The sequence below is a fragment of the Aegilops tauschii genome, chromosome 1 (assembly GCF_002575655.3).
Source record: "Aegilops tauschii subsp. strangulata cultivar AL8/78 chromosome 1, Aet v6.0, whole genome shotgun sequence".
Classification (NCBI taxonomy): Eukaryota; Viridiplantae; Streptophyta; class Magnoliopsida; order Poales; family Poaceae; genus Aegilops; species Aegilops tauschii.
Window position 1 is genome coordinate 313577195 of NC_053035.3, and position 71483 is coordinate 313648677.

At 46.3% G+C, this 71483-nt stretch overlaps 4 protein-coding genes across 5 annotated transcripts; 2 read left to right on the forward strand and 2 right to left on the reverse strand.

Moving 5' to 3' along the window:
* The first annotated feature begins 33388 nt into the window (after positions 1-33388).
* Positions 33389-37205, forward strand: LOC109782804 (linoleate 9S-lipoxygenase 6). The gene is made up of 9 exons (XM_020341416.4): positions 33389-33939; positions 34003-34286; positions 34395-34632; positions 34721-35065; positions 35152-35237; positions 35341-35430; positions 35518-35819; positions 35905-36168; positions 36269-37205. The coding sequence occupies exons 1-9, from the start codon at positions 33777-33779 to the stop codon at positions 37029-37031; spliced, it is 2535 nt and encodes an 844-aa protein (XP_020197005.1). The 5' UTR covers positions 33389-33776; the 3' UTR covers positions 37032-37205.
* A 782-nt stretch (positions 37206-37987) lies between these two features.
* Positions 37988-43181, reverse strand: LOC109782805 (pyruvate kinase isozyme G, chloroplastic). The gene is made up of 12 exons (XM_020341417.4): positions 42744-43181; positions 41808-42071; positions 41568-41733; positions 40964-41098; positions 40770-40880; positions 40598-40686; positions 39623-39685; positions 39296-39471; positions 39039-39141; positions 38724-38899; positions 38449-38557; positions 37988-38308 (listed from the first exon to the last, which is right to left on the reverse strand). Exons 1-12 carry the CDS (start codon positions 42933-42935, stop codon positions 38195-38197), a joined length of 1698 nt encoding a protein of 565 aa, XP_020197006.1. The 5' UTR covers positions 42936-43181; the 3' UTR covers positions 37988-38194.
* Positions 43182-44759: 1578 nt separating this feature from the next.
* Positions 44760-48439, reverse strand: LOC109782806 (uncharacterized). The gene is made up of 6 exons (XM_020341418.3): positions 48195-48439; positions 48037-48108; positions 45944-46060; positions 45767-45801; positions 45365-45465; positions 44760-45084 (listed from the first exon to the last, which is right to left on the reverse strand). The coding sequence occupies exons 1-6, from the start codon at positions 48437-48439 to the stop codon at positions 44998-45000; spliced, it is 657 nt and encodes a 218-aa protein (XP_020197007.1). The 3' UTR covers positions 44760-44997.
* On the forward strand, positions 48406-51197 carry LOC109782808 (tobamovirus multiplication protein 2B). 2 transcript variants are annotated; one of them, XM_020341419.4, is made up of 5 exons: positions 48406-48633; positions 49274-49339; positions 49419-49483; positions 49664-49823; positions 50687-51197. In XM_020341419.4, the coding sequence occupies exons 1-4, from the start codon at positions 48406-48408 to the stop codon at positions 49794-49796; spliced, it is 492 nt and encodes a 163-aa protein (XP_020197008.1). In that variant the 3' UTR covers positions 49797-49823; positions 50687-51197. The 2 variants fall into 2 exon arrangements, with proteins under 2 accessions (XP_020197008.1, XP_073352971.1); XM_073496870.1 differs by having other exon boundaries at positions 50690-51197.
* The last annotated feature ends 20286 nt before the right edge of the window (positions 51198-71483 follow it).

The window sequence follows — 71483 nt, forward strand, 5'->3', positions numbered from 1 at the left end:
ACGTGGAGCTTCATTTCCGGCTGAGGGGTAGAACGGGGATTTCACGTGTCTGGGCTGCGGGAGCAATTTCGGATGAGGAGGGAGTTCTCGCGCGCGTCCAAATTTCGGGATAACAAGGCGCGACGCGGGTTGAAGAAGCGGGAGTTTCAAAGCAGGTGAGACAAAAGATACTCGAGCCTGAAAATTTCGGGATAACAAGGTGCGGATTCCTTGTTCGGCAGAACAAACTTAACGTGTAAAAAAACAATTCATACAAGACACAAGAGAGTCATGTCCCCTTTTACTATATTGCTATAGATGCCATTGAAAAAACTACACGAAAAATGTAAAAAAAATCGGGAGAACAAGATTACCCTGCACAGTACCAAATCGATTCGCACTTCCCTCAACAACAACAAAAAACAAATCAATTCCCACCAAAGAAAGAGTAATGTCCCTTTTTATATGATTACAGATGCCATGGTCTCGAATTTCAATTTTTGAATCCACGTTATGTTGAATTCGAATATATCGTTAGGTGACCTTGCGGTTTATAATTGATGTAGTCGTACATTTTGATCTTCCATCATATATGAACATTTTACTCCACCATGTGAACATATATATTGTCGTCTACCATATGGACTAAATTTGAATCAATTTTCCTTATTTGAATACGATTGTTGTCAAGTTATACAATAATTTAAATATTATCTTGATAACAAAAAACATACATATAGCAGTAATCATATTTCACTATGAACTACATGTACCATATGCTCTCCAATTCAAATATTTGTATCCATTTTATGTTGAATTCAAATCATAGTACATTATTGGTCTAGGTAGCGAGATGTTTGGGATAATCAAAACCCTGTTTTCATACGTATAATTTTTGGCTGAATTGGGACAAGTTTTGGTATAAGCCTCTTGCAAAACCGGAGATTCTCTCAACAAGCCTCGTGGTTCCGAGAGGGAACGTGTCACCTTTGTGTGTGAAACGATATACGCTGCCTCCCCCCTGATTTTATTTACAGAGGCAACATAGAACTATATGAGTGCCCTGTTAAATTTTGGAATTATTTCGGGTTCATTTGGCCTTTTTATACATTAATTGAGTTTCTGGACTTTTAATGTGCATAATATAAATATGAATTGCATGCACATGCTCCGGTGCACCAAAGTGGGTTGAAAAATCACATGTGTCTCCTTGGTTGAATTTCTAGCTCCCATGGAAGAAATGAGAATGAAATTCAAACATCTGGGCATCATGACTCGGCCGAGAACATCGAGAAAATTTGATTTTAAATTCATGTAAATCCAAAACTCACCTGGAAATCATGAAACTTGGCATGGTGTCATGTCATGGCACTAACATGTTGTGGTAAAAAATTGGGCCGATTTGGAAGCTCGTGGTTCTAAGAGGGAACGTGCCACCTTTGAGTGTGAAACGATATACGCTGCCCCCCCCTTGAGTTTCTTAACAAAGGCAACATAGAAGTACATTAGTGCCCTATTAAATTTTGGAATTATTCCGGGTTCGTTTGTCGTCTTTTATACATTAATTGAGTTTCTGGTCATTTAATGTGCATAAGTCAAATTTGAACTACAAGCACATGCTCTCGTGCACCAAAGTTGGTTGAAAAATCACATTTGTGTCCTCGGGTGAATTTCTAGGTCCCATGCAAGAAATGAGAATAAAATTAAAACATCTGGGCATCGTGGCTCGGCCGAGAACATTGAGAAACTTGGTTTTAAGATTCTTGTAAATCCAAAACACGTCTGAAAATCATGAAACTTGGCATGGATGTCATGTCATGGTACTACCATGTTGTGGTAAAAAAATTGGCCGAATAGGAACAGATTTTGGTATAAGCTTCTTGCAAACCGAAGCTTCTCTCAAGAAGGCTCGTGGTTCTGAGAGGGAACGTGCCACCTTTGAGTGCGAAATGATATACGTTGTCCCCCTTGAGTTTATTTACAAAGGCAACATAGAACTACATGAGTGCCCTGTTAAATTTTGGAATTATTCCGGCTTCGTTTGGCCTTATTTACACATTAATTGAGTTTTTGGTCATTTAATGTGCATAATTAAAATTTGAACTAAAAGCACATGCTCACGTGCACCAAAGTTGGTTGAAAAAACACATTTGTGTCCTCGGGTGAATTTCTACTCACTCCTTCCATCTATATAGGTCCTAATGCGTTTTTCGAGGCTAACTTTGACCAACGTTAGAGCAATAATATATGACATGCAACTTACACAAAGCATACCTTCAAATTTGTATGTCAAAGGAGCTTCCAATAATATAATTTTCATAGTATACATCTCATGTGCTATTAATCTTGTCAATAGTCAAAGGCTGTCTTGAAAAACACATTAGGCCCTATATAGATGGAAGGAGGGAGTAGGTCCCATGCAAAAAATGAGAATAAAATTCAAACATCTGGGCATCGTGGCTCGGTCGAGAACATTGAGAAACTTGGTTTTAAAATCATGAAACTTGGCATGGTGTCATGTCATGGTAGTACCATGCCATGGTAAAACAAATTGGCCGAATAGGAACAAATTTTGGTATAAGCTTCTTGCAAATTGGAGCTTCTCTCAAGAAGGCTCGTGGTTCTGGGAGGGAACGTGTCACCTTTGTGTGCATAATTCAAATTTGAAATACAAGCACATGTTCCAGTGCACCAAAGTTGGTTGAAAAATCACATGTGTGTCCTCAGGTAAATTTCTAGGTTCCATGCAAGAAATGAGAATGAAATTCAAAATTCTGGGCGTCGTGGCTGGGTTGGAAACATTGAGAAACTTAGTTTTTTAATTCCTGTAAATCCAAAACACGCATGAAAATAATGAAACTTGGATTGGTGCCATGACATGGCACCAACATGCTGTGGTAAATTTGTAGTCCGATTTGCGAAGGCGCACACATTAACAATCAACAAAGTCATTTTGGAACAAGTGCTGTCACGTTACAATCGGAAACACAAGTATTATTGAAACCGTGGGCGTTCTACTTACTAGTACCATTTACGTGCCGCCACGCGTCCCCATTTTTTATTAGCTAGGAGGTGTCGTGCAGGGTAGCTATTTGAGTACGAGAGGCGTGCGATCAGACCCCTGCGCGTGCTTATCGGGAGGAGAGCCCTTTGACCTCCATCTGCCGTCCACCTCTCTCCCAAGGTCTCCATTAATGGCGCCCGAGCCTCTGTTTAATGGCGTGGCTATGTCTCACTCGACTGAGATTTAAGAGAGAAAAAAGAAAATCTGAAAGCACGGATCTTGATGTAAGATCCGACGGACCTATATAGCATCTACTGCGACTTATAGCAAGACTAATGAATATATAAGGACGATTAATTTTTTTTGATCAAAGAAGGGCTTGCCCCTTCCGATTTTCATTACTGAAAACCACCACAATTCACAAGAAGTTCAGCACAACTCCAGCCTAACACGAAGGACTAAAAGCTACCAGATTGAAATCGCAACATCCCAAGAGGCCAACAAAGGCCAAACATCCGCGCTAGAACCCAACATTTCACAACCGACGACACAATCCACATACTAAACCGATTATTACATCAAAAGAAACCAGGAAACTGAAGGAAGCCTAGCAGCAACTAGAAGAATAGCAACGCCAGGGTCGCCACAGCAAGAGTTTTCTTCATTCCAGCCTCGCAACATTGATCTTCCACAGAAAGATAAGGATGATTAATTGTCTTACATAATTAGAAAGATAATTAAAAAAGCCACATGCGGCTATGCCTGAAATACACAAGGGCAAAAGAAGAAGGAAGACAAGGATCTGGCTCGCTGATCTCTACTTTCCTGATGCGTTGCTGCAGGCCGCGGGAACTAGTCTCCGTGGCGAGCAGCGATGAGCTCTTTCGTGTCCTCAAGACGCTGCTTGAGAACATCCACGGATTCCTCCACCAGCCTTTGGCGCTCTTTGCGGAGCATGTCATTCTTGTCCATAAGTTTCTTGACGATGACGCCGGTCCTCTTCGACAAGGCACTGGTCTCCTCCTGCTCGTCTGCACTTCGGATGATCTTCTCCCTCAGCAGGTCGCGCTCGGCCCGGAGCCTCTCATTGCCCTCCCTTAGTTGCCGGATGACGCCGGTAGCCTGTTCAAACGAGGCTTTCATGTCGTCCTGCAACCTCGCCCAGCCGGAGATCTGATCCATCTGGCTATGGACGATCGCATGCATGCGCCTATAACAGTCGTCGCCTACCCGCGAGAAATTTTCCCAGGCCGCCGCGGCGCGGCTGGACATCTCTGCTGCATTCGTGGCGCGGCGGGACATCTCTGCTGCTTCCGCGGCGCGGCCGGACCAGTCTGCTGCATCGACAGCGCGGCGGGACCTCCGTGCTGCTTCAGCGGCGCGGCGGGACCTCTATGCTGCTACTTCCGCGCGGCGGGACATGTCGGCTGCTCTCGCAGCGAGGCGGGACATGTCGGCTGCTCTCGCAGCGAGGCGGGACATGTCGGCTGCTCTCGCAGCGAGGCGGGACATCTCTCGTGCTTCCGCTTCCATGCTCGCCTCTCCCTGGTGGCAATCTCTCGACCCAGAACTCACGCTGGCCATGGCAGACGCAAGGGAAGGATGCTGAATGACTTGTTTATTTTTGTGGATGAGGAGTTGAGGAGGAATGTGCAGTCATCTTGGCATACTAGTATTTATAACCGAGTACTAATACGCTCCTAAGTGGGAAACCGTTTAGGTTGTGATCGGTGTGAACAGGTTTGCAATTCAATATAGTGTGGTACTAATACGCTCCTAAGTGGAAAACCGTTTAGGTTATGATCGGTGTGAACAGGTTTGCAATTCAATATAGCGTGGAGTAATTTGGAATGCGACGAGACGCAAGCTCAAAATTTATTGACGGTTCTAGTTTCGAAGTGCGGCACTATTCCCGGATGGAGTACTTCTTTTTCTACTCCCTCCTTTCCGGTTTTATAGGGCTTATCTCAAAATTTTAGTTTTTCCATTTTATAAGGCTCAATTTGGTTGTTCCCCAACACATGTTCAGATTCCAAGGTGCATTAAATCATTGCATGCAAGTATTAAGAGAAGATTGACCAATGCATGTACTTTATGCATGCATGCATTGCAATTAATGCATTGATAAACATAATTTTTTGAGAAAAACAAGAGCATTAATTAGGTGCTTTTGCAAACTACAAAAAATATTCCACCACTCACCATCTTGGTTGGTGAGATTTTGAATTAAGCCCTATAAACCGGAAAGGAGGGAGTACTGTTCTGTACGTGCAATAACTGGCACCGTCGTATACATATCTTACGGTTAATGGGGCGTTCAACAGGAATAGCCGTGTGGCGAGCTCTCACACACGCGTCTGTTTTTTCTCGAAAAGGAGGATGATGACCCCCGGCCTCTGCATCTGGGAGTCACACACGCATCTGTAGCTACGAATTGTAGTGTTCTCAACCATCCGATTGGCTCTATCATGGATGTACCTATATACTAAAACATGTCTAGATACATCTATATTTTGACAAATGGAAGGCATGTATTGTGGAACGCAGGGAGTGCTTGTCATCAAAATGGATAAAAAGGGACGTATCTAGAACTAAAATACGTCTAGATACATCTCCTTTTATCCATTTTGATGACAAGTAGTACTTCTTACCCAAAGGAACTTTATATCCAACAGACACAAAATATCCATTCGACTGTTGGAAATTACTGATCTGATGTCGAAGTAATTGCTGCATCGCGACCAAAACCCACCATTTCTTAAGCTAAAGTAGACCAAGGTAATCCCTATATTAGCATATTACTAAGATAAACAGAAGGCACTGTAGAAACATTTAGGACGTGAGCTTGTCAATCTGAATGTGGAGGGACACAAGCTTAGCCCCGGCCAGCAGCTTGGGCGGAACTGTCAAGAAGGTTAGCTCCTGCACGTCGACGTCGCCGAGATCCTTGCTGCTTGTCACCTCCATTTCCACCTTGACGGCGTCGGTCATGCCTTTGGGCTCCCCCGGCGGGCCGTTCGCCCACAGCTTGGCCACGTAGTGCGGCAGTGGGGACGCCCCCGCTCTGATGCAGACGACCGACACGGCGATAGGCGCGCCGATGTCGAGCATGCCGCCGACCAAAAAAACGCGCGGCTGTCCTCCTCCGCGAACAGCAAGAGTCGTGGCTCCGACAGTGGCACTTGCAGCTGGAGCACCTTGCCGTACTGGATCCTGTGCACGGGCATGGGATGCGCGGTGCTGATGTGGTGGTAGAGCGCTGGCGGTGGGCCTTCGTAGCCGCAGACGGGCACGGGGCATTTGCAGGGCGCGAGCGGACACACGCTCTGGTGATCGGCGAGCTTGTGGTAAGTGACGTAGAGCCCACAGCCTTCGTGCGGGCACTCCACCCTCACCGACGAAAGGACGGAGTCCACCGCCGTGTTCCGCACGTCGAAGCCACCGCCGCGCTCGCACTTCTGGCACTACCGCTGGTTCCTGGGGCGCTCGACGCGGCAGTCCGCGCAGGCCAGGTGCCCTCCCTTGCACTGCAGAAATCAATCGAACAACACATCAATCAAGAAACCTGCACCTTGCTCAATCAGCCGAACGGACGAGGTGTATTCGAACCTCATACACTGGAGGCGTCAAGGGGCGGAGGCACAAGGGGCAGTGGAGCACGGTGAGGTCCATCGAGACCTTAGAGAGCTCCATCGTCGGGTCCTGTTCAGTCATGATCTCGCCCTCCTCGTGCACAACCATCTCTCGACTTGGGCCGGGGTATTAAAAAGCTTTACCGTCACATATTTTATACTACTTCAAGGTGCATTAAATCAACACATGCAAGTATCAAAAGGAGAGTCACGGCATGCATGCATGCGTTGTAATTAATGCATCGGTAAACGCAAATTATTGAAATATATCGAGTGCAGTGCTTTGATGTGTCGCGTCAACTCGTACATCAACGAGAAGTTTGATTATCCTCTCCCTCGCGGACTTAACTGCACCTGCCTTTGGCTGTATGACAGGTTGGCCACACACCTGTCGGGCCCACCTGTCATACACGCAAAGGCAGGAGCGTCCCTCCCTCGCCCATGAGCATGGTGGCTGGCAAGACTAGGAGAAACTTTCGCTACACGCTCTCCCTCCCGCACGCGGTGGACATGCAGCAGTTCAATCGGTGTCAGATGGCCAGAAGTGTACTATAGTACTCCTCCAGTGCAGTAGTACTCCATCATTGTTCGACTTCCCGAAGAGGCGAAGAGCCAAGCGCAGCCCGGACGCTCGTGTGGCAGTTTCATGTGTAGAGTAGTCTAGGATAGCGTGTACCATGCCTGTAAGCTTAAAATCGTTGGGGTCGGCTCCATGCTATGTGGCCGTCTCGAAGTTTAAAAAAAATTAAAATAGTCTTCTGGCCCTACCTGACACCTTGGTGATTGTAGTTTGCACGCTCATCTGGTCAAGATAGGAATATATATTTTAATTTGTTTTTTTGAAAAGGGGGGACTCCCCGGCCTCTGCATCAGAACGATGCATACGGCCACATATATTTTAATTTGTGGTGGGTAAATGTTCGAGGTTGCGGCAAATATATTGTACACTGCGGGTCTTTCAGCCAAGTTTAGAGGCAAGCATGTGGGGCCAGTGCTATGATGTGTCGCGTCAACTCGTACAACGAGGAGAAGCTTGATTTTACTAGACGCCTTCTCCCTCACCCATGCGCGCGGTTGCTCGCAAACGAGGACAGGCTTTTGCTTAGTAGTACTTCTACAACAAGCTATCCGTCCCGCTCGCGGTGGACGGACATGCAGCAGTGGATTCGACACTGTAGAAGCAGTAGTAGTAACATCATTGTTCGTCTTCTCGAAGAGGTGAAGAGCCAAGCGCAAACCGAACGTTGCAGTTGCGAACATTGGCGCACGCATATAGCCAGGCTCTTGCATGAGACAAAATTTCTATGTGAGCCCACTATTGTACTAGTACGTACAACTACTTGCTAGTATAGCCCTGTAAACCAGAAAGGAGTATTTGCCCTTCTAGAGATTTCAACAAGTGACTAGACTACACCGATACAGAGTACATATGGAGCAAAATGAGTGAATCTACACCATAAATAAATACGTACTAGTTCTATCGTTTTCCTCTCCGAGGTGCACAATATTGAGTATACTGACTAGTCTCTTTTTGACACGCATTTACGTTTTTTTACACAGTACAGACGCAAGCGCTCATATACACGCGCATACACTCACCCCTATGAACGCACACACGCACGGCACTATCATCTTGAAATTTACGAAGTCACCATAGGCACCTCGTCGTCGACGGGTCCATAGGTGCTTGAATGCCAAGGAGGGAGAGGGTAGCGGTTCCCGAGACGTTGAACGGTCAATGATGCATCCTCAATTACATGCAGAGGGAATTAATTGGAGAAGCAGAATAGAGCCAGCACGATGTGAATGCAACACAGTTTGGAATCTCATATAATAAAGGCGCCCCACCACTCCAATCCATCTACTCCCAAGTCTCTGCGCAACACTGCTCACTCCAATCCAAGACCAAGTGACCAGAAGCCACAAGCACCTATGGAGGCGATGGACGCGAGCGGCAGTCGGCTGTGCCAAATCATCCAAGGTGCCGGCCTGCGGCCCCGCACCGCACAGCGTTTCCAGACGGTGCTGGCGACCGCAGGCATCGTAGCCCTCGCCGACGCCGGCTTCGCCTCTCACATGGATGACATGATGGTCAACTCCATCCGCAAGTTCACCGCCGTCAAGAAGCGCGCGGACGACCTTGCCGTACTGCTCCAGCCCGCGCGCCCAGGCTCCTCATTGCCTGCCACCCTCATCGGCCTCCATGGTGACGAACTCTTTCAGGCCCTGGTGGCCCTGCATGTGCCGGAGGTCGCGACGAAGAATGTGCACCTCGAGGCCGCGCTCGCCGCGCAGCGCCTTGCCATGCAAGAAACCGTCGACCTGCACATCCACGTCTACGAGGAAATCGTCTACATAGGCCACTACAAGGCAAGCGAGGACAGAAAGACGTTGGCCTTCTTCCAGCGGCTGGAATCTTTGGGCGCCATTGTTCAGAAGCATGTCGACCTGGCCACGAAAGCTGCTGCTACTTAGGCGCCGTTCGGTGGGCCGGCGCCCTGAGTCGAGGAGGTGGACGTCGTCGATGGATGCATCTCTTCTTGCCTCCTGTAACCAGCACTGCATCGCCTCATGGCCTTAATGTTTTATTAGTATAGTACTCCCTCCATTCCCAAATATAAGTCTTTCTAAAGATTCTAGCAACTGACTACTACATACGGAGCAAAATGAGTGAATCTACACTCTAAACTATGTCTACATACATCTGTATGATTTATTCCATTTGAAATAGTATCTAAAAAGGCTTATATTTATGAACGGAGGTTGTATATGGCATTTTTATTCCAGTCGTAACGTTTTCACTGTGAGGTGGGGCCGCAGTTGAGCAAACCCACCCCGCCCACCAGGCGTCGGCCGAGTTTAGAATTAGAAGAGAGAAACGAGGGAGGAGAGCTAGCTGTAGCACGGACGCTGTTGTCAGATTGGACTCGTGTTTATAGAATAGGAGTACTGAGCACTCGTGCCTTTTTTTTAGGGAAAAATTAGTCGTATGTCAGTTGGGTGCGTGCGACCTATAGCTGTCATCACTTTAGGTCTCCTTTTCGAACCGCGGCTACGCTTCACAGTACATATTATTTCACGCATTTATCCTCCTATATGTACTCCTAGGCTATTTCCACGTGCTCCCATTCACCAACATGTGGGACATAGAGCATCTGGGTCGTAGTGCATGCACGACTCGGAGCATATGCCGGGGTACTTTACATTTCAGACCTCGCAAATTACATGCAAACCCCCCGCAAAAGAATAAATAAATGAATGAATTACTACATGAAACCGGATTATTTTTGTGGAAACCGGAGCACGTTCATTAAATTTTGGACATAACACGTTTATAAAAAATGACCGGACCGAAACCAGTCTAAGGGCCTCTTTGATTTTTCCCGCAAAAAAAGGGCCTCTTTGATTCGCAGGATACTGAAAACACAGGAATGGGGAAAGTATGATGGCGATGAACCGAGACGAGGTAACTCAGTTAGAGGTTAGAGTTAGATTCTAACCCTGAACTAACTCTAAACCAAAGAGGTGTATGGATGGCAGGGTTAGATTGACAATAAATGCTCTATCTCAATCATTTGACTACTTTGGACCCTATTTCCTGCCGGATTTGGAGGGTGCTTGGATACGTTTTAGTTCCATGACTAAAAGTAGTGGGACTAAAACTTGCCAGCCTCACCCATGCTTGGATCCAAATACTAAAGAGACTAAAATCAAGTTAATGAGCATTTATTATCCTCCAAACCCTCCAATCCAGAACTCGCCTGTGTTAAAGGAGAGGAGTTAAATGAGGAGAGAGAGGACTAATCCACATTTTAGTAGGGGTACCCCTGACTAAATTTTTTTAGTGTCAAGACTAGTTTTAGCCCCTCTTTAGTCAGGGGTGCTTGGAACTTTAGCCTCTTAAAGAGACTATTTTTAGTCAGACTAAAATAAGTCCCTTGGATCCAAGCACCCTCTTGGTGTAGCCGGCACTTCTATGGCCTCCTCCCGCTCACAATTGACATAAACGAACCATCTATACAAATCAAGCATGCAAAACATGATAATTTTTACTTTGTCCATACAAATGAGATATCCCACTTAAACATACAAGTCGTCAATCAAGCTTCACAAAATAAAAAAACACTTCATGAAACAAAGAATGAGCTAACTCATCACGGAAGTCATTCGCGATAGGGAGGGAGCCCGGAGCCCCTCACGCACCGAGGGAGGAGCTCGCCATCGTCGCTCTGGAGGAAGGCTCTGTAGAGCCCAAGCCCCGGGAACCCCTCCGACGCCGGCCCTTGTGAGTTGAGGCCGACACCGGCATGGGTAGCAGGGCCGCTTGCCGCCGACTGGGAACTTAATCTTTGGGCCTCTAGAAATAATGCAAGCCTGTAACTAAAATACCTAGAAAGGTGAACTGAATCTTTGGGCCTCTAGAAATAATGCAAGCCTGAAACTGAAATACCTAGAAAGGTGAACTGAATCTTTGGGCCTCTAGAAATAATGCAAGCCTGAAAGTGAAATACCTAGAAAGGTGAACTGAATCTTTGGGCCTCTAAAAATAATGCAAGCCTGAAACTGAAATACCTAGAAAGGTGAACTGAATCTTTGGGCCTCTAGAAATAATGCAAGCCTGAAATTGAAATACCTAGAAAGGTGAACTGAATCTTTGGGCCTCTAGAAATAATGCAAGCCTAAAATTGAAATACCTAGAAAGGTGAACTGAATCTTTGGGCCTCTAGAAATAATGCAAGCCTGAAATTGAAATACCTAGAAAGGTGAACTGAATCTTTGGGCCTCTAGAAATAATGCAAGCCTGAAATTGAAATACCTAGAAACGTGACCTGAATCTTTGGGCCTCTAGAAAGATTTATTACCTCCTCAAGCAGCATCAAACAATTTCATGCGTGCACCACAAATCTATACCAAGTTTGATCAGGATCTACTTTTCCAAATCAGAATTAGCGCTAGAGCAAGCAAGATCAATGATATGGCCGTGAGACAGAGAAGAAACGAACAAACTCACCCCTCTCGCGACCTCCCTGGTAGATGCGCCGCCGCCGCGCACGACGGAGGGAGAAAAATTACTGGTGAAGGGGGAGCGGGGCGACCTTCGAAGGCCGGAGGGAGAGGGCGGCTGGAGTAGGGCGGCGGAGGCCGGAAGGGGAGGGCGGTCGGAGGAGAGAGAGGGCAAGCGGCCCTATGGGGAACAGAGAGGAGTCGTGCGAGAGAGGGGAGCGATCTGGTGTGGGCAGGGGAAATTTTTTTAGTTCTCTTTTAGTGGGCCCGAGGATAACTAACCCAATTAGAACCTCTCCACCGGGCTAGTTTTTTTAGCTGGGTTAGAGCAAACTAGCTCAAACTAACCCCTCTTGTTTCGATAATTTGAGGCTATTTCAACCAAAACTAGCTCTAACTCAGGGATCCAAACAAAGAGGAGTGTTACTGTACATGCTACCATGTGGACCGTAGCACATTGTTTTTATGGCCATATCACCACATTGTTTTCTACTGCTGGTTCACTGGGCTACCGTGGTTCGCACTGCTGGTTCACTGGGCTGCTGTGGTTCGCACTCCTCCGACCTGAGTAGTACTCTAGTATAGTACTAGTATATACCGCATCATTCTTTGCTCCTTCTTACTACTCCGACATGTGGGAGAGCCAGCATCCGGGTCGACGTGTCATGCACCAGATTAGAGCGCGGAACGGAAGGGGGGCATCACCCCGGTCGGAGCGCCAGTAATTCATGACTATAGTGAGTGGTCATATCACAAGTCTTTCCAGTAGTAACGTGCCATCAAATCGCACAGCCCCACTCGCTCACCCTCCTCGCCTCTCTGTCAAACCGCCTACCCGAAAACTGCCGCGCGTACTGCCCGGGAAAAGCCCCGCCTTCAACTTTTAACTACGCGAAAATAGTTCGAGCTTGTTCGTTCTATATAAATACAGTACTTACTGTATGTTTATTCACCCGTGGGGTTGTTCAATGAATGGAGGGGCGGGGAGCACAAGTGAACAATACTGTAGTACTACTAGTAGTAAGTAGGAGTCGTACAGTAGTCACCTTAAATAGAGAGTTTCTTTTCTTTAATCCACGTACACAAATTGAATCGCTTGTTGTGGAGAGAGAAAAGATAATCACTCCACTATATATGGATGCAGGGGCCTGAGCGCTTGCTTTACTAGGGTTGCTCTCTTCATTCTCTCATCCTCTCCAGATATAAACAAGACAGCGGTAGCGACATTTTCTCTCTGCTCACCGCTGGTCACAGATCCGGCCGGATCCCTTCGGCCGGTGTGTGTAGAGGACTAAAAGGTGCATCGTTCACGCAGTCATCGTCGCCGAGGGAGGAAACCCACAGCTGCCGGAGGGGCCCGATCCTCTGCCCGTTCCGTTCTCTCCGACACAGCGCCGGCTCGGGAGGTCCTCTGACCCTTCTTCCTCCCTTCCGTATTGTCCGCAGATCCGACCTGCCGCCGCCGACATCCCGGCGACCCTCAGGTATAAGTTCTTCGAAAGCGGCCTTGCTCTACTACCCCAGATCCCCACGTGTCTGCATGTGCATCTTTTTCTACTCCCATCAGCTCTTCCAAAGCCACCTAAATTTTTAGTATTATTAGAGGTAAAGCTACTTCATGCATTCGAATCTAGGGCTTTGTTCAAACAACGAAGAAAGGGGGGAAAGTTGTAACATGAATCTAGGACTTGATTCAAAGAGGAAATAATATGGTGAAAGTAGTAGAGACCGGATACCCAACTGGTCTCTTGGTTGAAAAGGGAAATAATGGGAAAACGCAGTACAAACTGGATAAGGAACAGATCTATTATTGGTTGAAAAAAGGATAGAAAGTGGCGGCTGGTGGACAAGTCAACAGAGTATGTCCAGGATTAGATTTGATGCCATCACATAGTAAAAGGTCTCCAGGATTAGATTTGCTGCCCTCACATAGTAAAAGGTCTCAGGATTAGATTTGCTGCCCTCACATAGTAAAAGGTCTCAGGATTAGATTTGCTGCCCTCACATAGTAAAAGGTCTCCAGGATTAGATTTGCTGCCCTCACGTAGTAAAAGGTCTCCAGGATTAGATTTGCTGCCCTCACATAGTAAAAGGTCTCCAGGATTAGATTTGCTGCCCTCACATAGTACAAGGTCTCCAGGATTAGGTTTGCTGCCCTCACATAGCATGAACAAACTCGGCATCACCACTTTATGCCTCCTTGTAGGTGCATTGTGCTAATGCGTCCACTGTCGCATGTCCTTATACCAACCTTTTGCTGTTGTTAATGTAAGGGCGCATGTAAAATGAAGCGATCACACTATTACCTTAGGGACATGTCTAACCAGTGTTATTGTTAATCTAATGCCTCCAGTGATAAGATGCAATTAAACTGTGTTACAAATGGCACTCTTGCTGTTTTCCCCAGTATGATAAGTAAGTTTCTCCTTTACGCTGTTGAGTGTCCTGGTGTCCCCACGGTCCCATGCCCTTAAACCAACTCTTTAGCTGCTGTTCATTTACTGTGTCTGGTAAACAAGCAATGCCACCATTAAAGTAATCCCATATTTGAGGAATCTCATTGTTGATCGTAATGCTTCTGGTAACATGAAGCATTGCTGACGTTTTAAAATTTCTACTATCCTTGCGTGATTGCCATGAACATAATTAAGATGCTTCTTTTCATTTTGTATATGTTTCGTATATTCTTATTGACCAACAACTGTTTACTTTCTATCTTTTTGTGCAGATAGGGATATCCATTTCACCTTCTTGCTATTGTGACCTTTTGGTGAACTGCACAAAACACTTTTTTGGAATGAGTGTCTTGTGCAGTTCAACTAAAATGTTACATGGGCAACATCTCTCAATTTTGGTGGAACTGCACAAAATGTTGATTGGAGTTTCCAAAATCTCCGTCAAATTCTGCTGGTAATCTCGTGCAACATTTTATTAGCCTTTGCAAGATGAGCCGTAGCTGAATGATGCAACCTTTGCTTCATTTCAGGCGAACTGCAGAAAAAGTGGCATGAATTGAATCATTGGGTGGAGCTGCAGGTTGACTTCCACTAGTGCCACTATTATAGTAATCATGCTCTTTATTATCTGCGCTGTGCAAACAGGAATACTGAACTACAGATGTTGTGACGGTCAAGAGCATTCGCCAAGTTCTTCGATTGTATGACATGGCTAGCCAAGATGGATTTAATCCCGATATTCACTTTATCAAAAGGCTCTAATGGGTTGGTTCTGAATCTTGCAAGCTGGGAATCAGTGAGATGTGTAGGCATCTTTGTTGTACTTATTATTTGAATCTTATTTGTTGGTTCTGAATCTTGCAAGCTGGGAATCAATGAGATGTGTAGGCATCTTTGTTGTACTTATTATTTGGATCTTATTTGTTGGTTCTGAATCTTGCAAGCTGGGAATCAATGAGATGTGTAGGCATCTTTGTTGTACTTATTATTTGGATCTTATTTGTTGGTTCTGAATCTTGCAAGCTGGGAAACACGGCATGATGATGTAGAGGACAACAACCATAACAAACAGTTCAAACTTGGTAGTATTATCTTTGTGAAAGTGTGACAAATGTGCTGATCGTGAGCGTCCTGAGAATAATAATTCTAATTGTTGTGCATGTTGATCCTGTGGCACTGATAGAACGAGCGAATGCATTGCTTGTTTTAAGTATAAATTTCTATTAAAGCTAATTAAATTTAAGTAAAGTGACCACTAACTCCTGTTATTACAGTACCAATACAGACCCGCTCGTGAACCGACGTGTGGCCGAGGGTGCATCTTCTGTCGGGCGTGCAGCGGACGAGGGAGGGGTAGTAACTGTTGTCGCCTGTACACACTCAGCTTACTGTTGAATCCAGTTCCCCAAGAGCTGAAAAACGAACTGTTGCCGCCGCCTACACACTCGTTCACTCGAAGAGACTCCAATGGCGATCCGAGGGGTGAGCCTGCTGGATATGGACTTCGGCAAGGAGTTCCCTTTTGAGTTCGCCGTTCAGTCCTATGGCTGCACCAAGTTGAATGTGATGTACACCAACGATACAGACTCGGTGAAGCTCTGCCTCGCCTCAGTCCTATGGCTGCACCAGGTTCTGGAGCATTCGCCCGTTTCATCGGCAGCACCGACTGCACCTTCGCTACGGTGGAGAGAAGGAAGAACGCGACGATTCGGCCATCTGGTGCAACAAGCTTGTCGACATCCAGAAGCAATACAAGATCATCAGCAACGGGCAGGAGAAGGACTCCGTGGTTGACCTCGCTGAGACCATCATCGACCCCTGATACGCCAACATGAAAGAAGACGACCTGAACACGTGGGAGGTACCTCTGAATCTAGCCTACATAACCTACGCGGCCAAGGACGCATACGCATGCTACGACATGTACAGGCAGATCTTGGACATGAGGGCGTGTCTGCTTCCCGTAACCGACGAGTACACGGACAGCCGCAGCGTCATGATCAAGCGTGCCAGGAAGGTCTAGATGTTGTACTTTATCTGTTTATAAGCACCTTTATCATCTGAGTGTTTCATGCATTAGCCTATGTGTCAGAATTATCTGTTTTGTCCGAAATATTTCTTTTAAGAACCCATTAACCTGATTGCTTTTTTTAGTGGCTATTTGCTTATGTATGTAAACTAGTTCACTTGTCTGTAAAAAACTAGTTCACTCGGCTGCCGTGCTTTGAATCTCCTTCCTCCCAACATATTCCCCTCCTCAGGTGGACCCAGCAGGTCTCTGAAATTTCTCCCACTTTCTTTTTCGATGTAAACTGAGTTTTCTCCCAGTATTTTCTCCCACATGGGCAAAGATGCCCCATCTTCCCCATCTCTGGGTCGTTCCAGTCTGGGTGTGCTCGACACGGTGTGGTCAACGTGGTCAACAACCGAGAGTCATCGGAAGATGACTGTACGTGAGAGGCTGACAGTGGGGACGCACCACGCCCATGGACGCATGCATGCAACAGAACGCGGCGAGGTCAACGCGGTCAAGGAACGACTTCCATCGGAAGTATACTATACGTGGAGAGTCTCAGCTGGGTCCACGGCCGCAGCAAGTAAGTGCCTCCTTATTACGCGGAAAATAATGATTCCTCCAACTGACCGCAGGGACCCACTGGACGGGCCACCGTATTTTGCGAAAAAAACATTTGCCCCCTGACTGTTGGGACCCACCTGACGGGCCGCCGTATTTCGCGAAAAAAACGTTCCCCCCGCTGTCAGCTCGGACCCACCGGAAGTGCCTCCTTATTACGCACAAAAAAATGAATACTCCCCCGGCTAGCTGGGACCCATCTTGGTGGGAGGCTGACTTGTGGGCCTACTAAGTTGATGGGGACGAAGGGCTTTGTCAACTTAGTCAATATGAACGATTCTAGCTCCAGTGACCGTACGATGTCCATCCAACGGCCGTACTGCTTCTTCAACCTCTGGTCTTCTTGCTCCAGCTGCCCAAAGCAGCGCCGGTCGTGCCGCATGCTCCTGCCTCCCGTGGGCGGCTGTGCTGCCGCGGAGGCCTCACCACCCCCTACTATTCCCACCGCGGGCCAGGCCGGCGACGGCAGCCTCACACCGCAGCCGAACCAGTGAACCCTCGTACTCCTCTCCGCGCGGGCTTCCACTGCCGCGTCTTCCCCGGCTCCGCGTCGTCCCCTTCCTAGGCCTCGCCGTCGTCCACCGCCGTGGTGCTCTCCGCGCGGCGTGGTCAACGTGGTCAAGGAACGACTTCCATCGGAAGAGTACTGTACGTGGAGAGGCTGACAGCTGGGTCCACGGCCACATCCTAGTTTTTTTGTGATTTGCCAAGTAAGTCGCTTTGTCAGGCCTGTTGGGCTGCAAATCTTTCAAGACGAGGAGAGCTTTCATTCGGCTGGCCGAGAAAATGGCCCATCAGTAATAAGAAATGGGATGTACATTTTTAAAACACATCAAACCGGCAATTAGTTTCAAATATCTTCTTTTTCATTTCGAGATTTTAAATTACATTAATTTTTATGCGTGGAGAATTTGTTGGATTTTATATTGATATACATTTATTTTTAAAATCAGTTTGAATGTGAGTCGAAATTTCGGGATTAAAAACAGTTCGGACCACACCGAAATATGCAAAATTTTGTATAATTTTTTAACCGTGGCCACAATATGGGCTGTAATGCTAACAAAAAGAATATGGGCTACAAAAAAACCTTAATAATTAGCAAATGGGCTGTAAATTATTAGAAATAATGGCAGATGGGATGTATGCTGTTTTCCACAGATTTGAGGCTTTCCTAAAAAAGGGTTGACGCATAAGCAGTGACTGTTGGATGGCCATCCAACGGCCGTCGTGCTTCTTCAATCTCTGCTCTTCCTGCTCCAGCCGCTCACACAAGCGCCGGCGGGACTGCCTGCTCCCTCCTCCCCGTGGCCGGCTCTGCTGCCGCGCAAGCCTCACCGCCCACCGTACTCCCATCGCTGGCCTAGCCATACCTCTACTCACCCACACCTGCTGTTATTCTCCGGCGACGGCAGACGAACCAGTAAACCCTGGTACAGTCATACTCCCCTCCGCATGGGAAACAACTGCCGAGTCTTCCCTGCCTCCGTGTCGTTCCCTTCCTAGGCCTTGCCGTCGTCCACCGCCCTGGTGCTCTCGGCGCGGCCTGGTCAACATGGTCAACGACCGACATGCATCTGAAGTGGACTGTACGTGGAGAGGCCGACAGCTGGGTCCACGGCCGCACGCAAGGAAATGCCTCCTTATTATGCGCAAAATAATGATTCCTCCACCTGGCATCAGGGACCCACCGAAAGGGCCTCTGTATTTCGCGAAAAAAACGTTACCGCCGCTGACAGCTCGGACCCACCAGCTATATCTTCGCACGCAAGGAAGTGCCTCCTTATTACGCACAAAAAAATGAATACTCCCCCTGCTAGCTGGGACCCACCATGGTGGGAGGCTGACTTGTGGGCCTACTAAGTTGACTGGGACGGGGGCCTTTGTCATATTAGTCAATATGAACGATTCTAGCTCCAGTGACCGTACGATGTCCATCCAACGGTCGTAGTGCTTCTTCAACCTCTGGTCTTCTTGCTCCAGCCGCCCAAAGCAGCGCCGGTCGTGCCGCATGCTCCTGCCTCCCATGGCCGGCTGTGCTGCCGCGGAGGCCTCACCGCCCCCTACTATTCCCACTGCTGGCCAGGCCCTGCGGCGACGGCAGCCTCACACCGCAGCCGAACCAGTGAACCCTCGTACTCCTCTCCGCGCGGGCTTCCACTGCCGCGTCTTCCCCGGCTCCGCGTCGTCCCCTTCCTAGGCCTCGCCGTCGTCCACCGCCGTGGTGCTCTCCGCGCGGCGTGGTCAACGTGGTCAAGGAACGACTTCCATCGGAAGAGTACTGTAAGTGGAGAGGCTGACAGCTGGGTCCACGGCCACAGCCCAGTTTTTTTGTGATTTGCCAAGTAAGTCGCTTTGTCAGGCCTGTTAGGCTGCAAATCTTTCAAGACGAGGAGAGCTTTCATTCGGCTAGCCGAGAAAATGGCCCATCAATAATGAGAAATGGGCTATACATTTTTAAAACACATCAAACCGGCAATTAGTTTCAAATATCTTTTTTTTCATTTCGAGATTTTAAATTACATTAATTTTTATGCGTGGAGAATTTGTTGGATTTTATATTGATATACATTTATTTTTAAAATCAGTTTGAATGTGAGTCGAAATTTGAGGATTAAAAACAGTTCGGACCGCACCGAAATATGCAAAATTTCGTATAATTTTTTAACCGTGGCCACAATATGGGCTGTAATGCTAACAAAAAGAATATGGGCTCCAAAAAAAACCTTAATAATTAGCAAATGGGATGTATATTATTAGAAATAATGGCAGATGGGTTGTATGCTGTTTTCCACAGATTTGAGGCTTTCCTAAAAAAAGGTTGACGCACAAGCAGTGAGTGTTGGATGGCCATCCAACGGCCGTCGTGCTTCTTCAATCTCTGCTCTTCCTGCTCCAGCCGCTCAAACAAGCGCCGGCGGGACTGCCTACTCCCTCCTCCCCGCGACCGGCTCTGCTGCCGCGCAGGCCTCACTACCCCACCGTACTCCCATCGCTGGCCTAGCCATCCCTCTACTCACCCACACCTGCTGTTATTCTCCGGCGACGGCAGACGAACCAGTAAACCCTCGTACAGTCGTACTCCCCTCTGCGTGGGAAACAACTGCCGAGTCTTCCCTGCCTCCGTGTCGTTCCCTTCCTAGGCCTCGCCGTCGTCCACCGCCCTGGTGCTCTCGGCGCGGCCTGGTCAACGTGGTCAACGACCGACATGCATCTGAAGTGGACTGTACGTGGAGAGGCCGATAGCTAGGTCCACGGCCGCACGCAAGGAAATGCCTCCTTATTACGCGCAAAATAATGATTTCTCCACCTGACATCAGGGACCCACCGAAAGGGCCTCTGTATTTCGCAAAAAAACGTTACCGCCGCTGACAGCTCGGACCCACCAGCTATATCTTCGCACGCAAGGAAGTGCCTCCTTATTACGCACAAAAAAATGAATACTCCCCCTGCTAGCTGGGACCCACCATGGTGGGAGGCTGACTTGTGGGCCTACTAAGTTGACTGGGACGGGGGCCTTTGTCAACTTTAGTCAATATGAACGATTCTAGCTCGAGTTACCGTACGATGTCCATCCAACAGCCGTAGTGCTTCTTCAACCTCTGGTCTTCTTGCTCCAGCCGCCCAAAGCAGCGCCGGTCATGCCGCATGCTCCTGCCTCCCGTGGCCGGCTGTGCTGCCGCGGAGGCCTCACCGCCCCTACTATTCCCACCTCTGGCCAGGCCCTGCGGCGACGGCAGCCTCACACCGCAGTCGAACCAGTGAACCCTCGTACTCCTCTCCGCGCAGGCTTCCACTACCGCGTCTTCCCCGGCTCCCCGTCGTCCCCTTCCTAGGCCTCGCCGTCGTCCACCGCCCTGGTGCTCTCGGTGTGGCGTGGTTAACGTGGTCAAGGAACGACTTCCATCGGACGTGGACTGTACGTGGAGAGGCTGACAGCTGGATCCACGGCCGCACCAAGGAAGTGCCTCCTTATTACACGGAAAATAATGATTCCTCCACCTGACAGCTGGGACCCACCGGACGGGCCACTGTGTTTCGTGAAAAAAACGTTTCCCCCTGACTGCTGGGACCCACCAGCTACATCTTCGCACGCAAGGAAGTGCATCCGGGCAAAAAAACGATTCGCCCCCCTGACTGTTGGGACCCACCAACTACATCTTCGCAGGCAAGGAAGTGCCTGACAGTCGGGACCCACCTGGTCGAAGCATACGTAGCATTGTCATTCTAGTCGCGAACGTGTACGTACATACTGGTCGATGTAGAGGCGCGCACGTGTCGTAGTAGAGGCGCACACGTAGCATGTACATGTACGTACAACGGCCAGTGTGCAAGAAAGAAAATACGGCCACGTACGTACATACGGGCAGGGTCTCGAACGCCTACTCGCGCATACGTACGGCCAGGGCTCGTGTACATGGCTGGGTCAGAATGGAGAAACAGCGTCGTCGTCATGTTCATGGGGAGGCAACGGAATGCGTCGTGTTCATCGGGAGGCAACAGAACGCGTGCGAGCCAACCGGCTGGGTCGGAACGGAATGCGTGGTCGTGTTCATCGGGAGGGCTTGGACAGAACAGGCGATGGAAACGAGGCCTGGCGTACCGCACAACGGAGGAAACGGACCTCCTACATTCGGAACGGGGTCCTGTTGATCGGGAGGGGTGTGGCATACCGCAAAACGGAGGAAACGGACCTCCTACGGTCGAAACGGGGGTCCTGTTGATCAGGAGGGGTGTGGCGTACCGCAAAACAGAGGAAACGGACTTGTGTTGGAGCGCTACGGTCGAAACGGGGGTCTTGTTCATCGGGAGGGGTGTGGCGTACCGCAAAACGGGACTCCACGGGACACTGTTCATCTCCACCGTCGACCCCCTCCCGCCTCCACGGGCTACTGTTCATCTACCGTCGACCTCCTCCAGCCTCCACCTGTGACTTATCATCCACGGGCTCCTGTTCATCCAGCCTCCACCACGTGCTACTCCACCGGCTACTGTTCAACCAGCCCTCTCCACGGGCTCCTGTTCAACCACCCCTCCACGGGCTACTGTTCATCCAGCCCTCCACCGTCTACTGTTCATTCTGCCCTCCACGGGGTGGTCCTGTTCATCCTACCCTCCACGGGGTCCTGTTCATCCAGCCCCAACCGGCTCGATCGATCGGGGTCCTGTTCATCCAGAGGCAACACCACGGGGTCCTGTTTATCCACCCCCGCCGGGAACTGTTCATCCAAACCCCCCCTCCAGCAACACTCACTGTTCATCCAGAGGCAGCATCGATCGGCTTCAGTTAGCAGCAGTAGCGAAGGAATCGCTCGATCGGGTTCAGTTAACATCCATCGACCGATCGCTCGGGTTCGCTAACGCGAAGCCTGAAGTGCAATCACTCGGGTTCAGTTAGAGCCCAACGCCTCGCTCGGGTTCAGTTAGAGCCAACGCCTCGCACACACGCGCGTACGTGTATGAGAGAAACGCGCATCGCTCGGCCCCCGACCTCCCACCGTAACCGGGAAGTCCCCGAAATTTTCCTCGCCCTCGCTTCTACCACGGTTTTTTCCGTCATGGACGGCCCAAAGAATGTCATGCAGCTGCGTCTCCGGCCCGCCCAGGACGAAAAGCCCATTTTCTGTCATGATTTTTTGTCATAGAAGTAGGAGCCCACCACATCTATAATGATACCGGTTTTTGTCACAATTATCGTCATAGAAGTGTCATATGTATGACAGAAAAAAAATTCGTTCGGCCCAAAATGTCACGGATGTGTCTTTTTTTTGTAGTGAAAGTTCTTCGTGCCGAGACACCACGTGATGATCGGGTGTGATAGGCTCTACGTTCAAATACAACGGGTGCAAACAGTTGCACACGCGGAATACTCAGGTTAAACTTGACGAGCCTAGCATATGCAGATATGGCCTCGGAACACTGAGACTGAAAGGTCGAGCGTGAATCATATAGTAGATATGATCAACATAGTGATGTTCACCATTGAAACTACTCCATCTTACGTGATGATCGGACATGGTTTAGTTGATTTGGATCTCGTGATCAGTTAGAGGATTAGAGGGATGTCTATCTAAGTGGGAGTTCTTAAGTAATATGATTAATTGAACTTAAATTTATCATGAACTTAGTACCTGATAGTATCTTGCTTGTCTATGTTGATTGTAGACAGATGGCCCGTGATGTTGTTCCGTTGAATTTTAATGCGTTCCTTGAGAAAGCAAAGTTGAAAGATGATGGTAGCAATTACACGGACTGGGTCCATAACTTGAGGATTATCCTCATTGCTGCATAGAAGAATTACGTCCTGGAAGCACCGCTAGGTGCCAGACCTGCTGCAGGAGCAACACCAGATGTTATGAACGTCTGGCAGAGCAAAGCTGATGACTACTCGATAGTTCAGTGTGCCATGCTTTACGGCTTAGAACCGGGACTTCAACGACGTTTTGAATGTCATGGAGCATATGAGATGTTTCAAGAGTTCAAGTTAATATTTCAAGCAAATGCCCGGATTGAGAGATATGAAGTCTCCAATAAGTTCTACGGTTGTAAGATGGAGGAGAATAGTTCTGTCAGTGAGCATATACTCAGAATGTCTGGATATAACAATCACTTGATTCAACTGGGAGTTAATCTTTCGGATGATAGCGTCATTGACAGAATTCTTCAATCACTGCCACCAAGCTACAAAAGCTTCGCGATGAACTATAACATGCAAGGGATCGATAAGACAATTCCCGAGCTCTTCGCAATGCTAAAAGCTGCGGAGGTAGAAATCAAGAAGGAGCATCAAGTGTTGATGGTCAACACGACCACCAGTTTCAAGAAAAAGGGCAAAGGGAAGAAGAAGGGGAACTTCAAGAAGAATAGCAAATAAGTTGCTGCTCAGGAGAAGAAACCCAAGTCTGGACCTAAGCCTGAGACTGAGTGCTTCTACTGCAAACAGACTGGTCACTGTAAGCGGAACTGCCCCAAGTATTTGGCGGATAAGAAGGATGGCAAGGTGAACAAAGGTATATGTGATATACATGTTATTGATGTGTACCTTACTAATGCTCGCAGTAGCACCTGGGTATTTGATACTGGTTCTGTTGCTAATATTTGCAACTCGAAACGGGACTACAGATTAAGCGAAGATTGACTAAGGACGAGGTGACGATGCGTGTGGGAAATGGTTCCAAAGTCGATGTGATCGCGGTCGGCACGCTACCTCTACATCTACCTTCGGGATTAGTTTTAGACCTAAATAATTGTTATTTGGTGCCAGCGTTGAGCATGAACATTATATCTGGATCTTGTTTGAGACGGTTATTCATTTAAATCAGAGAATAATGGTTGTTCTATTTATATGAGTAATATCTTTTATGGTCATGCACCCTTGAAGAGTGGTCTATTTTTGTTGAATCTCGATAGTAGTGATACTCATATTCATAATATTGAAGCCAAAAGATGCAGAGTTGATAATGATAGTGCAACTTATTTGTGGCACTGCCGTTTAGGTCATATTGGTGTAAAGCACATGAAGAAACTCCATACTGATGGACTTTTGGAACCACTTGATTATGAATCACTTGGTACTTGCGAACCATGCCTCATGGGCAAGATGACTAAAACGCCGTTCTCCGGAACTATGGAGCGAGCAATAGATTTGTTGGAAATCATACATACAGATGTATGTGGTCCGATGAATGTTGAGGCTCGCGGCGGGTATCGTTATTTTCTCACCTTCACAGATGATTTAAGCAGATATGGGTATATCTACTTAATGAAACATAAGTCTGAAACATTTGAAAAGTTCAAAGAACTTCAGAGTGAAGTTGAAAATCATCGTAACAAGAAAATAAAGTTTCTACGATCTGATCGTGGAGGAGAATATTTGAGTTACGAGTTTGGTCTTCATTTGAAACAATGCGGAATAGTTTCGCAACTCACGCCACCCAGAACACCACAACGTAATGGTGTGTCCGAACGTCGTAATCGCACTTTACTAGATATGGTGCGATCTATGATGTCTCTTACTGATTTACCGCTATCTTTTTGGGGTTATGCTTTAGAGACGGTTGCATTCACGTTAAATAGGGCACCATCAAAATCCGTTGAGACGACACCTTATGAACTGTGGTTTGGCAAGAAACCAAAGTTGTCGTTTCTTAAAGTTTGGGGCTGCGATGCTTATGTGAAAAAGCTTCAACCTGATAAGCTCGAACCCAAATCAGAGAAATGTGTCTTCATAGGATACCCAAAGGAAACTGTTGGGTACACCTTCTATCACAGATCTGAAGGCAAGACTTTTGTTGCTAAATTTGAATCCTTTCTAGAGAAGGAGTTTCTCTCGAAAGAAGTGAGTGGGAGGAAAGTAGAACTTGATGAGGTAACTGTACCTGCTCCCTTATTGGAAAGTAGTTCATCACAGAAACCGGTTCCTATGACCCCTACACCAATTAGTGAGGAAGTTAATGATGATGATCATGAAACTTCAGATCAAGTTGTTACTGAACCTCGTAGGTCAACCAGAGTAAGATCCGCACCAGAGTGGTACGGTAATCCTGTTCTGGAGGTTATGTTACTAGACCATGATGAACCTACGAACTATGAAGAAGCGATGGTGAGCCCAGATTCCGCAAAATGGCTTGAGGCCATGAAATCTGAGATGGGATCCATGTATGAGAACAAAGTGTGGACTTTGGTTGACTTGCCCGATGATCGGCAAGCCATTGAGAATAAATGGATCTTCAAGAAGAAGACTGACACTGACGGTAATGTTACCGTCTATAAAGCTCGACTTGTTGCAAAAAGGTTTTCGACAAGTTCAAGGGATTGACTACGATGACACTTTCTCACCCGTAGCGATGCTTAAGTCTGTCCGAATCATGTTAGCAATTGCCGCATTTTATGATTATGAAATTTGGCAAATGGATGTCAAAACTGCATTTCTGAATGGATTTCTAGAAGAAGAGTTGTATATGATGCAACCAGAAGGTTTTGTCGATCCAAAGGGAGCTAACAAAGTGTGCAAGCTCCAGCGATCCATTTATGGACTGGTGCAAGCCTCTCGGAGTTGGAATAAACGCTTTGATAGTGTGATCAAAGCATATGGTTTTATACGGACTTTTGGAGAAGCCTGTATTTACAAGAAAGTGAGTGGGAGCTCTGTAGCATTTCTGATATTATATGTGGATGACATATTGCTGATTGGAAATGATATAGAATTTCTGGATAGCATAAAGGGATACTTGAATAAGAGTTTTTCAATGAAGGACCTCGGTGAAGCTGCGTATATATTGGGCATCAAGATCTATAGAGATAGATCAAGACGCTTAATTGGACTTTCACAAAGCACATACGTTGACAAAGTTTTGAAGAAGTTCAAAATGGATCAAGCAAAGAAAGGATTTTTGCCTGTGTTACAAGGTGTGAAGTTGAGTAAGACTCAATGCCTGACCACAGCAGAAGATAGAGAGAAGATGAAAGATGTTCCCTATGCTTCAGCCATAGGCTCTATCATGTATGCAATGCTGTGTACCAGACCTGATGTGTGCCTTGCTATAAGTTTAGCAGGGAGGTACCAAAGTAATCCAGGAGTGAATCACTGGACAACGGTCAAGAACATCCTGAAATACATGAAAAGGACTAAGGATATGTTTCTCGTTTATGGAGGTGACAAAGAGCTAGTTGTAAATGGTTACGTCGATGCAAGCTTTGACACTGATCCGGACGATTCTAAATCGCAAACCGGATACGTATTTACATTGAACGGTGGAGCTGTAAGTTGGTGCAGTTCTAAACAAAGCATTGTGGCGGGATCTACGTGTGAAGCGGAGTACATAGCTGCTTCGGAAGCAGCAAATGAAGGAGTCTGGATGAAGGAGTTCATATCCGATCTAGGTGTCATACCTAGTGCATCGGGTCCAATGAAAATCTTTTGTGACAATACTGGTGCAATTGCCTTGGGAAAGGAATCCAGATTTCACAAGAGAACCAAGCACATCAAGAGACGCTTCAACTCCATCCGGGATCAAGTCCAGGTGGGAGACATAGAAATTTGCAAGATACATACGGATCTGAATGTTGCAGACCCGTTGACTAAGCCTCTTCCACGAGCAAAACATGATCAGCACCAAGGCTCCATGGGTGTTAGAATCATTACTATGTAATCTAGATTATTGACTCTAGTGCAAGTGGGAGACTGAAGGAAATATGCCCTAGAGGCAATAATAAAGTTATTATTTATTTCCTTATATCATGATAAATGTTTATTATTCATGCTAGAATTGTATTAACCGGAAACATAATACTTGTGTGAATACATAGACAAACAGAGTGTCACTAGTATGCCTCTACTTGACTAGCTCGTTGATCAAAGATGGTTATGTTTCCTAGCCATTTACATGAGTTGTCATTTGATTAACGGAATCACATCATTAGGAGAATGATGTGATTGACTTGACCCATTCCGTTAGCTTAGCACTCGATCGTTTAGTATTCTGCTATTGCTTTCTTCATGACTTATACATGTTCCCATACTATGAGATTATGCAACTCCCGTTTACCAGAGGAACACTTTGTGTGCTACCAAACGTCACAACGTAATTGGGTGATTATAAAGGTGCTCTACAGGTGTCTCCCAAGGTACTTGTTGGGTTGGCGTATTTCGATATTAGGATTTGTCACTCCGATTGTCGAAGAGGTATCTCTGGGCCCACTCGGTAATGCACATCACTATAAGCCTTGCAAGCATTGCAACTAATGAGTTAGTTGCGGGATGATGTATTACGGAATGAGTAAAGAGACTTGCCGGTAACGAGACTGAACTAGGTATTAAGATACCGACGATCGAATCTCGGGCAAGTAACATACCGATGACAAAGGGAACAACGTATGTTCTTATGCGGTTTGACCGATAAAGATCTTCGTAGAATATGTAGGAGCCAATATGAGCATCCAGGTTCCGCTACTGGTTATTGACCGGAGACATGTCTCGGTCATGTCTACATAGTTCTCGAACCCGTAGGGTCTGCACGCTTAAAATTTGATGACAGTTATATTATGAGTTTATGTGTTTTGATGCACCGAAGATAGTTCGGAGTCCCGGATGTGATCACGGACATGACGAGGAGTCTTGAAATGGTCGAGACATAAAGATTGATATATTGGAAGCCTATATTTGGATATCGGAAGTGTTCCGGGTGAAATCAGGATTTTACGGGAGTACCGGGGGTTACCGGAACCCCCTCGGGGGTTTAATGGGCCAAGATGGGCCTTAGTGGAGAAGAGGAGGGGCGGCCAGGGCAGGCCGCGCGCACCCTCCCGGGCGGCGCCCCCCTTTCCTTCCTCTCTCCCTCCTCCTTCCCCCTTCTCCTACTCAAACTAGGAAAGGAGGGACTCCTCCCTGGCGCGCCTCCTCCTGGCCGGCCGCCTCTCCCCCCCTTGCTCCTTTATATACGGGGGCAGGGGGGCACCTCTAGACACAACAATTGATCCCTTGGATCTCTTAGCCGTGTGCGGTGCCCCCCTCCACCATAGTCCACCTCGATAATATTGTAGCGGTGCTTAGGCGAAGCCCTGCGTCGGTAGAACATCATTATCGTGCTGACGGAACTCTCCCTCAAAGCTCGGCTGGATCGGAGTTCGAGGGACGTCATCGAGCTGAATGTGTGCTGAACTCGGAGGTGCCGTGCGTTCGGTACTTGATCGGTCAGATCGTGAAGACGTACGACTACATCAACCGCGTTGTGCTAACGCTTCCGCTTTCGGTCTACGAGGGTACGTGGACAACACTCTCCCCTCTCGTTGCTATGCATCACCATGATCCTGTGTGTGCGTAGGAGTTTTTTTTAAAATTACTACGTTCCCCAACAAGTTGATCACGGGATGATGTGTTACGGAATGAGTAAAGAGACTTGCCGGTAACGAGATTGAACAAGGTATAGGGATACCGATGATCGAATCTCAGGCAAGTATCATACCGGTAGACAAAGGGAATTGTATACGGGGTTGATTGAATCCTCGACATCGTGGTTCATCCGATAAGATCATCGTGGAACGTGTGGGAGCCAACATGGGTATCCAGATCCCGCTGTTGGTTATTGACCGGAGAGATGTCTCGGTCATGTCTACATGCCTCCCGAACCCGTAGGGTCTACACACTTAAGGTTCGATGACGCTAGGGTTATAGAGAAAGTTTGTATGTGGTTACCGAATGTTGTTCGGAGTCCCGGATGAGACCCCGGACGTCACGAGGAGTTCCGGAATGGTCCGGAGGTAAAGAATAATATATAGGAAGTGAGGTTTTGGCCACCGGAAGTATTTCGGGCGTCACCGGTAATGTATCGGGACCACCGGAAGGGTTCCGGGGGTCCACCGGGAGGGGCCACCAGCCCCAGAGGCTTGCATGGGCCAAGAGTGGGAAGGGACCAGCCCCTGAGTGGGCTGGTGCGCCTCCCACCAAGGCCCAAGACGCAGTTAGGAGGAGGGGGAAACCCTAGGCACAGATGGGCCTAAAGGCCCACCCTAGGGCGCGCCCCCCTCTCTCCCCCTCTTGGCCGCCCCTCCAATCCCATCTAGGGCTGCCGCACCCCCTAGGGTGGGAAACCTAGAGGGGGCGCAGCCACCTCCCCTCCTCCTATATATAGTGGGGGTTTTGGGGCTGCCAAAGACACGAGTCTCTCTCTCTCTCTCGGCGCAGCCCTACCTCTCCACATCCTTGTCCTTCGTAGTTCTTGGCGAAGCCCTGCTGTAAACCACGCTGCTCCACCACCACCACGCCGTCGTGCTGCTGCTGGAGTTGTCTTCCCCAACCTCTCCCTCCTCCTTGCTGGATCAAGGCGCGGGAGACATCACCGGGCTGCACGTGTGTTGAACGCGGAGGCGCCGTTGTTCGGCGCTTAGATCCGGAATCGACCGCGATCTGAATCGCTGCGTGTATGACTCCTCCAACCGCGTTCTAGTAACGCTTCTGCATCGCGATCTTCAAGGGTATGAAGATACACTTCCCTTTCTCTCGTTGCTAGTCTCTCCATAGATTGATCTTGGTGATGCGTAGAAAATTTTAATTTCTGCAACGATCCCCAACATTCAATACCTGTCTCGCTACCCCTGCTTTGTCACTGGGTGAAATCACGCAAGATTGAACCCAAAGCTAAGCACCTCTCCCATTGCAAGAAAAACCAATATAGTTGGCCAAACCAAACCGATAATTCGAAGAGAAATACAAAGATATCAAATCATGCATAAAAGAATTCAGAGAAGATTCAAATAATATTCATAGATAAGTTGATCATAAATCCACAATTCATCAGATCTCGACAGACACGCCGCAAAAAGAAGATTAAATTGGATAGATCTCCAAGAACATCAAGGAGAACGTTGTATTGAGGATCAAAGAGAGAGAATAAGCCATCTAGCTACTAGCTATGGACCCGTAGGTCTGAGGTAAACTACTCACGCTTCATCGGAAGGGCAATAGAGTTGATGTAGATGCCCTCCGTGATCGAATCCCCCTCTGGCAGGATGCCGAAAAAGGCCCCAAGACGGGATCTCACGGGAACAGAAGGTTGTGGCGGTGGAAAAGTGTTTTCGTGGATGCTTCTGGTGGTTTGGGAATATATGTGAATATATAGGAGGAAGATCTAGGTCAGGGGGTCACCGAGGGGCCCACAAGGTAGGGGGCGCGCCCTCCACCCTTGTCGCCGCCTCGTGGCTCTTTTGACTTCAACTCAAAGTCTCCTGGGTGTCTTCTGGTCCAAGAAAAATCATCGTGAAGTTTTATTTCGTTTGGACTCCTTTTGGTATTCCTTTTCTGCGAATCTCAAAAAACAAGGAAAAAACATAAAGTGACACTGGGCTCTAGGTTAATAGGTTAGTTCCAAAAATAATATAAAATAGCATATTAAAGCATATAAAACATCCAAAACAGATAATATAATAGCATGGAACAATCAAAAATTATAGATACGTTGGAGATGTATCAATGCTCTTGGGGTGCCTTTTCGGCACAAGGGCGAAGCGGGTTACGATGATGGCCAAGCGGCATATGTAGCAGTTGTCGCCCATGCTGCCCATCAGAAGACGGTGGCCATGGTGATTGTCGGGTGGTAGGTGCGACATATGCCAACGGGTGGCTTATCATTGTGGGAGCCAGTAAGACGTCGCCGGTGCCTGGAAACGGGATGAGGCAAAGACATGCACGCCAGCGAATCTTACCCAGGTCCGGGGCTCTCCGTGGAGATAACACCCCTAGTCCTGCTCTGCGGGGTCTCCGCATGATCACTAGATCAAGACAAGTAGCTACAAGTGCTCCTTGAGCTGTCGGGTTAGAGGGAGAAGAAGGGCAAGGCTAGCTCTCCTTTTCTCTCTATGTGGTGTGTGTAATTCTATGAGACCAACCCTTTGCATGGGTGTCCCGGGGGTTTATATAGGCCTACCCCCCTAGGGGTACAATGGTAATCCGGCTGGGCGCGGGTCCTAGCCATCAATGTCTATGCTCGCCAGCTTCTCCACCGGTCATTGGGGCTCGCCGACTGGTGGGTCCCGCCGGCTGCCGGCTTCTTGGCCGGCACGCCGGCCCCATCGCATGGGGGCTTTGTCGGCGGCTGGTTACTGTTGCCTCGCCTCTGATGACGAGGGCTTTGTCGAGGTAAGCGTGGCTACAGTGTCGCCGCCTTGCGAGCTCTCACTGTAGCCTTACCTCGTCTTGTCTCCTTAATGGGGCGCATGCTTCGAGGGAGGGAGGTAGCCGGCTATTGGGAGCCGGCCACATCCCTGGCCGACTAGAGGAAGCCGGGCCGTCTTCAGATGTCTCTCTGGCAAAGGGGCCGCCGCCCGCGGGCCGTTCTGGCACCTGTCGTGGGTGACGTCGGGGCCAACATGGCTACAGTGCCGCGCCGGACGGGGGATGGCTGGCCCGTACGGCGCCCTGTGGCCATGCCTGTTCCGGGATTCGGGGGTAGTGGGCTGTACTGTGGCCACACCCCATCGTACCGCCGCTATGAGGGTTCAGTCTTGGTGGGTGTAATCTTGGCCGGCTTCCGGGAGCCGGCTTTCTTCGTGGCCGGCTTCTGGGAGTCGGTCTTCTTGGGGCCGGCTTCCCGGAGTCGGCCATCTCGTATCTTTCTTGGAGAAGGTTTTTGGGGCTGGGTCGCCTTCTGGGAGTCGGCCCTGGGGGTAGCCGGCCGGGGGAAGGTGGCCCTAGGCTTTGTATGCTTGAAGGCTCGAATGGCCTGATAATTTTCCGAAGAGCCAGGGAAGTCGGTTAGGCTACCCGTGGCCATTTAGTCCGACAGTGATCCTCTTCTCCTGCAGAAGGCTAATGGCGTAGTGGATTTGGCTAGTATGATGCTGGCTGGTATTGTCCCCAACCTCAGTGGTTGCAACAGTGGCCATATGGCGCTGCCTGAGGAGTTTCGAACTTCCGATCCGACAACAACGACGATTTCTTGCGTCAGATGGTTAGTGGTTTGCATTGAGGACAATGGAGGTAGTTTTGCGTGTCGCGCAACATGCTTCATGGCCTCAGATCTACCATGTTCCGTCTTGACATGTTCCCCTGCCAGTATATGCAAGAACAATGGAAGCAAGAGAGGCATCAGGTAAAGTAAATCTCAAGTGATGAACCGCCTGCTAATCTACCATGGTTAACTCGCGTAACCCACCAGTAAGTTGGCGGTTCATCACCAACATTTCATGGATCCACCAACAAGATACCAATTCCTCACTAGGCAGCGCGTGGTGTTGTGGTATGATGCAGACCAGCCATCAGCTACCACTTGTGGGGATGGCACGGGGCCTTTGGATCGTCCCGAACTCGAGATTTTGGCGGTGTCGGTCTCCTTCCTCCCTGTTAGAGACTTCACCATGTTGTGTCGAGCGGCTCTCGTCGTGGCTCGTTAGCCTGCCACCAAGACCATGCACGTATTTAGCTGCTCGGATCGAGGCAAGTGTACGAGCAACATAGAATGTCTTCGATTGGGTGGTACTTCTTGGGTAATTGGTCTCGAGCTTCGGGGATGAACCTAGTTCTGGTCATTTGGTTATACCTGGCAATGGCGACATTCCGTTACCCTGATGAAGCCATTGCTTGGAGTTTCCTTGGATCTGATCTTTAGGATGAAAACCCACGATCTGAACTTCGGCAGTTGGATCGGGTGTATGACGCTTGCACGTCCTTCTCTTTATGGAGGCGTCGTTTTTGAAGAACCTTCCTCGTAGTCCTTAAGCTGTCAAGAGATAGTTTGGTGCCGATGGCCACTGTTTTATGTTGTCAATCATTATTTTTATTGCTTTCAGTTTTTTTTTCCTTTTATTCTCGTCCAGGCATAGCTTAGGTCTTTATGCCTTTGCTATTTGTCGATGTGATTCTTCACGTGCTACTAGTGTTGGATGTGTGCATCTTAAATATATAGAAGCCGGATGTGTACTCCGGCCGGATGTGTACTCGCTATAATTATATCCTCCTCGATGCTACATGTATAAATCAATAAAATACACTATTCGTCGAAAATCAGTCTAACCACCTCCAGCTATTCCAGGCCAGACACCCCAGGCCTTTCCAGGACAGCAACCAAACGGCTTCCAAGAAATTCCCAGCTCCGCTCAAGGCCGGGCAGAATAAGGCAGCGGCACACGAACCAAACAGTCCTCGCTCGTTGTGTTTTTTACCCCGAGAGGCATAGCGCTTGCGAATATCGACATGGCATTCGGCCGGGATCACGACCGGGGAGAGTTTTCTGGGCTCACAAAAGCTGTGGAAGTGACAGAACGCCCAGAAGTTACCACCACACCCCACAAGGCAGAGATCCTTTGCGGCTCAGAGGAAGCAGCATCAGGTGCAAGAGGCCAGGCCGAAGGCTGGCACACATTCCCCTCTCCCTTTCTGCTTTTCCCCTCCTCTCCTCTCCAGTGAAAAGGAAACCAGAGAACGATGCCCTCCTAGAACACACTCCAAGGATCCCCACCGAGATGTATATAGCCTCGTGGTACCAATCCATTGGTTGCGACAGGAATTCCGGCGGCGGATAATCAGTTAGCATCATCCTGTCCTGCTCTGCTGGTCTAGCTAGCTAGCCCGGTCCATGCAAATGCCGTTCTGCCCCAAGCTGTGGGATCGGAGCCCGGTCCCGCCGGCGAACGCCATCGCCGTCAATGGCACCGTCGTCGTCGCCAACACCTTCGGCCTCTCCGCGCCCGGCAAGTCCACCACCCTGCGCCTCTTCAGCGGCACCCAAATCGACCACGGTGAGTGCCCTGTCTGTCTAGTTGTTCGTGTGTTCGACTGTGACTGATGCCGAGTGCGTGCAGAGACGGGGAAGGGGAAGCTGAGCCCGGAGGCCCCGCTGAGGGGCGGCAAGAAGAGCAAGCACGGGAAGACGAGCACGACGACGTACCACGTCACGTTCGTGGTGGACGCCGACTTCGGCACGCCGGGGGCCGTGTCCGTCCGGAACGGGAACCGCGCCGACCGGTTCTTCCTCCGCCACGTGCGGCTGGAGCTCGCCGAGGACCGCAGCATCCACTTCGAGTGCAACTCCTGGGTGTACCCCTACAAGAAGACCGCCGCCGACCGCCTCTTCTTCGTCAACACGGTCAGAGCAGAGGCCATTCGTTTGTGTTTGTTTGATACCCTGCCCTGTCCTTGGTGAACTCGTGCATGAAGGTTTTCTTCATTCTTTCGTGGTGACCACCATTGCCAGAGCTACCTGCCTTCCAAGACGCCGGAGGCGCTGGTGCTGCTGCGGGACGAGGAGCTGCGGAGCCTGCGAGGGGACGGCAAGGGAGAGCGCAAGGACTGGGAGCGCATCTACGACTACGACCGCTACAACGACCTCGGCAACCCCGACAACCCGGAGCACGTCCGCCCGGTCGTCGGCGGCACCCGGACGCACCCCTACCCGCGCCGCTGCCGGACAGGCCGTGCCATCAGCAACACCGGTACTGCTAGACTTGCTGCCATTTCCAGCCGATTTCATTCATCCTGAATAACAAATCTTGCATCTCATGGCTGGTTGTTCTAATAAAGACGGCGTGACGGAGACGCGCAAGCACGTGATCAACCTGGACTTCTACATCCCGCCGGACGAGCGGTTCAGCCCGGGGAAGCTGGAGGAGGTGCTCAAGCTGGGGGTGCAGGCGGTGACGCACTTCGTGATCCCAGAGGCGAGGACGCTGGTCCACGGCAACGACTTCAAGTCCATGGAGCAGCTGAGGAAGGACCTGTACAGCAGGCCCGTGCAGCCGGCGGTGGACGGCGAGGTCATGGAGAGGCTCAAGTCCTCCGTGCCGTCCCACAAGACCTACAAGCAGGTGGCCAAGGCCGTCAAGGAGGAGCACCCCGCCAAGTTCCCCATCCCGCAAGTCATCCAGCGTGAGTTTTCCCTCTCTGTTCTGCCGCCCAATTCATCATGCGTCAAGTTTCATCTTGGGATGGTGATCGATCGATCCATGGTGCAGAGGATCCTGAGGCGTGGAGGAGCGACGAGGAGTTCGCGAGGGAAATGCTTGCAGGGCTCAACCCTGTTGCCATCAAGAGATTACAAGTAACTACTACTAGTAATTCATCTCATCGTCCTGAATTTTCTTGACTGAAAACTTGCAGCGCGTGCATTGAGATTGAGTGACTTCCAAATGTTCTACTCTTAGACGTTTCCGCCGGTGAGCAGTGGCGGGAAGAGGAGCTCGATAACCGCCGAGCACATCAAGAGCCAGCTTGGAGATGTAACCATTGAAATGGTTAGGAAAACTTCTCCCTGTTCTCCTTCGTGTATGATGTCTCTGCTTGGTATGCATGATGCACATACAATATCCCTGTAAATGCAGGCAATGCATCAGAAGAGGCTGTACATCCTGGACCACCATGACTACCTGATGCCGTACCTGAGGCGCATAAACACGCTGGGCGTGTGCATCTACGCGTCGCGCACGCTGCTGTTCCTCAAGGCCGACGGGACCCTCAAGCCGGTCGTGATCGAGCTGAGCCTGCCCAGCGACGGCGAGGGCGACACCGAGCTGAGCCGGGTCTTCCTCCCCGCGACCCACGGCACCGAGGGCCATCTGTGGCAGCTCGCCAAGGCCCACGTCTCCGTCAACGACTCGGGGTACCATCAGCTCATCAGCCACTGGTGAGGACGAAAAGTTCCATTCTACTAGTCATCATCTGCACACAAGTCGACAAACTGAGTCACTGACACGGGCGGCCAAATGAAGGCTGTTCACGCACGCGGCGGTGGAGCCGTTCATCATCGCGACCAGGAGGCAGCTGAGCGCCATGCACCCCATCCACAAGCTCCTGGAGCCGCACTTCAAGGACACCATGCAGATCAACACCCTGGCCAGGAGCATACTGCTCAACGCCGGCGGCATCCTGGAGCGGACCATGTACCCGGGGAAGTACGCCGTGGAGATGTCCTCCGCCATCTACGGCGACTGGAGGTTCACCGAGCAGTCCCTGCCAAATGATCTCCTCAAGCGGTACCCAGACCATTTCTCTTTGATTTTTCACTTGATTTTTTTAGGACAACAAATGACAATCTAACGAGCTGTAATGTAATTGTTATTCTTGTATCTGAAGGGGGATGGCCTCCAGCTCCAATGAGCCCGGCGGCCTGACCCTGCACATCGAGGACTACCCGTACGCCGTCGACGGCCTCGAGGTATGGCACGCCATCGACGGGTGGGTGCGCAGCTACTGCGCCCACTTCTACCACAGCGACAAGGAGGTGGACGGCGACGCGGAGCTGCAGGCGTGGTGGCACGACGTCCGGACCGTCGGCCACGGCGACCGGCAGGGCGACCAGGCGTGCTGGCTGGCGCTGGACACCGTCGACCACCTCGCCCAGACGCTGTCGACGCTCATCTGGATCGCCTCCGCGCTGCACGCGGCCGTCAACTTCGGGCAGTACGCCTACGCGGGGTTCCCGCCGAACCGGCCCACCCGGTGCCGCCGGTTCGTGCCGCTCCCGGGGTCGCCGGAGATGACGCAGCTGGAGGCCGACCCGGAGAAGTTCTTCCTGGAGATGGTGCCCGACAGGTTCACCGCCACGCTGGGGCTGGCGCTCATCGAGGTGCTGTCCAACCATACCTCCGACGAGGTCTACCTCGGGCAGCGCGCCACGTCCACGTGGACGGACGACGGCCAGCTGCTGCGCCTGCTGGACCGGTTCCGGGAGGACCTCCGGCGGGTGGAGAGGCGGGTGGAGGAGAGGAACAAGGACCCGCGGCTCAAGAACCGGAGGGGGCCGGCCAAGGTGCCGTACACGCTCTTGTTCCCGGATGTCGCCGGCCAGGAGAAGGGGCTCACGGGGAAAGGGATACCCAATAGCGTCTCCATATGATCGATCCACGTGTATATGACTATGTAAATTTATCTTCATTTGGGTTTTGGGTGTTCTTTTATGATTGGGGGTGATGCGGATTTCTTTGTTGGTTTGAGTTTTAGTATTTGTTTGTGTAAAATGGTGATCGGCTTGAGATTCAAAAAAATGAAAATGGTGCTTGCTGTTCGGAAACCGATCTCACAAAAGGGTCATCTCCCTTGTCAAAGACAAAACTGTTGGACTCCTATTACCCTAGCACGTCATGTTTTTTTTTCAATAAAGACACTTTTAACTTAAAATGTGACATCAAACGGATAAAAACAAATAGAACTGAATAACACTTCATGTCCGCATGTCGCGACCCGTGACTGGTGGTGCTAGCATGCGCGCCTCGTCGCCCTGCCTCGTACTATGTCCTTCATGTCCTCCATGCGCTCACCCTCTAGGACTTGACTGTTGCAAGGCAAACAAATGTGAACTGAAATTCTAGAGGACCGAACGTTCTCCCAACAATATTCTATCACAATGCGGTATGCTAAGTTTATACTACCTCGTATTTGTGTCAAGTTTTTATCATAGATTGTAAAAGTTATACCGATGCAAAAAATAAATAGAAGTTATATGTATTACTATATTGGATGCATAATCAAATTTTGACTCAAAATACAAATAGAGCTAATAAACCTGATTGGGGAGGTAATTACAGGTCATTTCCGAACACGCACACCCAGCACTTGGGATGGGAATGGGTTCTTCCCATGGAGATTCAAGACCCCCAGGTTCTGGCTAATTTAGAAGGACTGAACTTTTCTCTGAGATTCACAATACCCCTCTGAAAGACATAAGGTTCCCAGCCAGCCCCTCGGACATGGAGCCAACCAACTTGATGTCCAAACCTACCACTTTGTTGCCTTCTTTCCAACTGCTAACGCCAAAAATCACAAGACATGCTGCCCAATGTCAAACCAGGCCAATAAGAATGAATATTGCATTAAAAATTTCAGTGTTTACAAGTAAATTCAGCATGAGCTACAGCTCCGACATAGCAATGTTCTCCATAAAAGAATTACTCGGATGTAGTCATAACAAGACACAGTAGAATAGTAACACGCTTGGATGCGCCATCAAAACTTTTCTCTCGTGATAAGGGGGGAGACCGGCGTGCTTCAGCATGTTCTGCATCAGCACTGGACTTTCCTCACTTGTATATGGTGGGTAGATTCTTCTCTCCAGATCGACTGCGACCCGCTCTGAACCAGGGTGACATAGTCCCCTTCATTCATGTATTTCGCATCCTGTCGAAATGTCCAAGAAACCAATGATTGATCAGAACGAAACTTGGGGACTTTGGGGAGCGAAACTTCATGACAAACCAGCATGTTTATATTGTCGGAATGGTGATAAAAGATTGACTTTGTGAAGCACATGGACTTACCAGCAAGCTGGTAATTGCTCTTGAGAAAGTCTCTTCTGCGTCATCTGAGAACTCCATGAGAATAGGAACCACGCCCTGATAGAGTGCCAGCCGTTGCTTCACTCGTACTCTGCAATAACAGCGGAATGATATCATCAATACTCCAGAGCATCTATTTCCCATTCTGATCATTTATTTGAGTGGATGCTAGGTATCACAGATCAACGCAAAACCCACTCCCATAGTAGATTTCACAAGAGGAAAGCACCGTGGTTAAAAACCACAAAAGAACATACTCATTAGTGAATGCATATATGGTGGACGAGGGACGGTAGTGGCTCAGAAGGACAGCCATGGAGCCCACACGTGTAAACACAATGATCGGTGTACGAAGGGTGTTCGCCATCATTGTAGCATGAGATCCGAACATTTTACTTAATTGGCTTTTGCAGAAGTCATCGTTGAGCAGCGCCTACAAGAATAATCATGAGAAAACATGGGTTAAAACAAAAGGTATAAGATGGTTGGAGTCTAAGTAGTAAACATCAAATAGAGCAGAAGGCACCGCATAGTGGGTTGAAAGTGCAGCAGCTGGAAAAAAGCGATCATACCTTTGGACGTGCAACAAGACTGGGAGCTTTAGTTGGGTCGTATAGGCTGGATTCTGTTCTAAGTGCCACAGTGTGCATCACCTTCACTGCCTTCAATGGGTACCTAAGCACATGAAAAAGCACAGATGTAAGTCCAATGCAATGTTATAGACCAATGTAGATCTGTACCCTCTAGAAATGCCTCTGTGATTGCTTAATTGATATACACAATAACACAAATAAAAGGGATTTAAAAGCTATGACAGGTTAAAACTTACTTCCCGTGGGCAGTTTCACCAGATAGCATAATGGCATCAGCAGCTTCCCGAACAGCAATGGCTATATCAGAGACTTCAGCCCTTGTTGGAGTTGGATGATCTATCATGCTTTCCAACATATTTGTTGCAACAATTACTGGTTTCTGCATGCTTCGGCATGTTCTGATAATCTCCTCCTGTAAAGGTAAAATAGTTGCAGTTTAAATGCAACTGATGCTTGGTTGCATTTTAGGTATATTAAGAAAAAGTACAGAAGGATGAATCTTTTTTTTTACTCCAAAATTTATAGACATGCTCTGATAAATGCAGTGGTTTTTTTAGTCTCACCTGTAGTAAAGGAACTTCCTCAATTGGAAGTTCAGCACCAAGATCTCCACGAGCCACCATTGCCTATGAACATTTCAAGAAGTTCAGTATTTAGCAGTAATAAATTACAGTGTTCAGGATATCGGTAACTGGTACCATATCAGTCGGGGCTGATAAGGGATTAATCGGCGAATCGGCCATTTAACTGAATATATCGGTAACCCATTTATCGGTAGGTTAACTAGGGCCATATCTATATATCCGAGGCTACATAGCAACATACATTGTACTGAATGTCTAAATGTGCAATCCTAGGCTACATAGCAACAAGGAAGAGTACCTTGATGTTCTGATGATACATAGATCAACATAGAAGAGCACAAACAACAACAACAACAACACAGCACCAGCAATTGTACATCACTATCTAACATCAAATGAGAGCAGCACAGTAACAGTACTATCTAGAAACATAAGAGAACAGCACAGCAGCAGCAGTACATCAGCATTTACAGAACAACACGAGTTGTGCTTCTGTTCTTGGCATAGGAGAGTAGTTTTGGGCCAAAATATCTCAGTTAATCGGCACAGCCGATAATTCAGCCTGACAACCGATAAATCGGCTTGTCAGACCGATTAACTGGGCCTCCCAGTTAATGGGCCGAATAGGCTTTTCTCGTATCGGAGGGGGGTCGAACAGCAGTTAACTGCAGTTAAATCGGCCGATATTTGTAACAATGATAAATTAGTCCACTAAGGTTGCAAAATATATATATTTTTGTTATCACAAACATAAGACCTGCATGCAGCATGTGCAGGATAAATCTAGACTTAAATAGACCAATGGAATTCATACGCCATATAAGAATGATGTGTTTGAAGTTTCAATAAACATGATCCACTACTCACTCATGACAGCTATCTAAGGAAATGTACATGTGGGAAGGAGTTGCTATTTGTTTTGACATGAATGAACTAATACATTCAAGGCCTTACCCCATCTGAAGCAGCAATAATGGACTGGAGGTTTGGGATTGAATCAGCACTCTCAATTTTTGGAATAACATGTATATCCGCATTAGCACCTGGGTATGAAAGAGCAAAGAAAATATTGAGTAAGCTCCCAATATAGATATCCAGGACTTCCATAGATGATAGAGAACATTACTTTTCAGGTAAGCCTTGAGTTCATGAATAACTTTGGCATCCTTCACAAACGAAACAGCATAGAAATCAACACCGTTTTCAACGCCAAACTTGATATCTTCCCAATCCTTCTCTGTTGGGGCAGAAGCATGTCATGTCAGGATTTTGTGCACACCTATGAGACAATTGAACATGTTAAGGAAGAAACCAATTAACCTGTTATAGATGGCAGAGTTGCGCTCTTTCCGCGCACATTAAGGTGGCGCCTTGATTTCAACTCCCCACCATCGACTACTACACACTTGACTGTGTCAGCTGTTTTCGACTTCACAGCAAGCGACATCATTCCTCCTGTTAACACAAACAATGCAATGAAGGATTAGTAACTCCAACGTTCTGTATTGTTTACCTGCAAACAAGACAATTTGATTTTAAAGGACAGCCAAATAATCTGATAGAATGAAGAGTAAAACTCCCTCTCTGACAGTGTCTAAGAGAAAATATGAGTAGTCTAAGACACGGCCAAATAACAATATGAGTAGTCTAAGACACGGCCACACTCTACAAAGCAACACATTGACCATAATTTTCTAAAAGAATATGTTGCTCCCTATGCCGATAATTATTTCTATATTGATGCTCAATACCTAAAAACTGTTTGAGTGGCACAAAATTTAAAACTGCTAATATTATGGAATAGCAGGATTAGAGTTTTAACCAGGAAAGGTTGTAGAGAAAATATGAGGGCATGCACTTACTTTAAAGAGAATTTAATCATCAACATTAAATTATAGCTAAATGGTGACAGGCCAGTCCTCACCATCCACCAACAGTATGTCACCAGCTTCAACATCGCTTATGAAGTCATCATAATTCACGCTGACAGTGTCTTCGGTGCTCACCCCTCTTTTAATCGTGAAATTGAACTCTTGACCTTCCGCAAGCATGATTGGCTCAGGAAGATCCCCACTTCGCACTTCCGGACCCTGCATCACTTAACCTTAATCATCTTGCCGCATTTGACTGCTGCATTTAATTTAATGAATTAAATCGTGCACACCTTTGTGTCCAGCATAATAGCAACAGTATTGCCATCAGTGTTCTGTGCGTTGTACTCCTTGACCAAATCAATCACTTTTTGGTGTGACTGGTGGTCTCCATGGGACATATTCATACGCGCAACATTCATTCCAGTCTCTGCAAGCTTCCATATCATCTCACGAGTGTTGGTCGAGGGGCCTATGGTGCAGACTATCTTTGTCTTCCTCCTGGGAGTCGCATCCACTGCTTGTGAGGTGGCGTCAGTACTGACATCAGTATTGCTCTGCATGCAAACAAGATAAATCTGTCACTGAATGAACCACATGTTTCGAACAGTTAATTCTCTCATCCCGTTTAGCATATCGCAAAGCAAAAGTGGCAGGGAAACAAATGGGTTGTTAGCTAAACATTCCAGAAATGGCTCAAGAGGTGCCATAGAGGTTGAATTGCCTAGGAATCAGAAACCAAACCTTTCGGCTCCAATAATCATCAGCCAGCCATTTTTCAAGTTCGGACTGCTTTTTTTGGTTTTTATTTATTTGTTGTAGTAAGATCAGAGCAATATTAAAGGGAGCTTGCAGTTCCCCGAATGTAATGTGGTAGAGATGAGTAGATCAAAAGCTCTATACGGGCGAGGCTACCGCAAGCTGGAGCAGATCACGTGGGAGTCTCAAGCAGTGCGCTCGGGATCAGACCATCGGTCACTAACGAAGTGCGCCGCAAGGACGACGCTATAAGTAAGCACAAACAAACAAATCCCAGCAAGACAGGAAACGGCGAACCCAACCGCGGTGCTCGGGATCAAAATCGCCGAACACTGCAAGAGCGCGGAGCGACCAGGCCAGCCGCTGCTGGAGCGGCCCGCATCGAACACCGAGAGCATGAGTCCAGTCTGTACTCAGCGCGCATGGAGCAGCACCAGGGAAGCAGGGAGAGAGAGCCGGCGGACGCTCACCAGGGCGGAGAGGGAGCCGTTGGTCCCGGCGACGGAGAGATCCGCCGCCACCTTCTCGGAGGCGGAGGTCCGCAGCACCCGCGCGGCGACCGCCCGCCTGGGCTGCGGGGGCGCCGCCACCGTCGCGGCCGGCCTGGCCGCGCGCGCCGTCGCGGCGAACCCGCGCACCATCTCCGCCGCCGCCGCCGCCATTGTTCGGAGGACGCCCCGCGGTTCGCGCTAGAGACGGGAATAGGGAGGAGCTGGTGGTCGTGGAGGGAGAGGCCGCGGGCGACGCGAGGGTTAATGTTGGGAGGAGCTGCGAGGAGGGGAGCACCGCCCGTTCCCTCCGTGGGCCGGGCCTTTATACGCCGACTGGTGGTGGTGGGGGGCCGGAGGCCCCGGAGCCAGGCGGCGCGGTCCATACGATGCGCCTCCGCTCCTCGTCGCCTCGGTTCCAACGCCCAAGAAAAGGTTCCAGCGCCCAAGAGACCCGGAGACCAGCGAGCCTGCCTCTGCCTGCCTGGCACGAGCCAGTTACGTGTGGGACCCGCTGGGGGCAGCGAAATGGTGGACTGGTTGTTGCCAAGCGTCTATTTTGTACACGTACACGCAACATTGCACACAAGTCAAGTCAAGTGCACCTCAGACGTGGTTATTTTTCCCTTGCTGATTTTATTGCACAGGGTTACAGTCAGCGGTGCGGCCACCAGCCTGACCAAGCAAAGCTAGCTCATGGGGCGAGGATAAATTCCTGTGTCTCACAAGCTGATCGTTGAATCTCAACCATTAATGCATGAAGTTGTGGCTCATGAGTCCAACACTCAACTATGCGATCATCCGATCACAGTTGAGTTGCAAGCACAATAATACCGTCAACGCACGAGCATCACACACGAGTGTGCCGAATAAATCCGGTAACCTTTTCATGAAGATATACGTCAATTTTCCTCTCCACAAATAAAATGAGGGACAGTGATATCCCCAGTCCATCAGGATTCAAGTCCTGGTGCTCGCATTATTTCTGGATTTCCGGCGATGCGCTTTCAGTGAGAGGAGACGTTCCCGTGACAACGAGGTGTCTACGGTGACTTCGTAAATTTCAAGATGAAATGCTGGCTCAGTCCCTCGAAAGTGCTTATAAGGATAGAGTGTGCATGTGTGCATTCGTAGGGATGAGTATATGCGCGTATGTATGAACGCTTGGGTCTGTACTGATGTTCAAAGAAAAATGACATGTCGATTTCATGTCAAAAGAAAGAAGAAAAAGAAAGATGTGTGTGTCCTGCTCGTATCTGAACCCAACCCGTACCAGCGTTCTCCGATGCGTACCGATTGGGTCCACTGGCCGGTGCAATCAGAACGGCCGCGTGCGCGGAGAGGAATATGCCACGCGAGGCGGATCCTGTTGGGGGGATGGGCGGTTGGGGACTTCGCGGGCCGCGCGGAGACGGCAATGTGTCGGACAATGCAGACAAGAACAAACTGACTGGAGCGAGTTTTCACCAAAAGAAAACAAGGACAAGTTGGCCGGGGCTCGTCGCGCCTGCCCTGCGTGCGGAGCTAGGCTATGCGAGTAAACGTTCCAGTCGAGGCGATGTGGACGGAGAAAACGATGACAAAGATCCATCTCCCTTTCGTGCCTCCATCACCACCGTGTGTGGCGTAGCCAGCGAGCTATATCTCCCTACTTTGTTCAAACAAAAAAGGGAAGCAGGATATATCTCAGCCTCTCGAGTCCAGGCGTATGGTCCTCCGAGTTTCGGCGTGAGATCTCAACTGCCTGCCCCAAGTCGGCAGCGTCTCTCGCGCCAGGAGAACACGCACGGCGATTTTTCTCCTCCTAATTTACCGGCGCAAAATCATTCCGCGCCACCACAAATTTACTGTGTCGTGTGAACCTTCCATAGCTATGGGAGATACTACAGGACAAGTATAAACATCAGTGCGCACGCCGTTTGTTTGTCGGTTCATCGATTTGGCCTCATGGCAGATGAATCCCAGGGCCGACAAGACCGATAAATAAACCCTGGCTAATACGGAAAACACCGTTCGGCTCTGCTGATTATTCTGATGTACGCAAGGTAGACTGTTTTTGTTTTTGTTTTCGCGGTCACAAGAGAACACACTTCACAACCAGGGTGATGCTTCCTAAGGGATAACAGAAAAAGGAGTGGGGAACAACACTTGCCACCGATCGTTACAGGTTTCAACGCCGCGGTACAAGAGAGGTCTCATGTCAGCTCTATTGACTTCAAGGAGAACACAAACGTGATCAAGAGTCGACCCCAAACGGAAGAACTGCGGCCGCCACTGCCCTCCCCTCTTCGTTCAGAATATTATAGGTCGAAGCCGCATTCCTCTGCCAAACAAATATGGGTCATTATGCACATGCAGAGCTAACAGTTTGCATCACAGTATCGAAGTTTTGTGTCTGGAATTGAGATTTTCAACATACTCCCTCCGTTCCAAAATAGTGACCCAACTTTGTACTAAAGTTAGTACAAAGTTGGATCATTTATTTTAGAACGGAGGGAGTAGATATTATGTTGTACTCCCTCCGTCCCAAAATAAGTGTCTCGGACTTTGTACATTTTGGGACGGAGGGAGTACATGAGGGGCAAAATGCCTTTGATCTTTACCGAATCGATGGCCTCCAGTTTCATCCCTGTTGACCGAATGAACTTGCGCAGCTCAGGACTGACTGGCTGGACGTATTTCCCGCAACCAAGAATTAGAATCTCTGGAGAAACACGGTATATTGCATGTTAATAACCCTAACGCTAATTTGGTTCAGAAATACGAACAACAGAACTGTCCACCCCTGGGTCCCTGAGGACATATTGTTAATTTTTAACAATGAACTTGGATAAACTACTAGAGCAACATGTTGAGCCACGACATGGAAGTAAAAAAATAGACCGCAATATCATGCACGCATAAACAATATTCATTTTGACTAAACATGGAATGCCCACCCATGGGAACCATGCTCATTAGCATAAGAAAATGCCATGTAGAACATAGGGCACTGGCTAAGATACCTGGGATTGGGTGCACAACTTTGAAGATTGATAAACTGCATTATTGAAGGAATATAAGTTGTCAGTAAATAACAATCAAACAGGAATAGATTCAACAGCACTACTGCAAACAAATGGTATCCCATGATCTAATAGTCATTGCTCAAGAAATATATACATTACTGTGCAAACATTTACCTTTCAGCAGTTATGTCCGCAAATGTTTTGGGTGTCCAGGTCATTATCTTGTTTTCTACTATCAGCAAGCTCCCTTCATACTTTACATTGTTAATCTTGAATCCAGTGTCATCGTAACTGCAGAAGCAGAACGGATTTCAGTAATCTGATCAAATATACAAGTTCTACAGAACTAAATGAGATAACAATGAAATTTTCTTCAGAATAATACACACAATTCATTCTAATAAAATGGGGGTGGGGGCAAGCCCTTTTCTTAAAAGAAAGAATAACACACATAACTGAAAGCATAAAAGAGAAATCTAAGCCTCAAGTCATGGCAAAATTCAAGTGTGTCCCCATGACTCTTGCCAAATTGCATATAAGCTAGACTGACAGGATGATTCTCAGAAAAGGAAACAAAAGTTAGCGAACTACTGGAGAATGTAAAAGAACCACTATATTTTTTCTCATCAGCTCCCAGCTACCAATGGCATTTCTGTTTGTTTTCCTTATCATTCAACCCACCCTGACCATCCCCAGGATAAGAATTAAGAAACCACTTTTCCACCGCGAATTCCCTTTTCGCTTTCTCAGTAATAGGCTAGTGGTATTCCAACCACTGGCGGAGGGTCGTGGTCGTGGAGGCCAAACTGGGCCACGACCCCACCCCCCCAAAAAAAGTGCAAAAAGAAATTTACTAGGTATGTATGTATACTACACGCTCTGGCTGCCTGATGCTTGTCCGTGAGCCATCCGCCACCAGCGTCATTGCCTCCAGGCCCCAGTCTAGTGTAGGTGGCGTGATGATGGACTAATTTGGTTGATTGCGAACTCCTCCTCAAATCCTCTTTTTACTCGGCTTCTCGTCGCCCCGACCAAATATGGTAGCCGCACGCCCACACCGCCGACGACGGGACACCGCGCGCCCGATGCCATGGAACCCTAGGCATCAATCCCCTTCTCCTCCGCTGCTCGTCATCCATCGATTAGAGTCGCGCCCGCATGCCCATGTCACTGAGGCAGTGATGCTAGCACACCCACGCGTCCTGGTGCGTTCGTTATGTTACTTGGTTACGGACTTAGTGTTTGGTTAGGTTAGGTATATAGCCAATGTTCCATTTTATTTCATTGAAAATTGATATGCTATGGTAATTTAGGTTTCTACTCACATACTCCGTCTACTAATTGATAAAAAAAATTGATGCATTATAAATTTCTGGTTTAGGTAGCACTGAAAACAACACATTATGCAGTCCTATGGAAGAAATGGTCATCTAATCATCCCTTATTGCGTGTTTTTTCACGCATATTTTTTGTTTTGACCTGGGGTTGGCCTCCTCTTGCAATTAGCTCACGCTCCGCCACAGCTTATAACACCAAAATAATTTGAGAGGCAAAGATGACTGTTTGCAGAAAAAAAAAGGAATCGCTCAAACATGTTACATTCCCCTTCATTCAGCCAAGAGAAGTGACCAATTCCGTAATGCTGAAGTTAGTGACCAGTTCTCAGAAATTATTCATAGCAGTACATGAGTACAGCATCAACTTCAGATTCCTAGCAGTAAAGGATAAAAAAGGAAAAATGGCAGCTCTATCCCTTCACTTGCAAGCAATAAAATGAGTTAACTATCCTATATCAAGATGATCACTTCGAATCAAAACCTCTCCAGTCTCACTGCATCTGCCAGAAAATGTCACTGAATTTCGTGATATGAATTATCAACATATGTATGTAGAATAAGAGTAGCAACACTCTCCTGTAGGTAGTATCTGGTTTTAAGAAAATAACATCAGTTTGTAACTGAACTTCCGGGCACTGATCAACCACAGGACCCTTCAGAAATTTTGCAATTAAACCTCCAGATACTGACCGATTTGAGTGATATTTTGTAACCTGTTATTTTGGGAAGAGAGTACATTGATTAATCTACCACTACCAGGATGATTCTTCGACCATACATCAAACATTGAGCTTAAAACGCAACCATGGTCAATCTCATTCCACAAATTTACATATTCACGGATATATTTTGAAGAAGGCAATCTTGCTATCGCACAGCAAAAGCTGAAAACAATTGAAATGGAACTGGGAGGATGTAAGGAGAGGTTACGTTTGGAAGCGGAGCTGGTCTTCGGGGACGTTGTCGATGAGGTTGATCTGGTCGTAGAGCGAGAAGGTCCTCCTGATCAAGCCAAATCCACGTCCCGGTCAAATCAAATCCAGCACGCATCCCCTACGAAGGAGAGAACGGGGGAAGCCGATGCGTACCTGAGAGACGGGAGGTGCCTGAGCCTGGGAGCGTTGGAGTTGGAGATGGAATCGCTCCGCAGCGACCTCACCAGCGTCGCCAGCGCCTTTTGCCCCCGCGCCGCCGCCATGTCCTCCTCCTCTTCCTCGCCGCCGGTCGGTGGGGGCGCGTCGTGTTCTAGGGGGTCGGGAGTTTTGCACCCACCACCTCTGAAAATGTTTCGAGTTACGAATGGCTCCTTACATGGACAGCCCACGTGGCCCATGTTGCAGTTGGCTGGGCTGGGCCTCGAATTATTCCGAGGCTGCGGTGTGCGACGACGACGACGACGACCAGGAGATGGCTGCGGCGGCGGGCGGCGGCGGAGGAGCGAAGGCGACGGTGGCGGAGCAGATAGGGCAGGCGGTGCAGTCCACCTCCAACCTTCTCCAGCTCATGGAGCAGTCCTCCCCTGCCCAGGTCCACCTCCCCCTCTCTTCCTCTCGTCCTTGTCTGTTTCAACTGGCTGCGAGCTCAATTTGTCAAATCTGGGGAATTTTGACAGGAAGTAGGTGCTGATTCATGCAGAATGTTTATTCAGGTGCCCCCAAGGGTGTGAATCTTGTGATAGATGTGGTAGTTCCTCCTTGCAATTAGGTTTTGAATAGATTTTCACGCCATTATTATTGCTTGCTAGTTAATCTGTTGCATCTTATAAATTTATAATCTACTGTATAATATATTGGGTCAATACCGCATTGAACATTTTATCGACATTTATGATTTATATCAAGTATTGAGAGCTTTGATTGGCATTGAGAAAGTTGCAAAAGTACTGCTATGGAGTGTTCAGATGCAGCATGGTATTACAGTTCTAGATTATTTGTGTGCTTTCATTCTTGTCCAGACCTTGTGGAGCTTAACCAGTCAGAATGCTAGTGGAAGTCACCCTGATTGCGACAATTTTCTGTCCCCAAAAATATCGAAGTTACAAGCCTACAATTACAAAATATGCTAGTTCACTGAATTCAGGAGTTTCAATATAATTTTGACTATGGGGTCTGTGTCCAGAATAAATATTTTGTGCCATTGTGCTAACACAGGGTCCTTTTTGTCACAGGTCCACTTGGCTAAACTCCCTAAGAATCTCTTGGCAAAAGCATCTCTTACAAAGAACACAGAGCAAGTAAAATGTCATTTTGCATGGATGTGAAATTATATCCCTGTAATGTAGCTATTGACATTTGTATCCTATCATATTCTAGGTGCTACAACAACTACCTAATGTAATTTCTTCCTTGGATGCTTTTATGGACAGTAGTTTGCAAAGGTGACTTTCCCAACTTCATGTCATTTACACAGTCATCTTGCTAATAATATTCTAAAGCAGCTGTAGCTTTTCCAAAGAGCTTCTTTAACCATAATTTATTCTCTACATATTTCTACCACATGGTTGAAGGTACTTTTCCTCTTTGTCACCTGTGGTAACATCATTTTTTAAACTATGCAGCGCATCTCAAATTAAGACTGTCACACAACTGTTGTCAAACATGGAGAGCACCCAGCTCAAATCTATTTTGCCTGCCTCTCGATTACAGAAAGATCAAAAGAATACTGAGCCTGGAGAACTCAGGGTTGACTGATGTGTTCACTGTGGCTTATGCAAAAAGGTAGTTTAGTTTTTCTTCTTTGGGCCACCTCTTATTCCTGTTTGTTTGGTGCATAAATGCATTGATTTTTGTTAACAAATTATCTCCAATTGAACTAATCTTTGCTAGCGTTTATTTAAAAATTCAGCGTGATTGAAAGCAAACTAAAAACTAGCTTTGGGTTGTTCATGAAAGTTGCTTGGTCAATCATCACTTCGTCACTACATTTGATATGTTTCAGTGATGACTAAAACTCAGAATTTCTACCCCCTCCGATCCATATTAATTGTCGCTGATTTAGTCAATTTGATTAAATCAGCGACAATTAATATGGACCAGAGGAAGTAGTTCATTCAGTTGGCCTACCATGATCACTTTAAATTGCATATTGTTATATTGGATGTGGACCATCTATTTCTTTACTGTGCTAGGCAGTAGGCACAACGTCATGCCTGGAATTGTGTCTGAGAATCGTTTGGGGTTAATGCTAACTGCAAAATGTGGAACTAGTAAAGATCTTAGGATTACTTGTTTGCTCCCCATGTTTGCCCTACCAAAAATGTGGTTAGCCAATATTTTGGTTGAGGTTTTGCATGCCCGTGAGTTGCCCAAAATTGGCTAGAAAAATGAACTAGAGTTGCGAAAGAGCATTGCATGCCAAAAAGTTGGCAGTCATCCAAACAAGGACCAATGTTTTGGCCATGACCGAAAATTCGGTAGGGTAGACATTGGTGGCAATTCGAACATACCCTTAAATCTGCACAAAAAATGAACTCATTTTTCTTTTGCAAACTTTTTCTTGTTGGACCTTTGTATCTCTGTTTCTTTCAAACGGAGGGATTGCTTCATCTAAACAAACTGATTCATTTTTTTGCATTCCATAGCAGATCTTGGCATCTCACCAAAGCCTAGGCTCAGCTGACTTCTGCTGGAGAACAAGGTAGTAACTGAAGAATTGTAGTTGGCAAGACTCAGGTGGCGGGTGGCGCTGGAATGTGCAAAGGGCCCTGCTGTAGAACTGTGAAACCATTATCTATGTGCACTGTGATTTGGAGGCTCGAGGCAACGGACCTGCTGTCACTGTCATAATGCTTACTGCAAATTCTGTTGATTCGCTCCAGTGCTAATTAAGAAACATTAGTGTTGCCCCCTTTTCATTTAAATGTAAAAGAAGATACGATGACATCTGATATTGCCAATGCAGGTACGTGTGTAACGCCAATGTCCAATGCCCAATGCAATTTAGTTCTTCAGTTAGGCCTCCTTCAGTTCATAGGATAGGAATATCATAGGAATAGGAAAACCATAGGAAATGAGATGGCATGATGTATCTCAGTTTATATAGGCAAATAGATGTCACTTGATTCATAGGATGGAAAATTTTCCATTGGTTTAGCCTCATTTTTTTTTTGAGAATATTGTATTTTTTTTCCTTTGAAATGTGAAGCATTGGTTCCTATCCTAATTAGGAATAGGAATCCATTCACAGAAATCAAAGGGATCCAAAGAAAAATTTCCTACACAATTCCTATCATTTAGAATTCCTCAAAATTTCTCTAAACCAAAGGAGGCCTCAACAGTGGACAGTTTAGGTAATTCGACAAAATTTGATGGGGAAAAACCAGTTTGTGCAAATAAAGTTAAGTTAGGTTGATGACTAAATTCAGCCATTTTTATTTTTTAATCATGAACATGCTCTTGCGTGCTTACCATTTTTTAGTCCTTGAATGACATCAACGATGTATGTCGACAGGTGCGTGACTTGCCTATGAGATCTTACATTGTATGATGCGCTCTAAAAGGTCCCTGGTCGACAAGAGGATGCGACTGAACTCACATTCAACTAGACCGGTAGATGGCTAGTAGATGGCCATATCTCACTGGCCATGTAGCATTGGATGCTAGTCGAATAGTATGGGCTTGACAGGATCTGAGGTCGACATTGGGAGACCGTAATCGGGCACATATAGTATGTCACGTTGAACATACCCAACCATGAGACGGAGCGACAGGTCATCAGTTAATCTTTAATACAATGTTTTGTATCCTAGACCTGAGATCGCCGCATGGACTTGGGATGGTGACGGCCTGCTTAGGACCGATCAAAGGCTACTTTGTGACATGGGAGTTATAAAGGTTGCTTTTCGACTTGTCTTGATCCATGCTGTGAGACATGGTCGAACAAGAAGGGATTCGCCCCTTTGATATGAAGAGATATACTCTGCCTCCCTCCCCTTGTGTGATCCGATTTGAATAAGCATGGTCATGCGACAAGGATTATGAGATGATCCGTTTTTCTGAAGCTGGCAACGTGGAACAAGAAAGAGGTCGAGCTAGAGCAAGGATGGCCAATTCGCCTTGAGCCTCAAAACATATATCTTGAGACAAAAGGAACAAAAGTATGACACGTTGTACACGTTCGCCAAACTACCTTCATCATACACTTGGAGGTTGGCACGATTTGCTAGAAGCCGCTAACAACTAAATAAGCCGGATGTGGTCCGGCCTGCGACCAAGTGGACGTGAACATAAGAAGTCATCACACGCTTAAGGGAAGAGACCGACGAGGTCAGATGTGATCCAACCTGAACTTGGATCTGGGCCAAATGGAATTTGGCTTATAGAGTCCTAGTGGGTCTCAAGTGTTGAACCCACGACAAACTACCGACTTTGGGTTTAGGTGACACGTGATCTTAGAAAGTTCCATCGACTAGGGTTTGCATGTGTTGCATATAGCCACCTTCACTTAGCTCGGTTGTGCGATCGGGCCTAGAAGTCTGCTTCAACGACCTTTTAGAGGTGGTACATTTGTGCTGCTTTAGCGAACTTTTCTGAGGGATCAAACTCCTGAGTTAACTGAGGGAGATCGGTGACGAGGAGGAGAGGACTCCAAAGTCATGCTACTTTGACTATTCTTACGCTGCGAGGACTGCACGTCTAGTGGCAATCCCGTGATCTATCTCCTAAGCATGCTCATCGGTTAATCTATGTGGTAGGAAACTTTTAATACACTCCGTGTAGCCTGATATCTACTACATAAATTGTTCTTGTAGATTCGTGTTGGGCCTCCAAGCGCAGAGTTTTATAGGACAGTAACAAATTTCCCTCAAGTGGATGACCTAAGATTTATCAATCTGTGGGAGGCGTAGGATGAAGATGGTCTCTCTCAAACAACCCTGCAATCAAATAATAAAAAATCTCTTGTGTCCCCAACACACCAAATACAATAGTAAATTGTATACGTGCACTAGTTCGGCGAATAGATGGTGATACAAGTGTAATAATGATAGTAGATATTGATTTTTGTAATGGTAACAATAAAAAACAGCAACGTAGCAAGCAACAAAAGTGAGCACAAACGATATTGCAATGCTTGAAAACAAGGCCTAGGGTTCAAACTTTCACTAGTGCAATCTCTCAACAATGCTAATATAATTGGATCACATAACCAACCCTCAACGTGCAACGAAGAATCACTCAAAAGTTCTTATCTGACGAAGAACATAAGAAGAAATTGTTTGCAAGGTACGAAACCACTTCAAAGTTATTCTTTCTGATCGATCTATCCAAGAGTTCGTACTAAAATAACACCAAGTTATCCTTTCCGATCGATCTATCCAAGAGTTCGTACTAAAATAACACCATATGATACGCATCAACCAACTCTAATGTCACCTATACTCCAATGTCACCACAAGTATCCATGAGTTAATTATACAATACGCATCAAACAATCTTAGATTCATAATACTCAATCCAACACAAAGAATCTCAAAGAGTGCCCCAAGATTTCTACCAGAGAAAGTAGGACGAAAACGTGCATCAACCCCTATGTATAGATTACCCCAATGTCACCTCGGGAATCCGCGAGTTGAGTGCCAAAACATATATCAAGTGAATCGATATGATACCCCATTGTCACCACGGGTATTCATAGCAAGACATAGATCAAGTGCTCTCAAATCCATAAAAGTATTCAATCCGATAAAACGAAATCTCAAAGGGAAACTCAATTCATCACTGAAGGAAATATGCCCTAGAGGTAATAATAAAGTTGTTATTTTATGGCACCTTAGTACTATTTGGGTGTTAATCACATGGCGATGTGAACTAGATTACTGACTCTAGTAAACCCTTTGGGTGTTGGTCACATGGTGATGTGAACTATGGGTGTTAATCACATGGTGATGTGAACTATTCGTGTTAATCACATGGCGATGTGAACTAGATTATTGACTCTAGTACAAGTGGGAGACTGAAGGAAACATGCCCTAGAGGCAATAATAAAGTTGTTATTTTATATTTCCTTATATCATGATAAATGTTTATTATTCATGCTAGAATTGTATTAACCAGAAACTTGATGCATGTGTGGATACATAGACAAAACACAGTGTCCCTAGTAAGCCTCTACTAGACTAGCTCGTTAATCAAAGATGGTTAAGTTTCCTAACCATAGACATGTGTTGTCATTTGATGAACGGGATCACATCATTAGGAGAATGATGTGATGGACAAGACCCATCTGTTAGCTTAGCATATTGATCGTTCAGTTTTATCGTTATTGCTTTCTTCATGTCAAATACATATTCCTTCGACTATGAGATTATGCAACTCCCGGATACCGGAGGAATGCCTTGTGTGCTATCAAACGTCACAACGTAACTGGGTGATTATAAAGATGCTCTACAGGTATCTCTGAAGGTGTTTGTTGGGTTGGCATAGATCGAGATTAGGATTTGTCACTCCGGGTATCGGAGAGGTATCTCTGGCCCTCTCGGTAATGCACATCATAATAAGCCTTGCAAGCAATGTGACTAATGAGTTAGTTACAGGATGATGTATTACGAAACAAGTAAAGAGACTTGTCGGTAACGAGATTGAACTAGGTATGAAGATACCGACGATCGAATCTTGGGCAAGTAACATACCGATGACGAAGGGAATAACGAATGTTGTCAGTACGGTACGACCGATGAAGATCTTCGTAGAATATGTAGGAACCAATATGAGCATCCAGGTTCCGCTGTTGGTTATTGACCGGAGAGGTGTCTCGGTCATGTCTACATAGTTCTCAAACCCGTAGGGTCCACACGCTTAACGTTCGATGACGATTTTGTATTATATGAGTTATGTGATTTGGTGACTGAATGTTATTCGGAGTCCCGGATGAGATCACGGACATGACGAGGATTCTAGAAATGGTAGAGAGGTAAAGATTGATATATAGGACGATGGTATTCGGACACCGGAAGTGTTTCGGGATGCACCGGGTACTTATCGGGTCACCGGAAGGGATTCCGGGCACCCCCGGCAAAAGATATGGGCCTTATGGGCCAAGAGGGGAAACACACCATCCACAAAGGGGCTGGTGCCCCCCCATATGGGCTGGCCAAATTGGAGAAGGAAAAGGGAAGGAGGAAAGGAAAAAGGGAATAGGATTCCCCCTTCCCCCTTCCTTCATACTTCGAATAGGAATAGGAAAGGGGGGAGGCCGAATTGGGAGGCGCCCAAGTAGGATTCCTCCTACTTGGGGCACCCCCTTGGCTTCCTCTCCTCCCCTCCAGCCTATATATATGAGGGGGGCACCGCTAGAACACACATCAACCATTGTTAGCCGTGTGCGGCGCCCCCTCCATAGTTTACGCCTCCGGTCATATTCACGTAGTGCTTAGGCGAAGCCCTGCGCAGATCACTTCACCATCACCGTCACCACGCCGTCGTGCTGACGGAACTCTCCCTCGACACTTTGCTGGATCAAGAGTTTGAGGGATGTCATCAAGCTGAACGTGTGCAAAACTCAGAGGTGTCGTACGTTCGGTGTTTGATCTGTCGGTACGAGAAGAAGTTCGACTACATCAACCGCATTGTCAAATGCTTCCGCTTTCGGTCTACGAGGGTACGTGGACACACTCTCCCCCTCTCGTTGCTATGCATCTCCTAGATAGATCTTGCGTGAGCGTAGGAATTTTTTTGAAATTGCATGCTATGTTTCCCAACAGTGGCATCCGAGCCAGGTCTATGCGTAGATGATATGCACGAGTAGAACACAAAGAGTTGTGGGCGGTGATCGTCATACTGCTTACCACCAATGTCTTATTTTTATTCGGCGGTATTGTTGGATGAAGCGGCCCAGACCAACCTTACATGACCACGTTCATGAGACCGGTTCCACCGACAGATATGCATCTAGTTTTGCATAAAGGTGGCTGGCGGGTGTCTGTATCTCCAACTTTAGTTGAATCGAGTTTGACTACGGCCGGTCCTTGTTGAAGGTTAAAACGGAAAACTTGACGAAACACCGTTGTGGTTTTGATGCGTAGGTAAGAACGGTTCTTGCTAGAAGCTCGTAGCAGCCACGTAAAACTTGCAACAACAAAGTAGAGGGCGTCTAACTTGTTTTTGCAGGGCATGTTGTGATGTGATATGGTCAAGACATGATGTGATACGTTGTTGTATGAGATGATCATGTTTTGTAAAATTTATCGGCAATGGCAGGAGCATATGGTTGTCGCTTTATTGTATGAAATGCAAACGCCATGTAATTGCTTTACTTTATCACTATGCGTTAGTGATAGTTGTAGAAGCAATAGTTAGCGAGACGACCACGATGCTACGATGGAGATCAAGGTGTCAAGCCGGTGACGATGGAGATCATGACGGTGCTTTGGAGATGGAGATCAAAAGCACAAGCTGATGATGGCCATATCATGTCACATATTTTGATTGCATGTGATGTTTATCTTTTATATGCATCTTATTTTGCTTTGTACGACGGTAGCATTATAAGATGATCCCTTAACTAAATTTCAAGGTATAAGTGTTCTCCCTGAGTATGCACCGTTGAGAAAGTTCTTCGTGCTGAGACACCACGTGATGATCGGGTGTGATAGGCTCTACGTTCACATATAACGGGTGCAAGACAGTTTTGCACATGCGGAATACTCGGGTTAAACTTGACGAGCCTAGCATGTACAGACATGGCCTCAGAACACTGGAGACCGAAAGGTCGAACGTGAATCATATAGTAGATATGATCAACATAGAGATGTTCACCATTGTTGACTACTCCATCTCACGTGATGATCGGACATGGTTTAGTTGATTTGGATCACGTATCATTTAGATGACTTTAGGGATGTCTATCTAAGTGGGAGTTCTTAAGTAATTTGATTAATTGAACTTAATTTATCATGAACTTAGTCCTGATAGTATTTGCAAATTATGTTGTAGATCAATAGCTCGTGTTGTAGCTCCCCTATGTTTTTGATACGTTCCTAGAGAAAAATAAGTTGAAAGATGGTAGTAGAAATGATGCGGACTGGGTCCGTGATCTGAGGATTATCCTCATTGTTGCACAGAAAAATTATGTCCTTGATGCACCACTAGGTGACAGACCGATTGCAGGAGCAGATGGAGACATTATGAACGTTTGACAAGCTCGATATGATGACTACTTGATAGTTTAGTGCGACATGCTTTACGGCTCAGAACCGGGTCTTCAAAAACATTTTGAACGCCATGGAGCAAATGAGATGTTCCAAGAGCTGAAATTGGTATTTTAGACTCATGCCCGTGTCGAGAGGTATGATACCTCTGACAAGTACTTTGCCTACAAGATGGAGGAGAATAGCTCAGCTAGTGAGCATGTGCTCAGAATGTCTGGGCACTACAATCGCTTGAATCAAGTGGGAGTTAATCTTCCACATAAGATAGTGATTGACAAAGTTCTCTAGTCACCATCACCAAGTTACTAGAACTTTGTGATGAACTATAATGTGCAAGGGATAACGGAAAATATTCCCGAGCTCTTCGCGATGCTGAAATCGGCGAAGGTAGAAATCAAGAAAGAGCATCAAGTGTTGATGGTTAACAAGACCACTAGTTTCAAGAAAAAGGGAAAGAAAGGGAACTTAAAGAAGAATGACAAACAAGTTGCCACTCCCGTGAAGAAACCCAAAGCCAGACCTAAGCCTAAAACTGGGTGCTTCTACTGCAAAGGAAATGGTCACTGGAAGCAGAACTACCCCAAATACTTGGCGGATAAGAAGGATGGCAAAGTGAACAAAGGTATACTTGATATACATGTTATTGATGTGTACTTTACTAGTGTTCACAGTAACCCCAGGGTATTTGATACCGGTTCAGTTGCTAAGATTAGTAACTCGAAACAGGAGTTGCAAAATGAACAGAGACTAGTTAAGGGCAAGGTGACGATGTGTGTTGGAAGTGATTCCAAGGTTGATAAGATCACCATCACACACTCCCTCTACCTTCGGGATTAGTGTTGGACCTAAATAAATGTTATTTGGTGTTTGCGTTGAGCATGAATATGATTGGATCATGTTTATTGCGATACGGCATTCATTTAAGTTAGAGAATAATTGTTGTTCTGCTTACATGAATAAAACCTTCTATGGTCATACACCCAATGTAAATGGTTTATTGAATCTCGATCGTAGTGATACACATATTCATAATATTGATGCCAAAAGATGCAAAGTTGATAATGATAGTGCAACATATTTGTGGCACTGCCGTTTAGGTCATATTGGTATAAAGCGCATGAAGAAACTCCATGCAGATGGACTTTTGGAATCACTTGATTATGAATCATTTGATACTTGCGAACCATGCCTCATGGGCAAGATGACTAAAACTCCGTTCTCCGGAACAATGGAGCGAGCTAATCACTTATTGGAAATAATACATACCGATGTATGCGGTCCAATGAGTGTTGAAGCTCACGGCGGGTATCGTTATTTTCTGACCTTCACAGATGATTTGAGCAGATATGGGTATATCTACTTGATGAAACACAAGTCTGAAACATTTGAAAAGTTCAAAGAATTTTAGAGTGAAGTGGAGAATCATTGTAAGAAGAAAATAAAGTTTCTACGATCTGATCGCGGAGGTGAATATTTGAGTTACGAGTTTGGCCTTCATTTAAAACAATGTGGAATAGTTTCACAACTCACGCCACCTGGAACACCACAGCGTAATGGTGTTAACCGTACTTTATTAGATATGGTGCGATCTATGATGTCTCTTACCGATTTACCACTATCATTTTGGGGTTATGCATTAGAGACAACTGCATTCACGATATGTAGGGCACCATCTAAATCCGTTGAGACGCCGCCGTATGAACTGTGGTTTGACAAGAAACCTAAGCTGTCGTTTCTTAAAGTTTGGGGTTGCGATGCTTATGTGAAAAAGCTTCAGCCTGATAAGCTCGAACCCAAATCGGAGAAGTGCGCCTTCATAGGATACCCAAAAGAAACTGTTGGGTACACCTTCTACCACAGATCCGAAGGCAAGATCTTTGTTGCTAAGAATGGATCCTTTCTAGAGAAGGAGTTTCTCTCGAAAGAAGTGAGTGGCTGGAAATTAGAACTTGATGAGGTAATCGTACCTTGTCTCGAATTGGAAAGTAGCTCATCACAGAAAACAGTTCCCGTGATGCCTACACCAACTAGAGAGGAAGCTATTGATAATGATCATGAGACTTCAGATCAAGTTACTACTGGACCTTGTAGGTCAACCAGGGCACGTACCGCACCAGAGTGGTATGGTAATCCTGTTCTGGAAGTCATGTTACTAGACCATGACGAACCTTCAAACTATGAGGAAGCAATGATGAGCCCAGATTCCGACAGATGGCTTGAGGCCATGAAATCTGAGATAGGATCCATGTATGAGAACAAAGTGTGGACTTTGGTGGACTTGCCCGATGATCGGCAAGCCATTGAGAATAAATGGATCTTCAAGAGGAAGACGGATGCTGATGGTAGTGTTACTATCTACAAAGCTCGACTTGTCGCGAAAGGTTTTCGACAAGTTCAAGGTGTTGACTACGATGAGATTTTCTCACTCGTAGCGATGCTTAAGTCTGTCCGAATCATGTTAGCAATTGCCGCATTTTGTGAAATCTGATAAATGGATAACAAAACTGCATTCCTTAATGGATTTATTAAAGAAGAGTTGTATATGATGCAACCAGTAGGTTTTGTCAATCTGAAATGTGCTAACAAAATGTGCAAGCTCCAGCGATCCATCTATGGATTGGTGCAAGCATCTCGGAGTTGGAATATACGCTTTGATGAGTTGATCAAAGCATATAGTTTTATACCGACTTACGGTGAAGCCTGTATTTACAAGAAAGTGAGTGGGAGCACTACAGCCTTTCTGATAAGTATATGTGAATGACATATTGTTGATCGGAAATGATGTAGAATTTTCTAGAAAGCATAAAGGAGTGTTTGAAAGGAGTTTTTCAAAGAAAGACCTCGGTGAAGCTGCTTACATATTGGGCATCAAGATCTATAGAGATAGATCAAGACGCTTGATAAGACTTTCGATGAGTACATACCTTGATAAGATTTTGAAGAAGTTCAAAATGGATCAGTCAAAGACGGAGTTCTTGCTTGAGTTGTAAGGTATGAAGTTGAGTAAGACTCAAAACCCGACTACGGCAGAAGATAGAAAGAGAATGAAAGTCATTCCCTATGCCTCAGCCATAGGTTCTATAAAGTATGCCATGTTGTATACCAGACCTATTGTGTACCTTGCCATGAGTTTGGCAAGGGGATACAATAGTGATCCAGGAGTAGATCACTGGACAGCGGTCAAAATTATCCTTAAGTACCTAAAGAGGACTAAGGAAATGTTTCTCGGTTATGGAAGTGACAAAGAGTTCGTCTTAAAGGGTTACGTCGATGCAAGCTATGACACTAATCCATATGACTCTGAGTCTCAATCTGGATACATATTGAAAGTGGGAGCAATTAGCTAGAGTAGCTCCATGCAGAGCATTGTAGACATAGAAATTTACAAAATACATATGGATCTGAATGTGGCAGACCCGTTGACTAAACTTCTCTCACAAGCAAAACATGATCACACCTTAGTACTATTTGGGTGTTAATCACATGGCGATGTGAACTAGATTACTGACTCTAGTAAACCCTTTGGGTGTTGGTCACATGGTGATGTGAACTATGGGTGTTAATCACATGGTGATGTGAACTATTCGTGTTAATCACATGGCGATGTGAACTAGATTATTGACTCTAGTGCAAGTGGGAGACTGAAGGAAACATGCCCTGGAGGCAATAATAAAGTTGTTATTTTATATTTCCTTATATCATGATAAATGTTTATTATTCATGCTAGAATTGATTAACCGGAAACTTTATGCATGTGTGGATACATAGACAAAACAGTGTCCCTAGTAAGCCTCTACTAGACTAGCTCGTTAATCAAAGATGGTTAAGTTTCCTAACCATAGACATGTGTTGTCATTTGATGAACGGGATCACATCATTAGGAGAATGATGTGATGGACAAGACCCATCCGTTAGCTTAGCATATTGATCGTTCAGTTTTATTGCTATTGCTTTCTTCATGTCAAATACATATTCCTTCGACTATGAGATTATGCAACTCCCGGATACCGGAGGAATGCCTTGTGTGCTATCAAACGTCACAGCGTAACTGGGTGATTATAAAGATGCTCTACAGGTATCTCTGAAGGTGTTTGTTAGGTTGGCATAGATCGAGATTAGGATTTGTCACTCGGAGTATCGGAGAGGTATCTCTGGGCCCTCTCGGTAATGCACATCATAATAAGCCTTGCAAGCAATGTGACTAATGATTTAGTTACGGTATGATGTATTATGGAACAAAGAGACTTGCCGGTAACGAGATTGAACTAGGTATGAAGACACTGACGATCGAATCTCGGGCAAGTGACATACCGATGACGAAGGGAATAACGAATGTTGTCAATACGGTACGACCGATGAAGATCTGCGTAGAATATGTAGGAACCAATATAAGCATCCAGGTTCCGATGTTGGTTATTGACCGGAGAGGTGTCTCGGTCATGTCTACATAGTTCTCGAACCCGTTGGGTCCGCACGCTTAACGTTCGATGACGATTTTGTATTATATGAGTTATGTGATTTGGTGAGCGAATGTTATTCGGAGTCCCAGATGAGATGACGGACATGACGAGGATTCTCGAAATGGTCGAGAGGTAAAGATTGATATATAGGACGATGGTATTTGGACACCGGAAGTGTTTCGGGATGCACCAGGTACTTATCGGGTCACCGGAAGGGGTTCCGGGCACCCCCCGGCAAGAGATATGGGCCTTATGGGCCAAGAGGGGAAACACACCAGCCACAAAGGGGCTTGTGCACCCCCCATATGGGCTGGCCAAATTGGAGAAGGAAAAGGGAAGGAGGAAAGGAAAAAGAGAATATGATTCCCCCTTCCCCCTCTTCCCTTCCTACTCTGAAAAGGGATAGGAAAGGGGGGAGGCCGAATTGGGAGGCGCCCAAGTAGGATTCCTCCTACTTGGGGCGCCCCCTTGGCTGCCTCTCCTCCCATCCAACCTATATATATGAGGGGGTACCGCTAGAACACACATCAACCATTGTTAGCCGTGTGTGGCGCCCCCTCCACAGTTTACGCCTCCGGTCATATTCATGTAGTGCTTAGGCGAGGCCCTGCGTGGATCACTTCACCATCACCATCACCATGCCGTTGTGCTGACGGAACTCTCCCTCGACACTTTGCTGGATCAAGAGTTCGAGGGACGTCATCGAGCTGAACATGTGCAGAACTCGGAGGTGCCGTACATTCGGTGCTTGATCGGTCGGAACGAGAAGAAGTTCGACTACATCAACCGCGTTGTCAAGCTTCCACTTTCAGTCTACGAGGGTACGTGGACACACTCTCCCCCTCTCATTGCTATGCATTTCCTAGATATATTTTGCGTGAGTGTAGGAAGTTTTTTGAAATTACATGCTACGTTTCCCAACAATCACAACAAGATAGAGAGGGAGAAACACCATATGATCCAACTATATCAACAAAGCTTGCGATACATCAAGATCGTGCCAAATCAAGAACATGAGAGAGAGAGAGATATCAAACACATAGCTACTAGTCCAAACCCTCAGCCCCGAGGGTGGACTGCTCCCTCCTCATCATGGTGGCCATAAGGATGATGAAGATGGCCTCCGGTGATGATTTCCCCCTCTGGCAGGGTGCCGAAACGGGCTCCCGATTGGTTTTTCGTGGCTACAGAGGCTTGCGGTGGCGGAACTTCCTATCTTGGATTATTTCTGTTTTTTTTGTATTTATAGGATTTTATGGAGTCAGTTTCATGCAAAGATGGGCCTCAGGGGGCCCACTACCCACCAAGGCGTGCCAGAGGGGTTGGCGCGCCTTGGTGCCTTGTGGGCAGCAGGGGAGGCCCCTCTAGTGGTTCTTTGCTCCGGTATTTTTCTTTTCTTCCAAAAAAATCATCAAAAAGTTTCATTGCATTTGGAGAAATTTTATTTCTGCACAAAAAACAACACCACGGTAGTTTTGCTGAAAACAGCGTCAATTCGGGTTAGTTCCATGTAGATCATACGAAAACCATATAAAATTGTTGTAAACATGGCATGAATACTTCATAAATTATAGATACGTCGGAGATGTATCAGCATCCCCAAGCTTAATTCCTACTCATCCTCGAGTAGGTAAATGATAAAAGAAATAATTTATGAAGTGTGAATGCTAGCATAGTGCATAAGTTTGATCAACGATAATAATCACTTTTCCTAGCATCATAACAACAACTCTTTCTCATAAAACTCATCATGATAAAGCAGCAATTGAAAACGGAATTTTTGATGTGGAATGCTGCCTATCATATTCATCATATACTCTTTTCTTTTGTGATTCAAAGCAATAGTCTATAATTGACATGAGGACATCAATACTCAAGCATATCAACAAGCAACCATGTCTTTCAAAATATCAACACTAAAGAAAGCTATCCCTAGCCCATTATGCTTAATCATTGATCCATTCATGAAACACACTCGAATATTAACTATGCCCAATGCACAAGTATGACAATAGCGTTCCCTAGGGTGTGCTTTGTAAGAGAAGATGGAGACTCAATAAAATAAAAGGTTGCATAAAGTAAATAGATAGGCCCTTCGCAGAGGGAAGCAGATATTTGTAGAGGTGCCAGAGCTCAAAGCTTAAATTGAGAGATAAAATTGTTTTGAGAGGCATGCTTTTACTGTCAATGAAAACGACCGAGAATTCCCAATACTTTCCATGCTAGATACATCATAGGCGGTTCCCAAACATAAAATAAATTTTATTCCTTTTTTCCACCAATCTTTCACAATCCATGGCTAGCCGTATCCACGGGTGCCTTCCATACCAACACTTTCCAAGGAATTTATTATTGACAACATAAATAAAATAAAATTTCATTTCGGGACTGGGCATCCCTATTATCTGCCACACTCTCGTATGATGACAAGTGAATAAACACTCATCTTGAGAATAACATATCTAGCATGGAAAATATTGGCCACCCCCTACCACTTCATGAGCTGTACGGGCACACAAAAAGGAAATTCATTTTGAAAATTAGAGTTGGCACATACAAATTTACTTGGAACGACATGGAAATACCGCATATAGGTAGGTATGGAGGACTCATTTGGCACAACTTGGTTTAAGGAGTTTGGATGCACATGCAGTATTACCGCTTAGTACAAATGGAGGCTACCAAATAGATTGAGAAGCAACCAACGAAGAAACGAAAACGATCATAAACGAGTATTAAACATAACTAACACCGAATAATGCACCACAAGTAGGATGTAACTTCATTGCATAATTATTGACTTTCGTGCTTGCATAGGGAATCACAAACCTTAACACCAATATTCCTACTAAAGCACAATTACTCACCAACATGACTCACATATTACAATCTCCATATCTCAAAACTATTACAAGGAATGTGGCACCCGACTCAGAGAAACCGAAACACCCCGTATTCCAGCCCAGAGATCAAGTCTTCTGGAATACGACACTACTTGGCATAGAACAAATCAACACTTTATTACAAATACTCAGAGATACCAGGGTTCCGATATAATAGGGAAATTACATCGGCACGGCGACACTACACCTGCTCAGGTTGCCTTATGCTAGCAGCAGAACAACTTGACACGGCGGAATAACTTCTAGCAGCGGAACAACGACGACAACGATGGACTCCACTCCGTAGGGACTCTGGCCAGAACGCTTATCATAGCTCGTAAACTCAGGATCCTCGGCAATCAAGCAAACACGATATGACCTGCAAACTGGCATGACATGCCAAGTGAGTACTTTGAATGTACTTGCAAGCTCACAACAACCAAAGCAATCAAGCCAAACAATAACATGGCATTCACATGTTAAACAATGATGAGCATGATACAACTAGAACAACATGGCATGAACATGGTGATCGAGATACAGCTAGAACAATACCAGATGAACATGGCATGAACATATGAACACGAGGGTTCTAGCATGCAGCATGCTTAAAATATCATGATTCAACTTACTCAGTTCGGGGTTACCTCGTAACCACCATATGCATCAACTTACCACCATGGACATCACACGATCATCTCAGGTTCAACCAAGCTTGGTATAACAATACCGTAGTGATCATCACATGAACACAAGGAGCTTGAGCTTTACCTGGAATCATCACATGACACCATAAATATCAACCAACTTCGGTATCCATGATACCACTCTGATCCTCTCACAATCACATAAAGATCAACCAACTTCTTTCCTCATCGAACCGGGTTGTCATTAATAAGGTTATTATTACTGTTGACCCATAGTGTGACCTACTACAAATTGGGCCCATATCCGCGGGCGCGGCTATCGATAGATTATACACTCTGCAGAAGTTAGTACACTGTACCCACACCACATAACCCATGGCCTTGTGCTCCCATTTGGGTGGACCAACGGCGTTCCGACAAAGCCGATCTATTGCATGACACTCTCCCGGCCACTTCGACAAACTCCCCTTTGGGCTAAGTCATGGGTGGCCTCGATGTCACCTCATGACATCCAATGGCCACCGTCGTGGCAAAACAAAAATGGTCCCAAACGGGGACAATGGTACCATACAACAACAACAACAACAACAACAACAACAACAACAACAACGGGCACAAAAGGCTTATGGCCGCCTACCTGATCAGGGTAACGCGCACACATAACCTTCCCTAGTTTGAGGCACCGGCGGGAGGCATGGCAATAGACTGCATTAGGGCCTTCCCATATAGGAAGTGTGGCTGCACTGGTCAGCTCGACTCGATGGCACTATGACTCATCCAACAAGTGTTCAAGTTCGATTAATGTCCGGTTTAACTTGCATGGTGATGAGTTGAGTCATAACCTTAAAATAGCATGATGAAATGACAATGCACATGAGCATGATATCAACATGATCATGGATGGTAAGCATAACCATTAACATATGAATCATAGCAAAAATATGTATTCTATTGATGCACATGAGCAAGGCATACCGATGATCATGAATAGCACAAGTATAATAACACTTTAGATGGACATAGCATGATCACTAGCACCAAAAAATAATGACTGGAAAAGAACATGATAACAATAGTAACAAGTAAGGATGTAACCAACTAGATGAAAATAATCATGGCATAAGAACGAGCATGGATCCATAAGCATATAAAGCATATACAAAAATATTAACATGCACAAGTTATTTAAATATTCAAGTTGAAAACCATGGCTACTGCAAGGCCATCATGCAAGTGGCTGTCATGGCTTGCCTGGGGTTGAAGAATACACCAGGCAGAAGTGCGAGGAACTCGCGGAACGATTCTTCGGAAAAGTTTCTCTCTCGAAGGGGGCTGATTAAGGGCATGGGCAAAATGATCATTTTTAGTATTGGCAACATAGTGAAATTGGTACCAACAGAACGAGCTCGATGAGATGAAGAAATGAGCTTTGGAATCACCTAATTCGGAGTTACGGTCGCGAAGATACAGACGATAGAAGGCTAGGGACTAATCTGTGACAGAAATATTCACAAACAGGTCCCTAGCGGTTAAAACAGAAAACACTTTTCGCTGAAATAAGCCTTCTGCACAAGGAAAATGTATTCTCAGCCGAAGCAGAGGCAAAGTGTGCTTTCAAGTCTGGAAAGCGTATTCTTGGAAGTACGCTTCCACTTACGCTGACTGGACCGGCTCCTCGGTCGCTTACACGTGGGTCCCGCCAGATCTCTCTCTCTCTCCTCCCGCCTCCTTCTTCTTCCTCTCGATCGGGACAGAGGCCAGGCGAGGCAGAGCGCTTCGGCGATGATGGCCGGCGGCACGAGCCACCACTGGCGGCGCCCCGCCTACCGGCATGACCAGAGGACCAAGGCGTTCCCGTCCAGGTAGAACACGGCCGCCGAGGAACTCGTGGTTGGACGGGGCACAAGTCACGGCGGACGGCGACCTCGGCCGGAGTTGATCACGTCGCTCCCGTCATGGGGAAGGCCTTCCGGGGCACTGGAGAGGCTAGTGGAGGTCGGTAGGGGCCCTGGTGGAGAAGAGAAGGAGGGAGGGGCTCAACATTGAGTCAATTTAGGCGGTGGCCGACGGTGAGGCTCTGGCCATGGGCGGGGTGATGTCGCTTGAACTACATCGGTATCCCCCCCAAGAGGAAGGGATAATGCAGCACAACTATGGTAGGTATTTCCCTCAGTTATGAAACCAAGGTATCAATCCAGCAGGAGAACCAAGCAACACTATGTAAACGGTACCTGCACACAAAGAACAAATACTTGCAACCCGACGCGTAAGAGGGGTTGTCAATCCCTCCACGGTAAAAAGATAGATAGATTTGTGGTGATTGGATAAATAGCTCTTGATAAAACGCGAAATAAAATAAATAGTAAAAAAAGTGCAGCAAGGTATTTTTGGGTTTTTGGAATAATAGATCTGAAAACAAAAGCGAATAAAAATAATCTCAAAGCAAATATGATAAAGAATAGACTCGGGGGCCGTAGATTTCACTAGTGGCTTCTCTCAAGAAAATAGCACACGGTGGGTAAACAAATTACTGTTGGGCAATTGATAGAAGATCGAATAATTATGACGATATCCAAGGCAATGATCATTATATAGGCATCACGTCCAAGATTAGTAGACCGACTCCTGCCTGCATCAACTACTATTACTCCACACATCGACCGCTATCCAGCATGCATCTAGTGTATTAAGTTCATGGAGAAACGGAGTAATGCAATAAGAACGATGACATGATGCAGACGAGATCTATTCATGTAGGATTAGCCCCCATATTGTTATCCTTAATAGCAACAATAGATGTGTGTCTTGCTGCCCCTTCTGTTACTGGGAAAGAACACCGACAATCGAACCCATCACAAAGCACCTCTTCCCATGGCAAGAAAAATCGATCTAGTTGGCCTAACTAAACCAAAGATTCGAATAAGAAATACGAGGCCATAAGAAATCATGCATATAAGAGATCAAAGAAGACTCAAATAATATTCATGGATATCGATCTGACCATTAACTCAAAGTTCATCGGATCCCAACAAACACACCGCAAGAAGAGTTACATCAAATAGATCTCCAAGAGACCATTGTATTGAGAATCAAAAAGAGAGAAGAAGCCATCTAGCTACTGCCTACGGACCCGTAGGTCTATGATGAACTACTCACACATCATCGGAGAGGAACCAATGAGGATGATGAACCCCTCAGTGATGCTGTCTAGATTGGATCTCGTGGTTCTGGAACTTGTAGCGGCTGGAATTGTTTTTCGTCGACTCCCCTAGGGTTTCTGGAATGTTTTGTTATTAATAGGGCGAAGAGGCGGTGTGGGAGATCACCGAGGTGGGCAAACCCATCAGGGCGCGCCTGGGCCTCCTAGCGCACCCTGGTGTCTTGTGCTCGCCTCGGGCCCCCTCTTCGGTACTTCTTTGGCCCACTGGATGTCTTCTAGTACAAAAAATCTCCAAAAAGTTTTGTTGCGTTTGTACTCCGTTTGGTACTGATATTCTGCGAAGTAAAAAACAGCAACTGGCACTGGGCACTATGTCAATAGGTTAGTCCCAAAAAATGTTATAAAGTTGCTATAAAATGATTGTAAAACATTCAAGAATGATAATATAACAACATGGAACAATAAAAAATTATAGGTACGTTGGAGACGTATCAACATCCCCAAGCTTAATTCCCGCTCGTCCTCGAGTAGGTAAATGATAAAAACAGAATTTTTGATGTGGAATGTTGCCTAACATGTTCATCACATATCCTTTTCTTTTCTAGCATGGACATTAGGACTTTTATATGGTTCAAAGCAATAGTCTAGTTTTTACATGAAGATTTAAATACTCAAACATATCAAGAAGCAACCATGTCTTTCAAAATATCAACACTAAAGAAGTTATCCCTAGCCCATTATGCTCAATCATTGATCCATTCATGAAACACACTCGCATATTAGCTACATCCAATGCTCAAGTACGATCATAGTGCCCCTTAGTTGGTGCTTTATAAGAGAAGATGGAGACTAAAAAAATTGCATAAAGTAATAGATAGGCCCTTCACAGAGGGAAGGAGTGATTTGTAGAGGTGCCCCAGCTCAAAGCTATAATTAAGAGATAAAACATTTTAAGAGGCATGCTTTTCCTATCAACGAAAACGACTGGTAGTTCCCAACACTTTCCATGCTAGATATATCATAGGCGGTTCCCAAATAGAAAATAAAGTTTATTCCTTCTTCCACCATTCTTTCACACTCCACGGCTAGCCGTATCCACGGGTACCGTCCATACCAACACTTTCCAAGGAATTTATTATTTCACAACATAAAGTAAATTCATTTTTCATTTCGGGACTGGGCATCCCTATTACCGCCGTACTCTAGTGCAATGACAAGTGAATAAACACTCATCTTGAGAATAACACATCTAGCATGGAAAATATTAGCCACCCCCTGCCGCTTCATGAGCAGTACGGGCACACAAAAGAGAAGTTTATTTTGAAAACTAGAGTTGGCACATACAAATTTTCTTAGAACGGCACGGAAATACCGCATATAGGTAGGTATGGTGGACTCATATGGCAAAACTAGGTTTATGGATTTTGGATGCAGAAGAAGTATTTCTACTTAGTACAAGTGAAGGCTAGCAAAAGATTGAGAAGCATCCAACCAAGAAATGAAAAATCACATAAGCAAGCATTAAGCATAACTAACACCGAATAATGCACCACAAGTAGGATGTAATTTCATTGCATAACTATTGACTTTCGTGCTTGCATAGGGAATCACAAACCTTAACACGAATATTCTTACTAAAGCATAATTACTTATCAACATGACTCACATATCACTATCATCATATCTCAAAACTATTACAAGGAATCAAGTTTATTTTGTCCAATGATCTTCATGAAAGTTTTTATTATATCCTTCTTGAATATCTACCAATTTGGGACTAGTTTCATCTGTTGCAATTGCTTTGACAAGCTCAAATAAATTTAAGTGAAGAACATGAGCATAAAGATTTTCATCTCTCAAAATAATATAAGTGAAGCATGAGAGAATTTCGTCAAGGTTACTTACTCTCAAATAAATCTAAGTGAAGCGTGAGAGCATTTCTTCAAACATATTAAAGCACACCGTGCTCAAAAAGATATAAGTGAAGCACTAGAGCAATTCCATAGCTCAAAAAATTTAAGTGAAGCATAAAGAGAAATTCTAACAAATCATAGCATAATTTTGGCTCTCTCAAATAGGTGTGTCCAACAAGGATACTTGTGACAAACTAAAAAGAAAAACAAGCATAGACTCATATAATACAAGATGCTCCAACCAAAACTCATGATATGTGATGAATAAAAATATAGTTCCAAGTAAAATACCGATGGTCGTTAGAAGAAAGAGGGGATGCCACTCGGGGCATCCGATGCCCAAGCTTAGTTGCTTGTTTCTCCTTGAATATTATCTTGGGGTGCCATGGGGCATCCCCAAGCTAGGCTCTTTCTACTCCTTATTCCTTCATCCATCGTGATCTAACCCAAAACTTGAAAACTTCAATCACACAAAACTTAACAAAACCTTCGTGAGATCCGTTAGTATAAGAAAACCAATCTTTACTTTAAGTACTGTTGCAAACCCATTCCAATTTTGTTATTGCATTATACCTACTGCATTCTAACTTTACCATGGCTTAGACCTCACGATACAAACCAAAGATTCATCGAAATAAGCAAACAATGCAACAAAAACAGAATCTGTCAAAAACAGAACAGTCTGTAAAGACACGAATTGTTTTCATACTTCTGTGAATCAAAAAATTCTGAAAAATTAGGACAATGTAGAAAATTTGTATATCAATCTTTTGTAAAAAATTCAGGAGCTTTCGTCGCTTCTGTGAATTTTAATAATTCTGCTACTGGACGCAGAAGTTTCTGTTTTCCAACAAGATCAAATCAACTATCACCCAACATGATCCCAAAGGTTTGGCTTGGCATAAAAACTAATTAAAACATAAAAACACAATAATAACAGTAGCATAATTGTTCAAACACTCAAAAAAAGAAAGGAAAAGGTAAAAATTTATTCATTGGGTTGCCTCCCAACAAGCGCTGTCGTTTTACGCCCCTAGCTAGGCATAATGCATAGATTCAAGTATTGTCATATTTAGTTTTTGATCCATAGGTTGCCCTCATGATTGATTCATATGGTGGCCTAATTATTGTTCTAGGAAAGTGTTCCATACCCTTTCTTATTGGTAACTGA

Excerpts from the sequence above, each read along its gene's own strand:
- LOC109782804 (XM_020341416.4), top strand. The coding sequence starts at position 33,777 with ATGCAAATGCCGTTCTGCCCCAAGCTGTGGGATCGGAGCCCGGTCCCG. Across the intron at positions 33,940-34,002 it reads CGGCACCCAAATCGACCACG|AGACGGGGAAGGGGAAGCTG; the intron begins GTGAGTGCCCTG and ends GAGTGCGTGCAG. Across the intron at positions 34,633-34,720 it reads CCGTGCCATCAGCAACACCG|ACGGCGTGACGGAGACGCGC; the intron begins GTACTGCTAGAC and ends GTTCTAATAAAG.
- LOC109782806 (XM_020341418.3), bottom strand. The coding sequence starts at position 48,439 with ATGGGCCACGTGGGCTGTCCATGTAAGGAGCCATTCGTAACTCGAAAC. Across the intron at positions 46,061-48,036 it reads GACCAGCTCCGCTTCCAAAC|TTACGATGACACTGGATTCA; the intron begins GTAACCTCTCCT and ends CTGCTTCTGCAG. Across the intron at positions 45,466-45,766 it reads AGTTGTGCACCCAATCCCAG|AGATTCTAATTCTTGGTTGC; the intron begins GTATCTTAGCCA and ends GTGTTTCTCCAG.
- LOC109782805 (XM_020341417.4), bottom strand. The coding sequence starts at position 42,935 with ATGGCGGCGGCGGCGGCGGAGATGGTGCGCGGGTTCGCCGCGACGGCG. Across the intron at positions 40,881-40,963 it reads AACTCTGCCATCTATAACAG|AGAAGGATTGGGAAGATATC; the intron begins GTTAATTGGTTT and ends CTGCCCCAACAG. Across the intron at positions 39,142-39,295 it reads GGTGAAACTGCCCACGGGAA|GTACCCATTGAAGGCAGTGA; the intron begins GTAAGTTTTAAC and ends TCATGTGCTTAG.
- LOC109782808 (XM_020341419.4), top strand. The coding sequence starts at position 48,406 with ATGGCTCCTTACATGGACAGCCCACGTGGCCCATGTTGCAGTTGGCTG. Across the intron at positions 48,634-49,273 it reads AGCAGTCCTCCCCTGCCCAG|GTCCACTTGGCTAAACTCCC; the intron begins GTCCACCTCCCC and ends TTTTTGTCACAG. Across the intron at positions 49,340-49,418 it reads TTACAAAGAACACAGAGCAA|GTGCTACAACAACTACCTAA; the intron begins GTAAAATGTCAT and ends ATCATATTCTAG.